This window comes from Capra hircus, chromosome 29 (assembly GCF_001704415.2).
Source record: "Capra hircus breed San Clemente chromosome 29, ASM170441v1, whole genome shotgun sequence".
NCBI lineage: Eukaryota > Metazoa > Chordata > Mammalia > Artiodactyla > Bovidae > Capra > Capra hircus.
The window spans coordinates 51045418-51111732 of record NC_030836.1 but is presented as its reverse complement, the minus strand read 5'-3'; the positions used below and the strand labels follow the sequence as shown (position 1 = coordinate 51111732).

At 65.8% G+C, this 66315-nt stretch overlaps 3 protein-coding genes across 12 annotated transcripts; 1 reads left to right on the top strand and 2 right to left on the bottom strand.

The window, feature by feature from the left end:
* Nucleotides 8911-16032, bottom strand: LOC108634213 (basic proline-rich protein-like). The gene is made up of 4 exons (XM_018042776.1): nt 15793-16032; nt 14538-15733; nt 14151-14442; nt 8911-9072 (listed from the first exon to the last, which is right to left on the bottom strand). Exons 1-4 carry the CDS (start codon nt 16030-16032, stop codon nt 8911-8913), a joined length of 1890 nt encoding a protein of 629 aa, XP_017898265.1.
* On the top strand, nt 14696-64579 carry BRSK2 (BR serine/threonine kinase 2). Of its 10 annotated transcripts, none has more exons than XR_001917495.1 (22): nt 44070-44147; nt 44405-44490; nt 46719-46859; nt 47789-47905; nt 48328-48361; nt 48549-48617; nt 48808-48954; nt 49598-49629; nt 49918-50082; nt 50168-50265; nt 50334-50484; nt 51902-51967; nt 52983-53006; nt 53761-53821; nt 54478-54685; nt 55066-55114; nt 58254-58377; nt 58932-59112; nt 59202-59291; nt 59473-59567; nt 61560-61607; nt 63122-64579. XR_001917495.1 is itself a non-coding variant. In XM_018043284.1 (21 exons), the coding sequence occupies exons 2-20, from the start codon at nt 44142-44144 to the stop codon at nt 59556-59558; spliced, it is 1911 nt and encodes a 636-aa protein (XP_017898773.1). In that variant the 5' UTR covers nt 15019-15166; nt 44053-44141; the 3' UTR covers nt 59559-59567; nt 61560-61642. The 10 variants fall into 10 exon arrangements, 7 of the variants coding, with proteins under 7 accessions (XP_017898777.1, XP_017898776.1, XP_017898770.1 ...); XR_001917496.1 differs by lacking the exon at nt 63122-64579 and adding an exon at nt 62704-62740; XR_001917497.1 differs by lacking the exon at nt 63122-64579 and adding an exon at nt 62656-62676.
* Nucleotides 28932-37042, bottom strand: LOC108634212 (collagen alpha-1(I) chain-like). Its single transcript, XM_018042775.1, has 6 exons — nt 36937-37042; nt 35779-36432; nt 33891-33962; nt 32340-33428; nt 30718-30815; nt 28932-29933 (listed from the first exon to the last, which is right to left on the bottom strand). Exons 1-6 carry the CDS (start codon nt 37040-37042, stop codon nt 28932-28934), a joined length of 3021 nt encoding a protein of 1006 aa, XP_017898264.1.

Sequence of the window (66315 nt, the reverse complement as noted above, 5' to 3'; positions counted from 1 at the left end):
TGCGTGCAAAGAATTGATGCGCAGGCTTGCCTAGCAATGAGATGCGCACACTCCGAGAAATATGGACTCAATCCACTGAGTTATATTAACTTTAATTATTAACATTCAACATAATTATTAGATATTTTTCTTCTGCTCCCATCTGAGGGAGACACTTTGCTTGCACTTCGGAGACATCTATCTGACTGGCTTCTGGGGGTGTGAGGATGTTTGATGTACTTCTCCTAAATCTGAAAAAACAAATAATAATAAAAACCAAATTGAAAACATAAATAAGTGGTCTCACTGCAAGCCAGGAGCAGACAGAACGGGAAGGTGGGCTGAGGCACCTCCGCGTCCCCTGCAGCATTCCAGGGCCAGGACCTCTCCAGGGTCTCCGGGGCCCCAAGTCGTTAAGCAAGTAAATACAAGGACAGTCTCACTGAAAACGCGTTGAATATTAAGCTGCAGCTCACCCAGTATGAGCGCCATTAAGTCTGGATTCGCCCATACCAGTCAGGTGGGGACTCCACCTGGGCACGTTTCTTTTACATCAGCTCTTGGTGGTCAGCTCCAAGGGGAATGAGGGAGGAGAAATGCGCAGGCCCTGCCCCTACACACACACACACACACACACACACACACTGTCATAGACACACGCAAGTGCACACACACATGCACACACACTCACAGACACACGTGCACACACACTCACAGACACGCACACGCACACACACACTCAGACACACATGTGCACACACAGACACATGTGCATGCTCACACGTGTACGCACACACTCTCACAGACACGCACATGCACACACAGACACACGTGTGTGCGTGCACACACACGCATGTGCGCACACATACAGACACGTACGCGCTTGCACACACTCACACGTGCACAAGCACACACAGGTGCGTGTGCACATACACTCAGACACGCATGTGCACACACACTCACACACGTGCACACACACGCTCGCGCACACACACACACAGACACACACAGGTACACGTGCACACACACTCACAGACACAGGGGTGCACACATTGATATGTGCGTGCACACACAGACACACACATGTGCACACACTCACAGACACACACATGCACACACACAAACACGCATACACACACTCTCACAGACACACGCATGTACACACTCACACACACACGCACACACGTCCCCACCCAGCACCCGTGTTCACTGTTTGTCTAACAAGCGTCATTTCCAGCCTGGCCTGCTGCCCCTTCGTTGGCGGTGGCACCGACCCGCACGCACCGGCTCCTGCGGCAGCTCCGCCAGCGAGGGAGGAGGGGCCGATGGCTGGGCAGTCTCTCGAGGAATGGGATTAATGCTCCAAAAATAGGCGGCCAGCGCCGGGAGAGCCAGCTTGGAAACAAGGCCCTCCGCCCCGCTCCCTCCCACGGACAGCGCGCAGATCAGGGCCAAGGGGCTGGGCTCCCTGAGCCATCCAGCCACGTTCCCCCACCAAGTCCCAGGGAAGGGAGGGGAAAGGAACAAAACCCCACCGTGAAGACTGTGACTCCCATCTTTTGTCCAGCCTGCTTTGCACATTTTTAATTGTGGTTGAAAATAGAAAACTTAACCCTCTTAGACATTTTTAAGTGTGCAGTTCAGTGGTATTAAGTACCTTCACATGGTTCCGCAACCAGCTCCAACAGCCTGTTTTTTTAATTCCCCACTTCTTATTCAAATGCTGATGGGAATACACAGCTACCCTAGAGAGGAAGCAAGGCCAAGGGACCCTGGATCTTGACTCTGCAGCAAAAGACATCCCTACACTCTGGAGGCTCCTCCACCCTGTCCCACCAGCCGGTGTCCCCACCACCAAGCTGAGGGCGTGGCTCAGAGCCTCCTGGGACCCAGGGCAGTCCATTCACCTCTGAACTACTGGAAAGTTTCTGTCCTCAGGCCAGATCCTGATCCCTGGAACCTGTGCCTCTTGGCCTTGGGGTCCCTCAGGAACAGGGTTCCCCATCTTTCCTGGTCAGCCCTTGATGGTGTGAAGTACCCACAAACCCTGGGCCCTCCTGGGGCCCCCCACTCCCTCTCCAGGTGTCCAAAGAAGGGGAAGGAGCTTGTGTTCAGCAGGAGGCTGGGGGGACGGGAGGGCGGGGGGTGGGAGGCTGGAGCAGCTTGGGCTGCTGGGGCTTGGTCCCTCCCCTTGCAGACAGAAGTGTGAGGGCGGGGCTGCATGGAAGAATTGCCTCTGAGACCCCGCCAGGGCCAACCCACTCCAAGGGCCAAACACTGGGAAGCTGGGTGTGTGCCAGCATGGCGCAGGCAGGGAGGCGTCTGAGACTGGCCCTGGGGGTCACCTGCTCCAAGCCCCCTGCCCTTGTCATCTCTCCCTCGCCACCCTGAGCTGGAGGGGTGGGGTGAAGGGGTAGAGTGGTGACCTCAGGAACTAGTGACCAGCCCAGCCAGAAGAGAGTAAAACTTCCCCTTGGGGGTCCCCCAGGACAAGCTGGGGGGCATAAGTTAGGGAGGCTTGCCTGCTCACAAAAGTCTTTATTTCCTGGAGGACAGCAGATGGTAAGGCTGCCAGACACACCCGAGTGCTGGCGTCTCATCCCTGCGGGGCTTGACCAAGGCTCTGTGGGGGCAAATGACCCCCTCAGCTAACAAGCCAGAGATGCCCAGGGACCCAAACTGGCCTCCCAGGCCTGGGGAACCTTCCAGGCCCAGGGTGCTCTCTCCACGCCAACAGCTTGTGTTCCACCCCCCTCCCCGGCCTGCTCACCTCTGCCACCCTCTCTCCCGCCCCCCTCTTGGTAATCTGACTGTTCCTGCATCTCAGGGCCCCTAGGGGCCACCCCATGCTCACAGCTCCCAGGCTTCTTTGTCCTCGGGAGGAATGGGCAGCAGTGCCCGCTGGGCACCTCTGGATCCCAGTCCCAAATGATGAGGAGGGAGCCCCTAGTTGGCCCCACGTGGGCAGACAGGCCTCCGGCCCCAAGGCTGCTATTGCAGGGCTCAGCGGATTCGGCTCAGAGGTTAAGGCCCCTGCAGCAGGGGGGCCCCATCAGGGGTCTCTCGACCTTGCTGGACTGTAGAGGGGAGACTGCAAGACCTGGCGGCACAGACACCGGCTACGCATTCAGCCCACGAAACACTGTGACCACGACCGCGGGTCAGAGAACGGGCCTGGCAAAAACATCTGCAGCAAGTGCGCCAGGGACGCTGATGTCTTCAGCACTGAAAGGCCTCTTGCAAATCAGTGAGACGAAGCCGAACACCTTGAAAGAAAAGCAGGCAAACACATGAAGAGCTCATTCACAAAAGAAAAATGCAAGTGGTTTCCAGAGGCAGAAGCCTCTTAGCCTCGCCAGCGCCTGGAACCGCCCTTCGAGTGAAGGGGGCGGCTATCAGAGTATCAGAGCCTCCCGGTGTCAACACATGACCCCGTTCCGTGGGGGCGGACGGACAAAGGTGGTTCATGAGCGTTCACATAAAGGGGGGTGAGCAGGAGAGCCCGGGAAGTCACCACACCTGTTCGAGAGCGAGGGCGTGTGCGGGGCGGGGGGGTGGTGGAGAGAAGGTGTATAAAATGCAGCATCCCGTGCCCTGACCGCCCTCTGCTGGGAAATTCACTGCAGGAAAGTGATCAGAGAGGCAGGTCAAACACACGACTGCAGGTGGGCCAGACCAGCATCCTTGTTTGTAAGTGAAGACACAGTGTGAGCGTGGATTTTACACGGCAACTCGTTTGGACCACTGCAGGCCCAGACATTTGGTCAAACAAGAGTCTGGGTGTTTGAGTCAGTGCTAACGAGGTGGATGAATCTAGAGCCTACTATTCAGAAAGAGAAAAGCCAATATCGTATTTTAATACATATCTGTGGAATCTGGAAAGAAGGTACTGATGGACCTATCCTCCGGGCAGACATAAAGGACAAACTTGCGGTCACAGTGAGGGAAGCGGAAGGGGAGGGCGGGGCGAGCCGAGCGGGCAGCGTTGGAACATGCACAGAGCATCACCGTGTGGGAACGGGGTGGCCTGTGGGCATGTGCTGTGTGACGCACGGAGCTCAAGCCCACTGGCAACCTAGAGGGGTGGCTGGGCGGGAGGCCCAAGAGGGAGGGGCTCCCTGCCTATGGCTCATTCTTGTCGATGTATGGCAGAAACCAGCACAACACTGTAGAGTGATTACCACCCAATTAACAAATTTAAATATATATCTGTCTAAAGAGTCTTGGTGTGTCTGGATAAGAGGAACATCTGAATTGGTGGACTCTGTAAAGCAGATGATTCTTCCAGTGGTGGGTGGGCGTCATCCGATCAGCTGAAGGCCTGAATAGCCCAGAAGGCTGAGCCTCCCCAGGTAAGAGAGAATCCCTCCTGCCCGACGACGTGAGCTGGGACTTCAGTCTGCTCTTGCCTTCAGACTGGAACCGCACCACCTGCTTCGGGGGCCTCCCGCTCTCTCCCTCATTATAGGGAGAGAGACGGGAAGATCAGAGAGCCGGAGGCTGCACAGATCTGCGGCTTCTGTCCCCGGGAGACCCCAGCTAACGCTCACCGTCACGAAGCCTGCACCTGCTGCGGCCCCTGGAGCTCACACTACAAAGGGACCTGCAGGGAGGGGAGCGGCTCGCTGGCTGAGCGCCAGCCTTGTGCCAGGCAGGGCTCTGGCTCCCAAGATTCCTCCAGAAACAAGACGAGGATCCTGCCTCCGAAGGCTGAGTTCCACAGCGGGAGATGGGCCAAAGGTAATGCAGAATGGACCTCAAAAGATGATACCTGCCATGGAAAAGGAAACGATGAGTAGGGGAGGGGCGAGCAGGGGGAACGGAAGGTTACGGGCTGAATGCTGTGCCCCAGATTCCCGTGTTTAAGCCCTGGAACCTCAGAGCGCAGCTGTCTGGAGCTGGGCCTTTAAAGAGGTGATCAAGGCTAAATGGGCTCCAGGCCATGGGATCACTAGAGTTGGACATGACTCAGCGTCTGTTTAGCAAGGTAAAGTGAGGTCACTAGAGTGGGCCCTAATCCCCCAGGACTGGGGTCCTTACAGGAAGAGGAGGTCGGGACACGAGCATACTCACAGGGACGGCCCGGTGAGGACGCGGGAGGAGACGCCCGCTGTCCGCACGCCCGGGAGGGAGGCCTCAGGAGGCCCAGCCCCGCACACACCTGGGTCTGGGATTCCAGCTCCAGGGCTGGAGACAGTGAGTGTTTGCTGTTTAAGCCAGCCTGTTGGTGGGACTTGTTACAGTCACCCTGGCAGACAAATCCTCCGACACTTGATGAAGAACGTGCAGGCCCTTCCAGGCTGTGAGGACAAGTGTGCCTGGCACCCAGGTGCCCGGCGAGGAGCCGGGTGAGGCAGGCCAGCTGGGGGGAGAGGAGGCCTGGGAGGGGAGCCGTGGAAGGGACGAGCCGAGGGGGCCAGGACCTGACTTTCCAGTCCCAGCCGCCCAGAGGCCGAGGCGAGACCCAGACAGCCAAGGACTCCAGTGAATAAACATGTGCTCCAGCAGGCGCGTTCCTGGAAAGATACCAACAACCAAAACGAACTCCGAAAGAGATGGAAAATCCAAACAGACTTATCACAAGGAAAGAGGTCAAATTAATAATTTAGATTCGCAGAAGGACAAACCCTTGCCCAGATGGCTTCTCTGGTGAGTCTGACCAAACACTAATGAAGAATTAATTCTAATCATTCACAAACCCTTCCAAGAAGAGGGAAGAACACTTCCCGACTCATTCTACGAGGCCAGAACCACCCTGATAGCAAAGCCAGATACAGACACCACAAGAAGAGAGCTTCCGACCAGCATACCCTACAAATGAAGACACAAAAGTCCCCGGCGGAATGTCAGCAGGCTGAGTGCATCAGCACCACGTGCCATGGCCGAGCGGTGTTGATCACGGGAACGCAAAGCTGGTTTGGTGTTTGAAAATCAGTTACTGTCATACTCCACATCAACTGGATTTTAGAAAGCCACACCACCTCAACAGACTTAGGAAAAGCGTTTGACCAAATGTAACAGCCTTGCGTGATAAAAACATTTAACAAATTAGGAATTGAAGTGAACTTCCTCCACTTGACAAAGGGTACTTAGGAAAATCCCACAGCTCACACCATATTGACAACGGAAGACTAGCTTTCCTCCCGACATCAGGAACAAGACACGGATGTCTGCTCACCTCCACTTGTATTCAGCGCTCTCCAGGAGGTTTGGGACAGGGTAATAAGGCAAGAAAAAGAAATAAAGGCATCCAGGTCGGAAGAGGAGTAAAGCTGTCTCTGTATGCAGACAGCCTGAGCCTGAGTATAAGGAGCGTAAGGAATCTGCTGAAAGCCGCCAGGACCAGTGAGGGAGGCAGGTTCACAAGAGGCAGCGCAAGAACCACGCGCATCTCTATACACTAGCAAGAGCAATCCGAAAATGAAAATACTGACGCTTACAATGACATCAAGAATAAAATACTGAAGAATACATTTGACAAAAGAAGCACGACACTTGTGTCGAAATGCTCCCCATGAGCACACGCTCCTTGGTAATCAAGACCCCCGCGAGCGCCACCTTCCCCACGGAGCCTGGGGACACGTGGTCCCACCCGCCCTGCGCCCCCTCCGCCCCTCCTCCCGTCCTGGGCCCCCTGCTCCGCCTCCTCTGCCTTTGCAGGCCTGCCCAGGGTCCCATCTCTCCGCGGGCCTCTGGCCTGTCTTCAGAGCTGCACACCCTCCCTGGGGGCTTCGCTCCCACCCAGCATCGCACTCCTCTGTGGGGTGACTTGGTGACTCAGGGCTGTGAGCGTCTCCCCAGCTCACTTGTGCCACCAGGCCTCGTAATCATCTACGCGCATGATTCTCTGTCCAGAGGCTGCCACCCCGTCTTTAATCCCTGCGGCCACGAGCCTCAGGTCACGTGGAGGGAGTGAGTGATGAGTCCACCTGCACTTGGCCTCAAAAAGCAAGAGCTGAAAAAAAAAAAGCAAGAGCTGGTGCGTGGAGTCGGAGCCTCTGTCCCCGGGGATGCAAGTGGGCAGGACCGTGGGCAGGCGAGAGAGACCCTCTGCTGCAGTCACGGCCAGCCAGACGTCCCGTGTGGCCCCCGGACCCCCTCCCGGGGGAGCTGCTGGGCCTGAGCCCCACAGGCTGCCCTCCTGCCGCGGCTGGTCCACTGCCCTCTGCCCCTCATGGAGCTGAGTGACTAAGCCTGCTTGTTCCAGATTGTCCTCCTGAGGGCCTGTGCGTGGGCTGTGGGCACTGTGGACCCACAGGATCCACGCTGACCCTGTGCAGTAGATGTGGGAAGGCGCAGCGACAGCCGGGTATCCCTGTCTTCTCCTCTGCGCTCAGGTCCTCAGGCAGCTCAAGCCCACCTCCTCCACGAGGCCTTCTGCCACTCACTGCCCACAGCCGGGGAATGCTGAAAATGGGCAGAGGACGTAGGCTTTCTCTCCCCACCTGGCCCTCAGCTCCTTGGGTAGATCCCATTTGTGCCAGTCAGCTTTTGCCAAGCAAAATTCACAGGCAGCAAAACTGCCTGGGTTACGTGCGTAACTCGACGAGCTGGACAAAAGCCACAGCTGCATCACCACCACAGGGCCCAGAGCATGCCCAACCCCTGCAGCGTCCCCCTCTGCCAGCGACCTCTGTCCCCGCCCCGCACCTGGCCGCCCCGTCTGCTCCCCTCAGCGTCCGTCTTGCCTCTTCTACAGGGTCACACGTGACATCGCTGCGCGCCTCTTGAGCCCAGATTCTCGGTGTGACATGCTTGCCATTCATCTGAGTCACGGCGGGCATTCGCTCCAGTCCTGTTTACTGTGGGGCAGGTGTCCACCGTGGGGATGGACCCCGGCCTACCCATCCTGCCGCTCACTGGAGGGCATTTGGGTTGCTTCTAATTTGGGGCCATTATGAATAAAGCTGCTGTGACCTACTGTATGAACAGCTCAGGGAAACTGCTCAGTGCTCTGGGAGCACCTAATGGGAAGGAAATCCCCAAAAAGAAGGAATATATAGAGAGAGACAGATATATATACACACACACACGTACGCATATACGTGGGCTTCCCGAGTGGCTCAGACACACACACGTACGCATACACGTGGGCTTCCCGAGTGGCTCAGACACACACACGTACGCATACACGTGGGCTTCCCAAGTGGCTCAGTGGTAAAGAACCTCCCAGCCAATGCAGGAGACTTGGTTTCTGTCCCTGGACCACAGGAGAAGGTGACAGCCCGCTCCAGCATTCTTGCCTGAGATACCCGTGAGTAGAGGAGCCTGGGGGGCTGCCGTGCAGGGGGTCACAAAGAGCCAGACATGACTGAGTGACTTAACAACAGCAGCAACCCCCGATACGTATACGCACAGCTGGTTCACTCTGCTGACGGCAGAAACTAACACAGCGCTGTAATCAATATATGCCAATGAAAATTAATTCAAAACGAGAAAGCAGTTTCAGACAGTCTGTAACTTGGAGACGCCCTGTTTTCAGTACAACCGTCACGTGTCAATAATCTAAACCACGATGTGTTCAAGTAGCAACGCTTCTGGTTCCACACAGACTAAAATAAAACAAATTGAAACAAAAAACAAAGCTGCTGTGAACAGTGGCATGCTGGCTCCAGTGGGCCGAGCGTCGCTTACTTGGGAAAATACCTATGAGTGGGATTGTTGGATTGCGTGGCAAGTGCATGTTGAACTTTGTAAGAAATTACCAAACCGCTTTCCAAAGCGGCCAGGCGTCTGCATCCCCGTCAGCAACACACACAAGAGCTCCAGCAGGAGGTGCTCACTGCTCGCACGGGGAGTTTCAGTCGTTCCGACAGGCCTGTAGCTGCGGTTGCGCCTCTCCTGGATGGCGTGACCAATCTCTGCGGCCATTTCCCCCACGTGCTTATTTGCCATCCTTTTCCCTTATTGGCTGAAGCGCCTGGCCCAGTCTTAAACTGGTGTTCTATCTGTGTAGGCTGGGCCTTCGCTGCCGCGGGGGCCTTTCCCTGGTTGGGGCGAGCGGGGCTCCTCCGCGTTGCGGTGAGTGGGCTTCTGCTTGCAGCGGTTTCTCTGGCTGCGGATCGCAGGCTCCAGGCACACGGGCGCCGGTGGCTACAGCGGTCGCGGCTTGCGGGCTGTAGCGTGCTCGGGCTTCAGTAGTTGCAACACAGGGGCTGGTCGACTGCGGCTCGCGGGCCCCACAGCATCGGCTTCAGCGGCTGCAGCAGGCGGGCCCAGCAGCTGTGGCGCGTGCGCTTACTGCTCCGCGGCACGTGAAACTTCTCCAGGCCCTCCATTGACCGGTTGGCTTCTTATCCGCTGTGCCACCAGGGAAGTCCTGTTTTGCTCCGTTTTTAAATCAAGCTGTCTTCTTATTGAGTGGCAAGTGTTCTTTGTCTACTCAAAATGCGAATCTGTTATTGGGGATGTGTTTTGCAAACATTTTCTCCCAATTTGTGGCTTTTCATTTTCTTTACAATGTTTTCATGGAGCACAAATATTTTTAATTTTGATGAGGTCCAGTTTATTATTTTAAAAATTGTATGGTTTTGCTTTCCGTACTTTATCTAGAAAAGTCTTCACATAAACTCAAGGACAGAACATTGTTTTCCTGCTTTCTTCTAGCAGTTTTACGTCTATAAGTCTCACATTTTTATCTGTACAATTGCTAGTTATTATGAATAAGCATTCGTCTAGTTGATATTTGTATCAAAGATGGTGAGTGAGCTTTGCGGTTCTTTTTTAAAGTTTCATTTATTTATTTATCTCTGGCAGCCCCGGCAGCTAGTGGGCTCTAGAGCCTGGGCTCAGTAGTCATAGCACCCGGGCTTAGTTGCCTCAAGACGTGGGATCTTCCCAGACCAGGGATTGAGCTGGTGTCCCGTGCAGTGCAGGGCAGATTCTTAACTGCTGGACAACCAGGGAGGCCCCAGGTTCCTTTATTAACAGCTGCTGCCTACTTATCTCCGTGCCTTCTGCTGGAACGTGTGTCTTTTCTCTGTGGATGGCCTCTGCACCTTTGTTGAGACCCTCTTGTCATAAATGCAGGGACAAAGCTCTAAGCTCTAGTCTCGCCCTTTGCTTTATCTATCTTTAAGCCAGCACTGTTCTGTCTTATCTGCTATAGCTTTATAAGACTTGGAATCAGTAGTATAAGTCTCTCAACTTCCTTCTTCTTTATTATTGTTGGAATTTCCTTTGTCCTTTGTATCTCTTTATACAGTTTGGAATCATCTTTTCAAAGTCTTTTTAAAAATTGGGTGGTTTTGCTGGAAATCGCATTGAACCTAGAGATCACTATAGGGAAGCATCAGCACCTTAACAACACAGTCTTGGAACCCATGACCACGAGACTGAGCGGGACCCTGTGGGGGCTTCAGGCACAGAGTCCCCCCGGGTCCCACACCTCTTGTACATAGGAAGGCTTCAGCCTCCTAGGCCTTCCCTGAGTTCTGAAGAGCAAATTTAATCAGAGAAGTGAGAAAATGCAGACACAAAGGCAAGGAGTCGAGCAAGAAAAAGTAACGAGAGTCAAAGGCAAGGCTCCCCCTCAAGGGCCGTGGGAAATACTCTGAGCCATGGCCTTGAGCTGATTCGCAGGTGGAAGAAGTTAACTGCAAGCTGACCACCAGCATGGAGACCCCAGACTGGCTGGAACTGGATGGTTGATGATTGAGATTCCCGACACTTCACCAGCAACCCATCAGAGAATTGTGCACACCCTGTGACCCCCCCCTCCCCACACTGTCTATAAAATCCCTTCCCTGAAAGTTGTAGGGGAGTTTGTGCCTTTTGAGCACAAGCTGAGCTGCCCATTCTCCTTGGTTGACTTTGCAATGAAATGCACTTTTCTTCATCACAACCTGGGGTCAGAAGATTTTGGCTTTGCTGCACGTTGGGTGAGTGGGTCCAGGATTGGCTTGACGACAAACATGGCATGACTCTGCATGCATTTAGGTCTTTTTAGATCTCTCGGCGATATTTTATAGTTTTTTGGGTACATGTCTCACACACATTCTGTTAAATTTTCCTCTAAATAATTCATGGTTTTTAAAATTCTATTTATAAGTTGCATTGTTCTTACACTTTCTCTAAATAATTCATGGTGTTTTATTCTGTTTAAAAGTTATATTGTTCTTACAACTTCAACTTCTATTTGTCCACTGTTAGGACACAGAGACAGTATTTTTATATTTTGGCTTTTTATCTTGTGACTTTGCCAAACTCACTTATTAGTTCTAGGAGTATCATGTAGTTTAATCTACAGACAAAAATGTCATCTGTGGATCAAGATTGTTTCAATTTTCCCTTTCCAGTTATATGAAATATTATTTTCCTTGCCTTATTACTTTGGCTAGGTGCTCTAGTAAAGTGGTGATGGGTGTGTGCTGTCTCTTCCGTCGTGTCTGACTCTTTGCAACCCTATGGATTGTGGCCCACCAGGCTTCTCTGTCCGTGGGGTTCTCCAGGCAAGGATAGTGGAGCGGGCTGCCATGCCCTCGTCCCAGCGGTGTTCCGGACTCAGGGACGGAACCCCCATCTCTCCAGTCCGCGGCATTGGCAGGAGGGCTCTTGACCACTAGCGCCCCCTGGTGGCAGCGGGTGTTTCGACCTCATTCCCACTCCGTCTTTCACCATCGAGTGTAACGTCATTGGGTTTTTCTAGATCCGCTTTCACAGTTGAAGCGAAAGTCACTCCGTCGTGTCCGACTCTTTGTGACCCCATGGACTTTACAGTCCATGGAATTCTCCAGGCCAGAATACTGGAGTGGGGAGCTTTTCCTTTCTCCAGGGGATCTTCCCAACCCAGGTCTCCCGCACTGTGGGCGGATTCTTTACCTGCTGAGCCGCAAGGGAAGCCCAGGAATACTGACTGCTGCTAAGGCGCTTCAGTCGTGTCCGACTCTGTGCGACCCCATGGACTGCAGCCCACCAGGCTCCCCCGTCCCTGGGATTCTCCAGGCAAGAACACTGGAGCGGGCTGCCATTTCCGTCTCTACTGGAGTGGTAGCCTACCCCTTCTCCAGGGGATCTTCCGGACCCAGGGATCTAACTGGGGTCTCCCGCCCGCGGATTCTTTACGAGCTGGGCCATCAGGGAAGCCCTTGTCCGCTGAAGGAGCTCCTGTTCGTCCCAGTTTACTGACGTGTGTGTCTGTGCTTAAACCATAAATGGGTGTTGCATTTTGCCAAATGCCTTAATTGTTTTGCATTTATTGAAATGCTTTTGTGGTTTTCTGCTTCAGACCACTCACATTGTGAACTGTCAATTCTGAAATGTGATAGGAAGTTACATTCTTGGAATTAGCCTTGCTTGGTCATATGTGTTGTCTTTTTGTTAAAAAAAAAAAATCATTTATTTTTGGCTGTGCTGGGTCTTCGTTGCTGCCTGCGGGCTTTCTGCAGCCGTGGTCTGCGGGCTTCTCGCTGCGACGGCCCCCGTGCACAGGCCCTGGAGCACTGGGCTTTAGCAGCTGCATCACAGGGGTTCAGTAGTCACAGCTCCCGGTCTCGAGAGCACAGGCTCCGAAGCTGTTGCTCCAAGGCTTGTCCAGAATCAGGGATCAAACCTGTGTCTCCTGCATTGGCAGGTGGAGTCTTTACCACTGAGCCACCAGAGAAGCCCTTGTCTTCTAATACTCTGTTAAGTGCCTCTGTCTGGCCTCATGAAGGGTACTGGACTTAAACTTCCTGTTCATGTCGTGTCCTCTCTGGACTTGGTACCAGGGTTAAGATGGTCTCACAAAAGAGTTCCCTTCTCCTCTCTGTTCTGAAAGCACTCTGCAGTGACCGTGGTATTTCTCCTTTAAAGGTTTGCTGAGATCCTCCAGTCAGGCCTCCCACCTGGACTTTCTCTGCATCAAGGCCAGTGCTGGGCCAGGCGGACGGAACCCCGGCCAGGAGGGGCTGTGCACAAAGATGGTTCTGTGCTGTGTTAAGTGTGAGTTTGTGCAACCGATACCAGGAGAGGTGCAGGAGGGAGGCTGCCCTGCGGCCCTGGAGTGAGGGCGGAGCGGGCAAGGGTGATTCAGGAATACGCTAGAAGTAGACAGGAGAGGCAAGCAGAGGGTCCCCCACGGAGCCCTGAGAAAGGATGATGGGTGTGGGCTGCACGGACACAGAAGGCTGGGAAGTGTCCAGAGAGGGAAGACCCCAGGGGCACAGGGTGCAGTGTGGGCAGGGGGTGGGAATCTTGAAAGCCAGGTGCTTTAGTCCAAGAGTATCCAGATAAGAACTGTTAGCTGGCCAGTGCTACTGAGGGCACAAGAAGGATGTGTCTGGTAAGTCCTGCAGGCTGGGGAAACCAGGGGGCCGCAGCAGGCACGGCTCCAGCAGAGCAAGACAGGCAGGCCACAGGCTATGTCCCTTCCCTGGCAGCTGCCCCCTTCGGATGCCTGGGCATGCTGCCCTCCTCTGTGTGCTGATGGCCCTGGCCCAAGTCCTGCCCATCCGGACCTGACAACTCCTGTTGCTCCTTCAGCCCCTGGAGTCTCCCGTCCAGAGTCCCAAACTCTCCGCATATCCAGTTAAACCTGTGCCCACCCCCCAAGCCTGGAGCTGTCTTCAGCAGTCTGTTCTGTGGGGTGAGGCTCTGCACACCTTTGGAGAACCCAGCACCTGCCACCTGAAGACTCTCAGTCTGCAGCGTTTTAAGAAACAAGCAGGAAGCAAGGTGGGGGGGGGGGGGCCTGCACGGGCGGAGGGCTGGGGTTGGGAGGGCTGTTTCCCTTTCCTGAGCGGAGAGAGGGGAGAAAAACGCAAGCCGGCCCTCCCAGCGCGGGTGCTGGGACGATCTGTGGGTTCCCTGAGCTGACATAGCCCTCCCCTCAGGCTGGGCCGGAGCAGGGCATTACCCTGACTGGAGTGCGGGCTGGGGCTGGGGCCTCGGAGCCCGCAGAAAACCTGCTGGAGAAAGGTGGCCACCCAGGACATGGCGGCAGATCAGAGCCACAGCAGGGCACCCAGCGGCTCAGAGGGTGCGGGCCGCGCCTGGAGGGTTGGCGCTCCCTGCTCCCGGCCCTCCCCTCCCCTCCTCCACCCCCCGCCTCTGCGGCCCTGGCTCAGGAAGCACGTGTGTTTTCCGCAAGAAACAGGGGGCCCCCCAGGTCAGGCTTCCGTCTGCGGGGTGGGCCAGCACAAAGGCCTGCTGCGTAGCCTTGGATGAGTTCTTGACTCCGCTGTGCTGGTCACCGTCGTGTACCCGGGAAAACGGAGTGGAGGAGCGCAGTGTCCCGGGCACTGCCTCCGGGCGCGCAAGGTCACGGCTGGGCCACGCGCCACGCAGCGCCGCAGCCCCCGCGAGGGGGGTGCGGAGGGGCCAGTAACGCCTTTCCAGCCTGGTGGTCGAGCCCAGCAGGGACGGCGCCGGGAGCCGGGGTCGCAGACCGTCCACCCCAGAGCCTGCCGCCTGCCTGATCCTGGGATGCGCTTTAAAGGCGGGCCGCCGGGCATCCGCAGCTCGCCCCCTGGGCGGGGCCGGGGGCTTGGGGGCGGTGGGCGGCGGTCAGGGGGCGCGAGACGAGCAGGCCCCGCCCCCGCCACGGCCTCGCCCCGGCCCCGCCCGGACACCGCCCCGGCCTCGCCTCCCGGGGACCAGCTCCCGGGAGCGCCGGCCTCGGCCTGGCGGACGGGGCGGAGGCGGGGCCGGCAGGGGAGGCCGCTGATTGGTCGGCGCCTCTGATTGGCCGGCTCGGGAGCCACTCGCGGCCGCCGCTGCGTCGGGCTGCGCTCGTGCGGGCTCGGCTCGGCTCGGCTCGGCTCGGCTGCGCGGCCGCGGACGGACGGACGGGCGTGCGCAGGGGGCGCGGGGCGCGGGGCGCGGGCCTCGGCGGTGGCGACGGCGGCGGCGGCGGAAGCCTTGTGCCCCCGCCCGCCCGGTCCTCTCGCAGAGGCGGAGGCAGCGCGCGCCGGCCGTAGCTGAGCGGGCGCAGGCGCGGGGGGCAGCGGCGCGGGGGAGGCGCGGGGTCTCGGAGCGAGCGCGGCCCGCCGGGCGCCGCCGACCCGGCCCAGCCGACGGACGGACGGACTCGCGCGGACGCGGCCCCTCCCTGCCGCCGCCCGCCCGCGCGCCCGCCCGGGGCGCCCACCTCGCCGGCGCCGGGCCCGGGAGCGATGACATCGACGGGGAAGGACGGCGGCGGGGCGCAGCACGCCGCAGTATGTGGGGCCCTACCGGCTGGAGAAGACGCTGGGCAAGGGGCAGACAGGTGCGTGCGCGCCGGCCGGGGCCGGGACGCCGGCCCGCGGCGGGGCCGGAGGGCCAGGGGCGCCGATGGGCGCCGGGGGAGCCAGGGGACCGCGAGGGCCGGGGGCGCGCAGACCCGCTGCCCGGGAGCGCCGCGCGGGGGCCGGGGAAGGAGGCCGCCCCGAGCTGGGCGCCGCAGGCCGGGCCCGCGGATCCGGCCGGGAGCCGCGAACAATAGGAGGCCGGGCGCCCAGGCCCGCCGCGGAGCCCCGCAGGCCGCGCTGTAGCGGTCGGCCGGGCGCGGCCCAAGGACACGCGGCGCGAGCGGCGGGGCCCGGGCCCGGCCAGCGCCCCTCGGCCCGGCTGCAGGTGCGCGGGCCCGGCCGCATTGTGAGCCCCAGCGGCCCGGCCCATTGTGCCGCGGAAGCAGGGGGCCGGGCGGGCGCCCATCTGCCGTCTGCCGCGGCCGCGCTAATCGGCGTGCTGCCCGCGCAGCTGCGTCCCGGGCCGCGCGCCCCCGGCCGCGACCCCAATTCCGGCGGCCGGCGCGCGGGGAGGTCGCCGGCGCGCGTCCTGCGGGGACCGGCCGCTGCGGCCAGGCCCGGCCGTCCCTCACGGTGGGAGTGGGAGAGCGCCCGGGCCACTCACGGGGCTGGACAGCGCCTCTCTCTCCTCCCCGCCTCGGCTCGGAACGTCTGCGACACTGCGCTCCCCCGGGGGAGGGAGAGGGAGGCTGCCGACGGGCCCGAGCGCAGAGCCCGGCCCGGGATCCCACACAGGCAGCGGGCCAGGCCCGCGGCCCCGGGGGAGGAGGGGGCTCACCGGCTGCTCCTGGCCGGCGGTCTTTCTGGCAGTTGGGTTAGACCCAGCCGGCGGCCAGTTCCCCATCTGCTTTGTGAGAGGCTGCGCTCAGCCATTTTCTTCTTGCCGCTGGTTGGGCCTCTCTCGCGGCCCAGAGGTCCGATTGGCACTGATCCCTGCCCCTGTCTCCCTGGGAAGTTCCTGGGACCTCAGAGGAGGGTGCGGCAGGCGCGGGGTCCAGGAGGGAGCCGCTCCAGCCAGGGTCGCTGCCTGGCCTCCCCAGGCCCCCCAGGGTGGCCCAGAGGCGGAGCCTGGAGGTGGCAGGAAAGTGGGCCAAGCTCGGGGCGGGGTGGGGGTGGGGTGGGGGCTGTGATGTAACTGAGGCCGACAGAGGGTGCCTGGGCGGGGGAGGTGGGTGCTCTCCCCCTCCTTCTGGGTGGATAGCCCTCCCTGGTGCCAAATGCCCCGGCACCTGGGGCCCTGGGCTCTGGTGCAGCTGGCTTTGGAAGTGGGGGCGGCGGGCCGGGTTCAAGGAGGAGGTGGCAGACAGCCCTTGTTCAACTGAGTTCAAAATACGCATGTTTCCTGGCAAGAACAACCGTCGTTGGTGAAATCCTCGATGGCGGAGGGGCGTGGGGCAGCAGAATGCAGGAGCCAGTGAGATAATCTAATTATTGCACCAATGAAACGTTGTTATAAGGAAACATCGGCCTGTGAGGGGGTGACAGCAGTGGATTATACGGCAGCGTGTCTCCGTGGGTAGGGCTGGTCTCCGTACTCTTCCTGAGTTGTTCTCTCGTGCAGTTAATTACAGGAGGTTCCCACTGTAGTTAACAGTGATGAACACAAAAGGACGTGTGTGGCGTGTGAACAGCAGGCCCCGCGAAGTTTAGAAGCAGCTCCTCGGGCCCCTGTCTCGGAGTGGGGCCCGCTCTCTGGCTGAGGCCCCTCTGGGGATCTGTCTGCCCCCTGCTCCTCCTGGCCTGAGTGCTCAGAGCTGCCCCCCGAGACCCTGACGGCTGGAGCGCCGGCTTCTTGTTGGCCCGGCTCTTTGTCCCTTCTGTGGCAGGGTCGTCTAGAGTTGGGTGGACACGGCGCCTCGTGGCCTGCGTCCACCAGGCCTGCTCACTTGGCCTGCTGGCTGCTCTTTGGCAGCAAATGCCCAGAAAGCTGTGGCTTCCCAGGCCTGTCTCTTCACTCCTGAGGTAACTGCCTGACCTTATCTGGGGGCCAGGCTTCCTGCCAGGAGCCCTCGGGGAACAGTGCTCTGTGGGGGAGCGGCTCCCCCTGAGCCGTGCGGTGCCCCCAGGCCCGGGGTGTGGGGGGGTCCAGCCCAGCTCCCCTCGTCTCATGGACACCTCCGACCTCCCCACGCGTGGCCTGCCCTCTGCCAAGGTTCTGTATAGGGGAGCTGACGGTAGACGTCAGTGGCGGTGGGCCGTGTGCGGTGGCTGGTCCGGCCACTCTGGCCCCGGGGCCTGGGGGGGGCAGGTCCTCCTGGGAGGCGGGCCCACCCCTCTCCTCCAAGACACTGCCTTCGGGGAATCAGATGTAGGGTGGGGGACGCTGCAGGCATGGAGGGCAGGTGTGGACAGAGCCACCCCCTCCGTCTGGCTGGACGTCCCTCTGGTGGCCGCAGGGTCCCGCTCGCACTTCTGTTGTGACTCTGTAGCCACGAGTGGCTCTGTTTTGCCTGGTTGGCGTTGGGCTCAGGGCGGAGGGTCCGTCACTCCTGTGGTGTTGGGTCTCCCCGTCAAGGCTGGCGAGGTGGTCAGGACGTCATCTCCGCACAGCTGCCCTTAACGGTCTGGCGCCGCCTCTGTGGCGGCCTGGCGAGGGTCTTCTGCAGGGTGGAGCCCATTCGCTTGTCCAGGAGAGGCTTCTTCAGCTCGGGGGAGGTGGGGAGGCACCCCCAGAGGGTCCAGCGGGGACCGAGGAGGCCAGGCCAGGCTGTGCCGTCGTCACTCCCCCAGCCCCATCAGGAAGTCAGCAGCGCATCCCCCAGGGCACAGCAGAGCCGGGGTGGGGGTTCGGCACCCGTTGGCTACGAGGACCAGGAGGGAGGTGAGCTTGGGGTCCACCGGAGGAGGTGGAGTCCGCCCTTGGAAACCCCTCGTCCAGCGGGGAGGAGATGGGGGCCGAGACGGGGCTGTCTGGTGAGGAGTCCATCCAGCTAAAGAGAAGAGGGGATCGAGGGGCCGCCCTGCTGCCCCTGGGTGGGCTCGCAAGGTGGTGGGTGTGCCGGTGGGAAGAGCCCCTCCAGGCTCTTGAGGGACTCCTGGGAGAATTAACATGGGTGCTGGTGGCAGGCAGGCTGGCGAGGACTCCTGGGATGGGATGGGACTCCTGGGATGGGGCAGGTGAGCAAGGGTGACTCAGGTGAGCTGGGAAGAGAGACAGGTGTGAGTGAGGGCGACTCAGGTGAGCTGGGAAGAGAGACAGGTGTGAGCTGGAGGGAAACAGGTGAGCTGGGAAGAGGCAGATGTGAGCAGGAGAGACAGGTGAGCTGGAGGGAGGGTTTGCACCCTGGGGTGACCCATGGCTCAGGACCGGGGGCGGGGGCAGGGGCAGGCAGAGGTGGAGACGGGCAGGGTGGTGTGCAGGGCTGTGTCTGTTTCAGGAAGCTGAGCAGAGGGAGGCATCTGTGCAGCCAGCCAGTGGCCACAACCCGTTGGCCCCGGGGGTGGTCAGGGAGGGGCTGGCGCAGAAACCAGCCTCGGGTGCCGTGGGCGGCTGAGGCCCGGAGGGGGCGTCCCCGTGTGGGTGGACAGCGCAGGCTGGGCAGGGTGGGCCTCCACTGGGCGCACGTGGACCACCTGTCCTGCCGGATGGTCAGTGCGGTCGGCCGGCCACATCGCCCTTTGCCGTGGGTTCGGAGCCTCCCGCTCTGTGCCTCAGGCCAGACCCAGTCTGTCTAGCCCACTTTATAAGCAGGGAGCAGGCTCAGAACCTAACGTGGCCCGGGACAGTGGTTCCCAGCGGCCGTGGGAAAGCCCACAACGCTCACGGCACCCTGGTTAGACGTTAGCACCCTGTGCTCGAGGAGCTGTGGGCAGAGCTGGGGGGCAGTGGGGAGCCCACACCTATGCCCCTGCCTCCCTGGGGTCGGTGTGGAAAGGCTTGGCGCCCCATCAGTGATGCTGGGACAGATGCCGCTCAGCCGTCCTCCCAAGGCACACACCCTCCCCCAGGCTTGGAGCCGGCCCGGGGGGGCTGTGCTTGTGCACAGAGGGCACCTCTACACAGGGTCCCCGGGGTGATGGGTTTCCCCTCAGAGGGCGAGCCTTTTCCCGAAGGGATGGGAGGGTCTGGGTGGACCGAGCCCTAGGACCCCAGTCCCAGAGCGTCCCCGGCCCACCATGGTCCCCTGTGGCTCTGAACACCTCTGGGTCTTCGTGCACCCACCTCGCCCCCTTGCCTCATCACTGGCTGTGGTGCCAGGCTCTGCAGAGACGGGGTGGGGGGCAGAGGCCTGACCTGCTCTGGCAGAGCTGGGTGCTGTCCGGTGTCGCTCCGGCTGGGGCTTGTCTGTGTGGGGTTTCGGGGGGGGGGGCAGGCGGACCAGTGGCGGCCCCCAGCATGGTGTGGGGGGCCCGCCTCTGCCCACGTGTGCCAGGCGTCATCTCTGGACCCATCTCTCCAGGAGTGGCTTGTGGACAGGGCCAGGTCTGGCTCTTCTGGAAGCAGCCAGGCCAACACTGGCCATAGCCCTGAGGCAGATCCTTACTTGGGGGTCCAGGCGGGACCTCTGCAGGACAGGCACCTGTCTGACTGTGCGCCGGGCAGGGGAGTGGAGGGTCTCAGACTCAGCCCTGGACTGCTGGACGGTGGCCAGGGCCTCCCCGAGGCTTGCTGTTGACCGGCAGGCTGGGCTGTACGTGTTGGGGGCACGTGTGCACTGAGGCCCCCGGGGCTGGCTCCCCCGCCCTGGCCTTTGCCAGCCAACCTCGACTGCTGTGGGTGGGGTGGCGAGGGCTCAGCCAGGAGACGCCAGGTCCCGGCTGTCCATCCCCACCTTTCTCTGGCTGCTTTTTCCCTGGTTTTCACTCCAGGCGCTTGTCTGTGGGGAGGTCTCTGGGCCTGCAGGTGTCAGGGATGCGGGGCAGTCTGGTGTCTTGAGAGGCCGGGCAGCAGCCCCAGACACGTCTTCTCTGCCTGCCAACACGCCCCGCTCGCTGCCTGCACCTTCCGTGTGCCCGGAGCAGGCAGGCCCTCCGGGTTCAGAGCCTGCGCACGGACAGCTTACGTGGGCCCAGGGAGGGTGTGTGGCTGCCGTGCGCCAGGAGTGTCTGGGGGACCTGGTGCTGCCTCGTGCTCTGGTTTGGAGAGCACCTTTGAGGCCAGTGGCACCCAGAGGGTCGGGCAGTGCCCGCAGAGGTCGAGGCCAGTGGGCACCAGAGAGTCAGGCGGTGCCCGCAGAGGCGGCTGCCCTCCGACCACCCGCTCACAGCGTCCGTTCCTGCCCGGCCCACCCGTACCGCCTGGCTGCTCAGAGCAGGGCCCCTCGGGGCCTGGGGCCGCACGAGTCGCGGGCCTGCCTGTGGCCCTGGGTACCGCTGGGGGCCTGGCCTGCCCTGCCGTGCAGCAGGCCCCCAGGACCTTGTGGGTGCCTTGTTCCCTGCAGGGCGGTTCTGTGTCCACGGCCTGGAGTCACAGCCGGGCACGGCCCCTGGCTCTAACGCTCGGGGGGCTCTGAGCCCCAGGCCCCGCCACGGCCTCTGTGAGGCCCCGATGGCCGGTTGCAGCACCGGACGCATGCGGGCCAGCACCTGCCAGGGCCCATCGAGGGTCTTGGGGGAGGGTAAGGGCCCCCCGCCCCTGTGGGTGGTTCCTGGTGTTGCCCTGGACTGCAAGAAGTCCTCGGACACGGAGTGGGCTGGCGCCTCCGGACGAGCCCAGCAGGAGAGCCCTCCCCAGTGACAGGCCTGGCCAGCCCTGCGTCCCCCACAGGCTGGCCGAGGCAGCCAGGCCAGCCCGTGCTGGGTGGTGGGCCTAGGGTGGCCTCTGTGAGCCCGGCGTCCAGGCCCTGGCTGGGGTTGTTGGAGCTACCCATGGCCTGCCCGAGGTGCCGCCCCAGGCGGGGCTGCCGGCCACTGAGGGGGGGCTGCCAGGCCAGCTGCCTCGGACTTGGGACAAGGCGGAGGCTGGGCTGGGGCTGAGGCCGTGGGGACAAAGCGGGGATTGTCTGGGCCGGGCCCTGAGAGGCGGCCCCGGCCTTGTTCTGCAGCCTCTGAGGGGCCAGTGTTTCGGAGCCGGGCAGCTGGGAACCCCCGCGGGCAAGGACATGGCCCTCCTCTCCTGGGTTTTCTTCCCGGCCGCTCGGCTTTCGTCCCTCAGGCCCCGGGAGGCCGCTGGCCTGTGTCTTCCCTGCGCCCTGGGCTGGATCGGGCCCCTGAAGTCAGCGTGTGTCCAGCGCCAACGTGGCGTCCTGGGACACCCCCAGCCGGGGTGCTGGCCTGCACGGACAGGGGCGCTCCCCAGGGGCTGGCCTGTCCTCATCCACTCGGGGCCCAGGCCCCCCCCTCCGACCAGGCCCCATGGTTCTGGGCTGGGCTCTGGGGGAGGACAGGGCACCTAGGCCACGGCTGCCCCCTGGGCTCAGCCAGGCCCCACATCTGGTCCTCCTCACCCCAGGGCAGAGCTGGGAGGCCCGCCTGGCCTGCATGATGTGGCCGGCACTGGGGACATGTATGGCCGTGGGTGGTTCTTGGGCGACGGGAGGCTGCTCGGCCAGGAATGTGGCCTCTCTGGGGGGAGGCTTGGCCGCGGTGCCCCCGGGTGATTCCAGAGCTGTTGGCAGCTACCGGCTTGGCAGAGGAGCTGGAAGGTGGGGTCTGAGGCGGTGCCTGGTGGGAGGGGTGGCCATGGGAACCCAATGGGTCCGTCCCAATGGTCCCTCCCGATGGTCCCTCCTGAAGAGCAGTTTTGGCCTGGACTGCAGGCCATGAGGCCAGAGTAGCCCCGGGGCGGGGCTGGGCGGGGTAGCAGCCCTGAGGCCGCTGCTTCCTGCTCCGAGTTGCCCCTGAGCCGGGTCCAGCGGTGTGTTGGGCCCTGAGGTCCGGCTTCCTTGGGCATCGATTCGGCGCCAGCTGGAGGCCGGGGCACGGGCGGGCAGGGCCATGGGAGCCCCACGCACGTGGGAGCGCAGGCTCTGCCGCCCCCAGTGGACTCCCCCCGACCCGCCGTCCCGGAGGGCCTGCGACGGAGCTGGGCAGCCTCGTGGGCCTGCTCCCTCCCTGCAGGGAGTGGGGCGGGTGCTGGGTGGGCAGCTGCAGGGACCCGGGGATGCCCAAGGCCTCTGGAGAGGACTGTGTGTGGAGCTCCCAGCCCCTGCCCTTTGGGGTGGGGGCTTGGTGTGTTTGAGGGGCCGAGTCTTACACAGCTGTTCAGGAGTCCCTCGGCCAGCCCTGTGGAGCCAGGAAGGAGCTGGACAGGGCGCCCCATCCTGGGCCCACAGAGCATCTGGGGTCTCTTGTCCAGGATCTCTGTGGTCAGCCTGCGTGCAGAGCCCGTGGGGCAGGGCCCCCAGCCCAGGCTGTGCTGTGGGAAAGTCACACATCTCCAGGCCTCTGTTTTCCCGGCCCCAGGGTGGGCGGTGGTGGTGTGCCCCAAGGGGATGTACCTGCTTGGGACCAGGCAGGGGCCTGGCAACCACAGTCACTCTCGGGCCGAATGCGCGGCCTGGGCTGGGGGCCAGGGGAGGCGGCACTGGGACGGGACAGGTGGGCATCGTGCCTGCTTCTCCCTTCGGCAGCCGTATTTCCGTGCAGCGCTGGTTTTGGGGGCAGCAAGTGAGCAGAGTGGGTGGGGATTGTGGCGGAGTGGCCAGCTGTGCCGGGCTGAGGGCCCCCGGGGGACACGCAGACTGGGCTTGGGGGCTGTCTTGTGTCTTCCCATGGTGCACGGTGCTCTGGGGGTGGCCTGCCCCCCTGTGCCCCCACCCCTGCTGACCTCTCGTGCCCAGCCTCCTGCCACCTGGCCGGCAGACACCTTTGTTCTAGGGGCCTGCCGGGGGTCGAGGGACGCCAACATTCCTGGGCTGCTGTGGAAACCCGCCACATAGGGACATTTCCAGAGACAGCAGTAGAGAAAGGAGCCCCCCGGGGCCCTAAGAGCCCACCCAGCCTCGGCAACACAGTCGCAGGGACAGTTTGCCTCAGCCCACTCCCCAGACGTTGTTGTCGAACTGTGAATGTTTCAGGGCTGGGTCTAAAAGGTATTCTTTATAAAGTACCGTACGCTTAGAATCCTGAGAAGTCAACACCGATTTCCAAAGCTGGCATTAACCCCATCAGACGCTGGTTTGGTGGGTATGGACTGCTTCCTGGAGGCCGAGTCCCTCTGGCCCCCGGGCGCGGCCCCTGGAGGTCTGGCCGCCCTCATCCCCGCCCCAGCCCTGCTGTGATGGCCGTTGGTGCCGGCAGGCGGTGCACCGCGAGATGCCGGCCTGGCCCTGCCCGGGGGCAGTGGGCCCACCCAGGCTGCCCTGCTGACCGTGCACGCGGGTGCTGGCCCAGGGGGGCTGCTCCGTGAGGAGCTCCCAGGGTCGGCTCTGTCCTGCAGCGAGTGAGCCTGAGGCAGTGGAAGATAGTAGCCGGTCACTCCTTGGTCCCTCAGCCCCGAGCCGCTGCAGCCCTTGGTGTGTCAGTGAGGAACAGGCACGGAGCGGGGGCCTCACGCGGGGGGGCAGCGGGGCTGAGGGAGGCCGTCCTGGAGAGCTTGGACAGCTTGGGCGGGCGGGCACCCTGTGTCCTTCCATCGGGCTGGGTCCTGGCTCTGCCTGCAGGCTGCGGTGGCCCTATCGTGGGGGGGCAGAGCGATGTCGTGTGAGGCCGGCTGTGCGTCCGCGGGGCAGCCTCGGCCTTGCCCACCCCCAGCCCTTGCCTCCAGCGCCGCCTCCTGGGTCACCTCTGCTACCACGTCCGGCCTGTGACCTCACTTGGGAGCCCCTGAGCCTGGACCTCTTGCGCTGTCTGGGTCTGGGGTTTCCCACCTGGCTTTGGGGCTGCTTGAGGCCAGGGCACGTGCTCCTGCTAAAGTGGGGCTCATGCCGGGGGCGCCTGTTTCCGTGCAGAGCTGGGGGCCCCAGTGACCTGGGAGAACTGCTCTTCAGGCGCAGGATGGTCAAGGACAGCCCCAGGGCCAGCTGCCTTTGGGACCCCCACCCTCCGCACTCGGCCCTCTGTCTTCAGGAAGGGCAGTGCAGGCCCTGGGCGGTGCCCGTCTCTGCCGCAGCCTCCTCCAGGGCTTGCAGGGATGAGGCTGGGCAGTCACTGGCGCACCTGGCGCCAGGCCCTCGCCCCGGGCGGCCTGCGGGAGCTGTCCAGCGCGGCAGTGCTGAAGTCCGCAGCTTCCTGGCGCCGCAGGAGGGAGGCTGCCATTAGCAGTTCGCCCTCCCACGCTCCCTGCAGCTGTGAGCAGGCCTGTGGACAGGCCCAGGGGTCTTCGGTGAGTTCCCGCACCTGGCTTCCCGGTGTGGGACTGGTCCTGTGCTGAGGAGGGGCAGGTGGGAGCGCCTGGTGTGCTCCTGGGGGAGACCCTGGCCCCCAGTCCCCTGCCTGGGCAGAAGGAGCTGGTGGCCAGCTCTCCTGCGGCTGCTGCTGACCGGCCAGGCGAGGGGAGGGCAGGGTCCCTGCAAGCAAGTGCTGTTCGCCTTCAGGGCCGCAGCACCTTCTCTGGTCTCGCGCCAACTCAAGGTGCCTCCCTGGGAGCCCTCACCCGCCTGTCCCTGGGCTCTGAAGGCTGTGGTGCCCCACACCACCTGGGTTCCCCAGGGAGGGGCAGGCACGCTGTGAGAGGCTCTGGCTCCCTCCTGGGTCCCCTTATCTCGAGGGTCTTGTGACCCAAGGGAGCATGAAATGCAGGCGTTCCTTCAGAACGCTGGGACGTGGGGTGGCCTTGGCAGGGGTTGGTGGGGGAAACAGCCGTGGGCCGGGCTCTGTGCCGACCCTCTGAGTCTGGGGTCTGCCTCCCTGAGCCCCTACCTGGGGGGACAGGGGTGTGGTGGGTGTGAAGGGCAGGTGTTACTCTCCACCGGCTCAGCCTCAGGCAGATCTGCCGAGCTCCCTGCACGTACAGGGAGGGTCCTCGGGCTCAGAGGTTGTGCCTGCAGGCCCCTCCCCAGGCCTGGGGCTTGGACTCGGGAAGCAAGGGTCCCCAGCTCCAACCCCCACTAAACATCGTCCTGTGCTAGGCCGGTGGGGAGGCCGGGGACAGGCGGTGTTTGGGATGGACCAAGGCCTTGGGGCGGAGGGAGTGACCCCGTGTGTGGGGTGGGGGCTGGGCTGGGTGGACGGGAAGGGTCAGACGCTGGCTTATCCCTCCAGGCGAGAGCTCTTCTCAGATTGGAGGTTTGCTGGCTCTAAACCCCGATCCCAGGGGATTTGTGACGAGTTATAAAGTGGCACAGACAGGACCTCCTCCAGCAGATGCCGCGGGGCAGCTGAGGGCACCTGTGGGCGGGTGTGGGCTGTGCCACCTGGGCAGTGGGTGCCGGGCGCTTGCGGGGGCTGCAGGGGCCCCTCTGCCTGACGCCCAGGGGTCCAGGGTCTGTGGGCCACATTGCTAGTTGCACGGTCGGCTTCGCTGCTGGCCCTGCTGGGCGTGTGGTGTCTCCGCGTCCGCGAGAGCTGGCTGCTGCCCTGGTGCCGCCCACGCCCGCCCGTCCCTCTGCCAGAGGGGCACTCAGACCCCTGTCCTGCAACCCGCCTTTGGGGTTGGCTGGCTGTAGGGCCTCGACCCAGGGGCTCTGCTTCCTGCCACCAGCTCTGCAAGGCACTCCCTGCTCTGAGCACCTGTGTGCTCCCCTGGCGTCTGCAGCAGGGGATGTGGGGCCCCCTCCCTGTTGGGGTGATGCTGGTGACGCCCCGTCAGGATCCAGGCTGGTGGGACAGTGCAGTTGGGCCGCCGGCCGCTTCGGGGTGAGGGCCAGGGTATGGGCCTGGGGCCAGTCAGGGCTGTGGGCCTCCAAAGGTGACCAGGGCCCCGACCTCGCAGGCTCACCTCCCGTCTGTCCAGGGGCTGAGGGTCCTGAGTCATGCCCGGCAGGTGGCGGTCCTGTGGTGCCAGGTGGTGAGCAAGGGGACCTGCGGTGACCGAGGCCTGGTTGGCAGCCCTCCTGGTGCTGCTGCAGGAGGCGGTGGTCTCCGGCCGCTGGACACATCGGGGCATCTGGGTGAAGCAGGCTGGGCTCTGCTGGGGGCTGTCCTGACCAGGGCAGGACCGGACGAGCAGCCACGGTTCAGGGAGGGTGGCTCCTGGGCCTGTCCGCTCCGGCTGGGCCTGGGGCCCTGGCTGCCCTCCCACCTCTGCTGAGAGCCCCCAGTGGGCCCTGGGGAGGAGAGGGCCCCGTGTGCACCCGTCGGGCCCTGGGCAGACTCTGGGCAGGTGGGCATCGGCGCACGGCACAGGTGCTGTCTTGGGGACCCTGCGGTTCCTCGCTGGGCCTCAGGTTCCCTACCTGGGTGAGTCCTGCTGAGCCCGGGGCGCCTTGGACCAGCTCCTATCCCCACGGGGCGCCTCTGCTCTGGGCTGCCAAGCGGCCTGTGGTGCGGGGCGGCCCCGGAACAGCGTGGGTTTGTGGGGGGCTGTCAGCCCTGGGCAGGCTCGGGATGGGGGTTGATGGAGAGGTGGGGGTGCCTGCGCCCCTCCTCTTCTCCAGCTCGGGGGCCCGGGAAGGTGGGGGCCGGCAGGGCGAGAGCCCGGGGACCCTGTGCTGGCAGGACGGCGTGTGCCTTCGCCTACTGAGGTGTTGGGTCCAGGCCCCCAGGAGCCAGGCCTGCAGCCCGCACGGAGCTATGCGTGAATCCAGCGCCTCGCCTGCCCGTCCCTGGGGGTGTGCTGGGGGCGGCACGCGGGACAGGCTCTGCCGCCTGGGATGGGAGTCATGGGTCAGGCCAGAGGTCCAGGAGACACTGAGCAGGTCCCGGGGCCAACATGTCCGGTGGGGCCACTGCAGCGTCCCCGCAGGGCTGGGCTCCCGTCCTGAGACCCCATGCCCATTTGTGCCATCAGCGGGCAGGTCCTGTTGCCCAGCCGTTCCATTTGCTCCCCAAGTGCCAGCCCCATGGGCAGGAGGTGGAGGGGTGGGCATCCTGCTGGGCTCCACGGCCTGGGCAGCTGCGGGCAGGGGCCGCCTGGGCCCCGTGAACGCGCTGGGGGCCCATGTGGGCGGGTGCTCCCTGCCTCTCTCATTCCCTTTGTCCTTCAGGGGAGCTGCCTGCTGACCGCTGAGCAGCATCTATGCTTACCCTGCGCTGGCACCTGACACCCGCAGGCGCCCTTCCGGGGACAGGCGCGCGCTCCTGACACCTGACCCCAGCTGGGCAGGGCCGGGGCTGGGGCCACAGGCGTTTCTCACTTCCTGCCGGTACGGCAGGCAGTGTGTGGGTCTGTCTGTCTGAGGGACCCGGGCAGGGAGGTTGCCCAGCGGCTTGCTGTTCATCTCATGCCCAGCACCGGCCGGCAGCCACCTCAGCCCCTGACTCCCCCAGATCACGCACCCCCTACATGCAGTCTCGAGGCTCCACAGAAAGGGCAGATGCAGAGGAAGAAACCAGGCCCTGGGCCTGCCTGCAACTGCCTCCCTGTCCCACCCAGGACCCCCCAAGCAGGGCTCGGACAGCTGGTCTCCTGGGATGAGTCTAGGATGGGGCCCCCAGCCCTCCAACCCACAGGCGGGGTAGGGACAGAGGCTTCTCGGCCCTGGGGAGGGTAGGACACAAGCAAGTCAGCAGAGAGTGTTTTAAAATGTGGGTGAGGGTTTTTTAAAAGCAGAGTCCACATCTGATACGGCAGAATGGTCCTGTGGCCCTGGCTCCGTGCCCTCGGAGGGGCAGGAGTTCCTGGCCACTGACTGGAGGGCTTGTCTGCCCCGCAAGCCATGCCCCAGCCCCACCCGCTGGGCCGCAGGCGCTCGTGGCTTCCCAGGCCGACCCAGTGGCCCTCCTAGGTGTGCTGCGGGGGTACGGCCACAAGTGAGCACAGGCCGCCCGGCAGATGGGAGGAGCTTGCCCTGCACGAAGCTTCCCTGTGTCCTGTGTTGGGAGCTGGGCGCAGGCAGGGCTGGGGGGTCACCCGCAGCTCCAGCCCCACAGGGTCGGGCCTGGGGGGAGGCCCCGGGCTCCTTTCCGCCCCTGGCTCGGTTCCGAGCAGCTCTGGGCCGGCTCCGAGCTGGAGGGCCCCACACGCCCGGCCCGTCGCGTGGGCCGCACCTGCCGCCGGGAGGCTGTGGGTGCGTCCGTCTGTGTGCGCCGTGCAGGCGGTGCTCCTATGGGCCTCCCGGGGCAGACATCCCCAGCTGAGTCGCCGTCACCGAGGCAACCCTGTCAGCTCCCTGGGGCCTGGGGGGTTGGGGGGACAAGTTTGCTGCTGGAGTCCCCCCAGGGCCTGCAGGCAGCCTGCCTCTGCTGGGGACCCCTCCCCTCCCCTCCCGCACCAGGCCCCGGGTCACTGACCCTGTGTCGCTCCTGCCCATCAGCCCCATTCTGTCCGCCCGCCGCCCGGCATCCCTGGGGCCCGGACAGCTGCCAGCCGGGGCACTGCGCCCGGCGTCCCCACGGCAGGTGCGACCCTGGCCCCTGGTGGCTGTCTCCTCGGACGCGGGGCTCCTCACAGCTTGTCCTCAGGGTGGCTGCCGCCCGCTCCCTGGTCACCTCGGGCCAGTCACCCGCCTTCTTACAGATGCTTGTCTGGCGACCCCAGCATCAGCTCCCAGTCCTAAGGCTTCTGAAACTAGGGCACCAGCTTGGGGGAAAAAAAAACTTACCAGATTGAATCACTGAACGGTTGCTGAATTCAATCAGAATGTCTCATTGGGCTGATTTTACAATGTTGAGTTGGTAAAGCAGTTAATAAAAACCTCACGTGGTCATCTGCCACCGTTGGGAGCGGAGCCTGCTCCTTGGCCGCCTCGGAGGGTTTCCCCGCGTGAGTGGGTGTGGGGTCTGGACAGGGAGGGGCCCAGCCGGCTGTGGACCGTCACTGGGTCACGCACACACCAGGGCTAACGGCTCCACAGCGCTTGTGCCCCCCAGACAGGGCCGCAGTCCCTCCGGGGCATCGCGGCCGTGGTCCCCCGAGGAGACCAGCAGGGCGGGAGGGGGTCCCTCCGACCGGGGGTTGCTGAGCATGCAGCAGGTGGATGCCCTGCAGAGACGCTGGCCAGGCCGGTGGGCTTTCGGTGGCGTGGCTGAGGGGTCCCGGGGGCCCGCTGCCTTCGGGAAAGCCTCAGCCTGGATGCGGGGCTGTGATGCCCTCGCTCTGGGTGTCGGCCAGGGGACCTCAGCTGGGGAGGAGCGTTCACCTTCTGCCCCTGCTCCAGGGCTCCTGGGGCATGGGGAGGTGGCTGGCGGGACGGGGACACGGAGGGGGCGCCGCCCTGTTGTCACCGTGGCAACTGCACGCTGCTGAGCTGGGGTCAGCGTCTCTGGGGAGAGGGCGGCCTGCTGGCTGGGCCCTGAACCTCCTGGCCTTCTCCCGTCAGCCTGGGGTGGGGGCACCTCGGCCCCCCTGGCCCTGACCCTGCATGCAGACTCCGCTCTGCCTGCCGGGAGCACATCCTTCTGCAGCCCCGAGTGGGTCCCCCCTGTGCAGGGGTCCTGGACACCCCCACATGGCTGGGTGCCGGGGCAGTGGCCTTTGGAAGGACCTGGGGGGAACATGGTGACCACAGGGGTGGGGGCGTCGTGCTGCAGCCCCAGGCTGTCTCTGCTCCCACCCGTCCCTGCCTCCCAGACCCACAGGGCAGCTGGGCAGCTGGGCAGCTGGGGAGGGCCCCCAGCTCTGCCTGCAGCCCCTCCTGGCTCTGGCTCCCCGCTCCTGGGCTGGGGCCACACCTGGAGTGTCTTGGGCCCCAGGTCTGCGCACCGCTCTGTCTGGCTCCCGTCCAGCCAGGGTTCCTGCCTAGGTGTGTCAGACACTGGTGTTTCTCCTGGGAATTGCCGGTCTCCTCGGCTCCGGGAAGCAGCCGGCGTTGGCGGATTCGGATTCTAAAAGAGCTCGTCACGTAGGAGGGCCGGGTTCACCAGGCCTCCTTCCTGCCTGAGTCACTTCTGACTGTGTGTCTCCCAGCGACTCGGTTCACAGGAAATCCCGGGGCAGGTGGGCCGTGCACCGTGAGCAGGCTACTTGGGCGGGGGGTGACGGGGCCTGGACGCCTTGGGGAGGCGGTCGGCCGGTCCCAGCGCCCAAGTGGAAACTCTCCAGCACTTTAAGGCTGTGAGTCGCTGACTCCTCCCCAGAACTGCTGAGACAGGGCAGCAAGCCGGGCGAGGGAAGGAACTCCGCACCGGCTCAGCCTGGGCGACTCCGGGCCAGCCACGGAGCCTCAGAGCCGGGGCCCTGTGGTGAGAGCGGCCGTCGCGTGTCTGTCTGGCAGAGGTGTGAGAGCCGCCCGTGGCCGTGTGCCTTCTCGTCGCCGTGACAGCCGCGTGTCCTCACCAGCCACGGCCTCCGTGTGTGCTGGCCGCTTCTCGGGGGTCTCCCTGCTCCACTCGAGTTGACCTGGGGCACCTCCTGCCTGGCCCTGCCCGTGCGGCGCCGGGGCTTCCAGAGCTGCCCCAGGGTAGGGCCGGGGGCGGGCTGGTCTCCTGGGGGTGCTCCTTGGGTGGGGCTGGCTGCAGCCCGAGGCTTCACGGGTAGGGGCACAGCAGGGGAGGTCGGTCGGGGACCAGGCAGGTTACCAGCCACACTCAGCACAAGACAGGCCCTGCCGGGCAGGCTGGCATCGTGGCGGGTGGGGGGGAGTGGGCAGAGGAGGAGGCTCTGCCTCACCTTTTGGGCAGGAGGCAGGTGGTACTGGGGCTGGGGGCAGGGGTCCCTGAGGCCCGTGGGGGCTGCAGCCAGCGGCTTGCTGTGAGCCCAGGGCCCAGCTGAAGGGAGTGGGGGAGAGGGGGCTCAGTGCCCCTGCTTGTCTGCTCCCAGCGTCGTCATGGCAACGGATGGTGGTTTGGCAGGAGAGAGGAGGGGGAGGGCTTTGTGTGAGGAGGCTGGGGATTTGGAGACCAGCTGGGATCCTGCAGGGAGGGCCTGGGGACTCTGGCCCCCAGCGCAGCCCAGTTCCCAGGAAGGCTGTAGACATGAGCGCCCCGTGGGTGTCCTGCCTGCCCCACCTCTTCCCTCCTCTTGAGGCCAGTGCCCGCCCTGGACACCCCAGGAGCCTGGGTCGGCAGGCACAGTATGGTGGGGGGCTGCGGCTGGGCAGCGAGCCTGGCTGTGCCCCCGGCCCTGGGGTGGGAGACGGGCTGGCTGAGCACAGCAGCGTCACCCCATGCTGCCACCAACAGCAGGGGTGCCCGCCCCGGGGTGCCAGCCCCGTGTGCCCGAGCCCCAACGGGTCCTGGGGCCACGGCCCTTCTGGTCCACCGTGTCCTGCTGCGTCTGGGGAGGGGCCCGACTTAGCGAGGTGATCAGGCCCCTCAGCCCACCCTGTGCCGCCTGTCCCCGCCACATCCCCCCCAAGGCCAGGCTGGAGGTTGCTGCAGACAGCGTCCCTCCTGTAGCCCCGTCTGCTGGCTTAGCTGCTGGGCTGCCGGGGACGTGGGTTCCCTGGTTTCCTGGCTCCCCGTCTCTGTTCTGCGGTGTTTACCGTCGGCTCTTCACGCGGGTTTCTGGGGAGGCCGCCCAGTCTTTCAGGCTCCTTCCTCCCGGGGAAGCCCTCTGCCCTGCCCTGGACTGCTGTGTGTCTCTAAGGGGCCTCCTCCTTGGGGTGGGGGGTCCCCAGGACCCCTCTGGGTGGGATGGTGGCTTCCTTCTGGTCTGGCACGCCCTCCTGGCAGGCGACTTCCCAGGAGCAGCAGCCCGGGGGCGGCCCCGTGAGCGCTGGGCCCCAGGTGCTGATGGAGCCAGGAGTCCGTCTGGCTCTCCGGCTTCTTGCTTGCGTCAGAGCTCCTTGAAACCAGGCTTTTCCCTCTGCTTCTTGACCCGACTGCCCGACCCTGACGGCGCCGAGTCCGTGGTTGCTCGGCAGCCCTGCCCCGTCCCCGCGTAGGGCACGGGCGGACAGCCTCCTCCACTCGTGAAGCCGCGCATTTGCCCTTTCGCTCCCGCGTCTCATTCCACTTCTCCGGACCCTCTAATCCCGCCAGGCTGAGAGCTGGGCCTTCTGCTCCCTGCGTGCTCGGGGCCTGCCCACGGCACCTTCCCGCTCCCCTCGCTTTCAGCCTGGGCGTGCCTCCTCCCCATGCTGAGCCCCTTCCGGCGTGCGTGTTCAGGCGGTCCCCCGCTGTGGCTGCCCGCGTGCTGAGGCTGGCGGCCGCGTGCGTCCGTCCGTCTCTCTGTCCCCTGCACAGGCTCCCTCCTTTGCCGCCTTGTTTGGTATGTCGACCAGGTGTCTTGAAATTGTTCCACTTCCTTTCCTCTCTTGGCGTTTTGGCTACCCCCCCCCCCCGCCCCACCTGTTATTTCTTTAGAGGTGGCTCTAGAAGTCTTTGCCCGGGGCCGCTGGGGAGACCCTCGCAGGGGGCCGGTGAGGGCCAGGCTGGCGCGCTCTTCCGCGCAGCTCTGCGGCCGGCGCGCTCCACGCCAGCCTGTTTTCTGCACTGACTTCAGCTCGCGCGCTCCGCGCCGGCCTGTCTGAGGCTTCACAGGCCTGTCCTCCGCGCCGGCCTGTCTTCCGCGCTGACTTCCTGTCTGAGGCTCCGCGCAGGCCTGTCCTCCGCGCTGCTCTGAGGCTCCGCGCCGGCCTCTCTTCCGCGCTGCTCTGAGGCTCCGCTCCGGCCTCTCTTCTGCGCTGCTCTGAGGCTCCGCGCCGGCCTGTCTTCCGCGCTGACTTCCTGTCTGAGGCTCCGCGCAGGCCTGTCCTCCGCGCTGCTCTGAGGCTCCGCGCCGGCCTGTCTTCCGCGCTGCTCTGAGGCTCCGCGCCGGCCTCTCTTCCGCGCTGCTCTGAGGCTCCGCGCCGGCCTGTCCTCCGCGCTGCTCTGAGGCTCCGCGCAGGCCTGTCCTCCGCGCTGCTCTGAGGCTCCGCGCAGGCCTGTCCTCCGCGCTGCTCTGAGGCTCCGCGCCGGCCTGTCTTCCGCGCTGACTTCCTGTCTGAGGCTCCGCGCCGGCCTCTCTTCCGCGCTGCTCTGAGGCTCCGCGCCGGCCTGCCTTCCGCGCTGACTTACTGTTTGAGGCTCCGCGCAGGCCTGTCCTCCGCGCTGCTCTGAGGCTCCGCGCCGGCCTGTCCTCCGCGCTGCTCTGAGGCTCCGCGCCGGCCTGTCCTCCGCGCTGCTCTGAGGCTCCGCGCCGGCCTGTCCTCCGCGCTGCTCTGAGACTCCGCGCCGGCCTGTCCTCCGCGCTGACTTCCTGTCTGAGGCTCCGCGCAGGCCTGTCCTCCGCGCTACTCTGAGGCTCCGCGCCGGTCTGTCCTCCGCGCTGCTCTGAGGCTCCGCGCAGGCCTCTCTTCTGCGCTGCTCTGAGGCTCCGCGCCGGCCTGTCCTCCGCGCTGCTCTGAGGCTCCGCGCCGGCCTCTCTGTCCCACGAGTCCTTCCTTCTCTGTGTCCAGTCTGCTCTGTGGTCCGTTCAGTGAATTCTTTTTGCGCATCTTTTCCTCTAATTAAAGAGATATTTTGTAATATTATTGCAAAGTCCTTTTCAGAAAATCCCGCCTCTCGGGTCAGCTGCAGCCTGCTTTGTTGGCTGTTTCTCCTCTGGAGGTCTAGGTCACTTTCCTGCTTCTTTGCCTAGGCCATCGTCTTTATTGTGCACCAGGCGTCATTTATTCAGAAGATCGTGGGGTCCCCCAGGAAGGCTCACCTTTCCCCCCGTCGGGCATGGAGGGTGGTAGGGCTTTCTCTGGGTCAGGAGTGAGTGGCCACTTCAGTGGCTTTCTGTCCAGCTCTAGCTGGTGTCTCCGGGGCGTTAAGCCCCACGGTGTGGACGCCTCTTCTTTTGTCACTGGTTTGAATGGCTGTCCCTGGAGAAGCCCAGTGCATGAGTGGAAGTGAAACAAGCTTCCGTGGCCTCACCTTTGAGAGGCCGAGCCCGGATGTGGGTCCACTTGTACGCAGTGGACGGGCAGACCAAGGGCCTTTTGCTCTCTGGCAGGACCGTCTGCTCCGGGCGTTAGCTCTTTCCGCTCAGCTACTCCCTTTGGGTCTCATCCTCTGGGGTTGATCACGGGCTGATCGTCTCTTTCCATTTCACGTTTTCCTCTGCTCTGCCTTGCTGGGCATTTTCTCATGTTCTTAGTCTCTACTGAAGCACTCTCTTTCTCTAGCTTTTACTGTTATATGTTAGAGCTCCTCCTCGTTTTTTCATCCTTTTCGGGGACTTCTTGTTTTCTAGGTGTAGCAACTCACTAAATCCTGGTAAACCAGTGCAATAAACAGGAAAATAATTCAAAGCCATCTGTTTCTACCAAGCCAGTGCGGTTTCTTTCTCAGACGTCCTCTGACGTGTGCCTGGCCGTTTACCACCTGTGGGAGGATCGGGAATGTTTGGTCGCCTGGCCTTCTCCCGGGGCGTCTCCTGCCTGGAGTTCAGTGTGGGGTGTCTGGTGGGGGCATGCTGAGGGCAAGGCCCGGCCTTTTGGCCAGCCAGGACGAGGACGAGCAGGCGCCCCCTGGGCCCTGGGGTCCTGGGCTGGGTCCCTGGCCGTGCTGCACTCTCAGCCGGGGCGGGGGGATGCTGACCTGTGCTGCCCCCACGGCTGCTCCTGCAGCCCCATCCCAGCTGGCGCTGGCACGTGCAGCCTCTCTCAGGCACCCCACCTGGAGGCTGGCAGACCCGGCCCCTGCCCAGCCCCCGTCACCTGCCTTCCTCCTTCCAGGTTTTGAGATCTCTCCTTTCTACCACCAGGCTCCCTCTCTTATAATCCGTGGGCTGGGGTCAGCAGGAGGCAAACACAAGGGACCCAGACCTGTCTGGCTGGCAGGACCCTGGCAGCCTCTCCTGGTGCTGACCCCCAGCCAACCTCCTCCCAGGTCCCCCCAGCATCCCGGCCCCCCCCCCCCGCCCCAGAGCCCCACCCGGCTCTGCTCCTCTGTCACCTGGACCAGCAGAGTTCTCTGGACCGCCCCCCACCCCCCGCTTCCTCTCCTGATTCATCACCCTTATCAGCGGAGCTGCTTCTCTGTGCGCCTCAGTGGGGCCGGCTTGGGAAACGCCTCCAGGCACCTCCTGGCTACAGAGGGTGCTCCTATTCCTGGCTGCCTCCAGAGCCCACGCCAGCCTGTGGTGGGGGCAGGGTCTCCCAGCTGCTGAGCCAGAGGCCTGGGTGCTTGGCACCCCCTTCACGCCCGGCAGGTGCCCAGCCTCTCCCGCCCCTTCTCAGCTTTGACCTGGGGAGCCTGGGCTGAGTGTCTCTTGGGGAGGAGGGTCTGTGTCCCCAGGGTCACTGCGGCCCCCTCCCTCAACCCTCCGCTGGGCCCTGGCAACTGAGCCTTCATCCCAGGGCTCCAAGTTGGTGGTGTCTCTCAGCACCTTCCTGCTGGGCCTGGAGCTGAACAGGAGCTTAGGGAGGGTTGGGGGAGGGCAGGCAAGGAGGAGAAGATGGGGGCCCTGACCGCAGCTCTGTGCTCACCGCTGGCCCAGCCCGGGGGGGGGCCCTTCAGGTCCCAAAGGGGCCACGCAAGGGGCGCAGGATGGCCACGGAGGCGGGCAGGCCTCCTGAGGGCGGTAGGGGGCAGACCCGCGTCTCCTTCCTCCCTTGGGTGGAGGGCTGCCCCACTGAGCCTGCGGCAGCCCCCTCTGGTGTCTGGGTGTTTGGCGGGGGCGGCGGGCAGGGAGCCCTGCAGAGGCGGCTGCAGTGCTGTGTGAAATATTTCAGGGCTTAATTAATTTAATTCGAGAGGTTCCTTTCGGAGCGTGAACAGTCGTCTCCCAAGAGACGTGCGCCGCCCCTCCCCCTCCCGCCTGCCTGGCGCTGGTGGGCGCAGGAAGCCGCGGCGTCTATATTGAGAGTGAGCCGCGCGGTGCGGCGCGCCCCCGGCTCGAGTCCTCCCGTCGCGGCCTCCTTCCCGGCCCCGGAGGAGCGCGGCGCGGGGTGTGAGGGTGTCGCGGGGAGCTCGGAAGCGTGGGTGCCCCCAGGGTGGGTGTCGCGCGAAGCCTGGGCGCGCGACGCGGGCGTCCCCAGCAGCCCGGGGAGGAGCGGAGGCTGGGGAGCTCGGCCCCGGGAGGAGAGCCCGAGGAAGCCGCGGTGCCGCTCGGCGCCCCGGAGCTCGGCCTGGGGGCGAGAGAGGAGGGGCCGCGGGCGGCACCCGGCGCGGCGCGCGCTTTGATGTGGCGGCAACTTCAGAGCGGCCGCCCCTCCCGCGCGGGCCTGCGTCCCCGGCTCTGCGCGCGCGGCGGCCTGTTTGAAGCGGGCCTCCGGGCAGGCGCCCCCAGGGCTGGGCCCCGGGGCGCCTGGCGCGGTGGGGGGGCCCCCAGGTCCAGCTCTCCGCTCTCCCCGCGCTGCGCCTGGAGGGGCAGACTTTGAAGCCGCCAGGGAGGCGGTCCTGGACTCTGCCAGGGAGCGCAGAGGAGGCGGCGGCTGCTCGGGGCGCCCCCAGACGTCCTCCTGGGCCCGGCCTCAAGTCCAGGCCGAGGGACTCACTGGGGCCGCGGCCAGGGGCGCGGAGGGAACTCGGCGCGCTGCTGGCCTCCGGAGGACAGAGCTGTGTGGTCTTTCTCCATTTTATTCATCAGGGCTCTGCCTACTGAAGGCGAGGCCCGCAGCCCCAGAGCTCCCCCAGCCGAGCATGGGCCCCGAGTGGGTGGGTGGGTGCGAAGGGAAGTCACTTGGGGAGGGTGCTGGGCAGCAGGCTGCAGGGCTGCCGGCAGGTGGGGGCAGGTGGGTGGAACATCGGCAAGTGGGGGTGAGGCTTGGCTTCCCTGCGACCCCCCAGCTCCCCCTCCGCCAGCCCAGAGCACCGTGGGCCCTGTCCCAGCACAGGCTCCCTCAGGCTTGGAGGGAGCGAAGAGGACCCCCCAGTGAGGGAGAGTCCCTCCCCTAGGACCCCCCTGGGCCCTGGAGTCCCATCCCCCACCGGCCCGTCCTTCCCCTGCCCCCGCCCCGAGGCTGGGGGCTCCTACATGGTGTGCTCGTGGACTCCGAAGGCCCTTCGGGCTGTGGGAGGCCCTGTGGGGGTGTGGATGCGGCCCGGCATCCAGGCACCAGGACCCCGCTGGTGGGGGTCATCTCCTGAGGTTGGGGCCGTGTCAGGGGTGTCTGAGCTTAGAGGTCACAGCCGGGAGTGTGGTGTGGGAGGCTGCCTGCTCGGCCCAGATAAGAGGGGGGCGCCTTGGAGCCGACAGCTGGCTCCTAGGGTACCCTGGCCCTGGCTTCTGCCAGCTCCCTGGGCGGGCGGGCCCTTCCCACTGCCGGGCGCCGGCTCCTGTCCGTGGTGCTGAAAGGGACTTAGGCGCCCAGCTCGCTGCCTGCCCCTCTGCAGCCCCGGGGAAGGGGCAGGTACTCGCTCCGGCATCTCTGTCCTGCCTCCGTCTCTTTGCCCAGCACACCTGCTACTCCCCAAGCCTGTTCTGAGGGGGCGATGGGGAGGCCTGCCTTCAGGGCCGGCCGGCCATGGGGCAGCTTCTCCTGACCCCTTGGGCAGTGGCACTTAGTGGGCCTTGGAGCTGTGCAGGCCTGGCCTGGTCCCGTTTCCCCTTCTCAGGAAGGGAGGGGCTGTTGCAAGGGTCAGGGTTCAAGTGGAACACAGGGAGGAGCTTTAGTTCTGAGTAGGTGGTGGTGTGGCTGGAGCCGGTGGCCGCATCCAGGCCTGACCGCTGCCCAGGGCACCGCCCCCGGGGTCTCAGCCATGCACAGGGTGGCCAGGTCTGCAGCCCATGAGGCGTCTTCCCCAGCGCTGTGCCCGGTGCAGGCAGGGTGAGGAAGGGAGCTGCGCTTGCTGGTGTCGGCTCTCACCCCACTCCCCAATCCTGTCCTTACATCTCAACCCCCCTCGAGTGCTGAGGACTCTTGGGAACTACCTGTTTCGAATGCAGAAGGCCTCTGCTGCGTTTGGGTGGGTGTGGGGAGGGGCCCACCTAACAGTGAGTGACGTGAAGACACGTGCTTACGAAGAAGTGTGAAACTGTCAGCCTCTCTGGCATGTCCACCTCTGTGACCCCAGGAACTGTAGCCTGCCGGGCTCCTCTGTCCATGGAGTCCTCCAGGCAAGGGTACTGGAGTGGGTAGCCATTCCCTTCTCCGGGGAACTTCCCGACCCAGGGATAGAACTCAGGTCTGCTGCACTGCAGGTGGGTTCTTTACTGTCTGAGCCACCAGGGAAGGCTGTGCTTACATAGCATTCTCTGGAAGCAAGGGAAACCCTTCTGAAGCACACCAGGAGGTTATGATGAGAGGAGACAGGGAGAATGCCGTGTGAGCTGAAGGCCCGTGCACAGCCCTCTGGGCCGCACACACACTGCCGCAAGCCTGGTCGCTAGAACAAGTCTCATTTCCAGCCTGCGGGTGGCTCTCTGGCCTGAGGGAGGGTCGTCCCAGGCCCCTCCCCCCAGCTCTCAGCAGCCTGCGGCACCGCCACGGCCTCTGCCCCCTCGTCCGCGAGGCCTTCTCCCGTGTCTGGGTCCACCCTCCGTCTGCTTTTATGAGAACCTTGTCGTTGGACTTGAGGCCCACTTGTCCTACACACAGGGCAATTCTTCCTGAAATCAGTGACTTAAGTGCCTCTGCAAAGGCCGGTTTCCCAAACAGGCTCATGCATGGGGTCCAGGCATCGGGACATGGGCCGCTGTTCGACCCCTGCGCACCTGGGTTTGGGGCCCCAGGTGGATCCCTGCCCCCGGGCAGGAGCTGCTCAGCCGCCGCCCGGAACACTCGAGGAGCCGCTGCCTTTCCTGGAAGGGCTCCTCGCCCACAGCAGGCACCCGCGGGTGGGGGGGTAGGAGAAGAGCCAGGTGAGCACAAGGGGTTAACCCTCACAGTGGTAGGGTGGCCTCTTGCCCACCCTTGGGACCCCCACCCACCCAGGCAGACCCTGGAGGGGCTGTGTCAGCGGAAGAGATGGGTCAGTGTGTCTCGGCGGAGCATCGCCTTGAGACAGGGCAGCAGGCTCCTTCGAGCAGTGACCCCCAGGATCCCAAAGGAAGCTGAGCTCTCGTTAGCATCTGACCTTGGAGAAAGGAGGCCGTCCATTCTGCCATATCCCACTGGCCACACAGACCAGCCCTGGGGGTCCCTGGGGAGGACCACATTGCCTTGGGGGCCACCAGGGGGTCCCTGGGGAGGACCACACTGCCCTGGGGTCCTTGGGGGGCTGCATTCTGCCGAGGTGAGCGGTCAGCAGCGTACTGAGTTGGCAGGTGCAGACGTGTGCTCCTCAAGCTGGGCCTGTACCTCCTGACTCATCACTCCTACCTGGGGGGGCCTGGGGAGCTGGGGGAAGGGCTGCTCCTTGGGCACAGTTTCTTGCGGAGCCCCTCAGGTCCGCCTTGGTCCTGTGCCCCCCCTTTGACTGCCCCCTGGGACATTTGGTGGCTCAGGCTCCTCTCCAGGCCTTGGGCTCATGGAGAACCCGGACCCCTTCCTGAGTTCTGCCTCCGCAACCACCCATCCTCTCCATCAAGAGGGCACATGTGAGCCCCGGTGAGGGCAGGCTGGGGTCTCTGGGCCGGTACTTGGAGGGGGTCCTGGGGGTGTGGCCAGGGAAGAGCTGGGAAGCTGCAGGAGCAGCTGAGACCCCCACTGCAGCAGGACCTCCTCAGAGACGCCACTGGGCTGGCCCTGGGTGCAGGGCCCGGGGCGCTCTGGTTCCAGGGCCGGCACCAGCAACCTACAAGCTCTCAGCAGTATGCCAGAGGTGTCCCCTCCCAAAGCGGGGACTCAGCCCTGTCCTGCCCTTCTCAGTTATGGTAACAAGCCGTGCCTGCTCCCACTGCCCTCCAAGCTCCCCGGTGCCGGCGTGGGAAGCCGGCTCAAGGTGGCCAGCTGTGCTAACTCAGTTCCCCGTGAGCCAGTGTGGAGCGGCATCCCCCACCCTCGTCCAGGGAGAGCCCCGCGGGAGGGACGGCAGGCTGTCCACCCCGTCTACCCCGGGAAAGCAGCATCCCCCACACCCCCACAGCGAGGTGTGCAGAGGCGGCGGAAACTGGGTCGCCATCAGCTGTGCCTGTGGCCCCGGGGAGCTGGCCACATGGTCCAGCGGTGCAGTGACGGTCGTGGGGAGGGCCAGCCACCTGCCCCAGGGTCAGTGACCTTTAGGTGGTCCCATGAGCATCAGTGGCAGGATGCTGGTGTCCCCTGAGGCACCAAGAGAGGCTCGGGGGGGTCCAGGCTGCCCTTCCCTCCTCCTGGCTCCGCAGAAGGCTGAGGGGAGGGGCCCTCCGGTGCCTGGCGCTGTGCCCGCTCCCGCTCAGCCTGGTCACGTGGGCCCGAACCCTCAGCGCCGGGAGACTGGTGTGGGCACACTGACGGGCTTCGCAGGAGCGGGTGTGTCCCATCCCTCAAAGAGTTGGGGTTGTCAGACCAAGCTGGGCTTCGGGACACAACGGACAGCGGCCGGAGCGGCCCCGCAGCGACGTGGGTTCCAGTCCACCTCCACCCCCACCCCCGCGCGCTCCCTGCATACAGAGTGACTTAGATCAGCAGTGCCCATTCAGGCTGGGGCCCTCCCCCCTCCCCCCTCCCCCCTCCCCCTCCCCCCTCCCCCTCCCCCCTCCCCCTCCCCCTCCCCCAGAGCCTCCGGGAGACAAGCTGACTCCCACCCTTTCATGAGCCTTCACCCTTTTTTGGGAGGTGTGTGGCAGAAGCCACAGGAGGGGTCTCGGGTGGAGTAGAGGTGGATGGCCAGGGGGCCTCAGGTGGCCCTGAGCTCAGGACACAGGATGGAGGGGTGGATTTCCTGGGGAGCTGAGCTGTGTTGCCTGCCCCGGGGGCTGGAGGCCGAGGGCAGCCCGCCTCAGTTGGCCACCTGGAGAACTTGGCGAGGGAGCCTGGTGCCTGCCCGGCCAGGCCTGCAGAGGCTCATTGCTCAGGGAAGGGGGGAGAACAGTGCTGGAGGCTGGGGAGTGTCGCCCGCCATGTCTGTAGGGAGGGGGTCCCCCGCAGTCCTGCTGCCTCCTCCCCCCTCGGCTTCAACTGCCCTGCGGGGCCACAGGGCTGGCCCCGGGGCACAGGGGTCCCCTCCCTCTCAGGTGCGGCAGCACCGCCTGTCCAGACCTCCGTCCAGCCCCAGGCAGTCTCTGGGTGGTGGGGTCTGGGCCCGCCCCAGGGCTCCCTGCGGGACAGCGGCCCTGTGCTCCGTCCTGTCCTCCGAGCTGGTGGTCCCCGCATTGCTGAGCCCTCCAACAGGGTCTTTTCCGAAGGACCATGACCAAGAAGAAAAGGGGGGTCAAGGATGACCAGAGGGCCTGGGTGAGGCGTTTGCTCGGGACCACCCAACCCGGCCTCCAACCCCTCAGGCCCTCCAGTCCCCTCCCTGCAGGTCTGAGGCCCCAGGGTCCCCAAGGCTCCGCCATCCTGCCTCCAGCAGTTGGGGGTGGGAGCCGGGCCTGTGACTGCCTCTGGGCCCGCGGGCCCAGTGGCTGAGGGGAGGGCAGAGCTGCTCGGCAGGCTGGGCTGTCTGAGAGAGTCCTGCGGTCGGCACCTGGGCCTGGGTGCGGGGGTCTGCACTCAGCCAGCGGCCACTGGGTCCCTGGACTCCCCAGGCTGCGCTCAGGAAGCCTGCCCCCCGTGTCCAGGCACGAGTACTGGGGTGCAGCGGAGACCCCATGGCTGGGCCCGGGTTCTCAGGCCAGCTCCGAGGAGCCCTCCCTGCAGCTCTGGGCACCCGCCGCCTGAGCGGGACTGCCGGTCTCTCCGGCAATTTTCTGCGACACTGTGTACTTCTCTTCTCTTGCTGTGCCCGAACTGGCTGTAAAGACAATAATTAGAGATAAAGGCACAATTGGAAAATGAGCCTGAGCAGTTGGAGGGCTGGTAATTAGGGCGGTCCTGGGCTTCCCTCACAGGCCCTCCCAAGGGCGCAGTCTGCTCTCTGCCTCCAGAGAAGTGGTGGGGCTGCTTGAAACCCAAACCTCCCACCCAGAGGGCCCTGGGGCTGCAGGAGACCAGCACAGCCAGGGGGCCCAGAAGCCGCACCTGACAGGGGCACCTCTAAGCTGGGCTTTGCAGGGTGTGTAGGAATCTGTGCACAGTGGACTCTGCAGACAGAGGCAACAAGTGGGAGAAGATGAAGGCAGCGAGGAAGCCGCCAGAGCTCTAGGACACGCCCGAGGGCAGCCCGCTGTGCCCAGGCCCAGCGCAGCTCCCCGCCTGCCTGCGGCGTGTCCCGGGCACCTTGTCCGCTGGGCTCTTGGTCCTCCTGGCCTCTCTGTATTTCGGTGTCTCACAGCCCCGGTGCGCCGTCAGCAGACCGCCTGCCGTGATTATCGGGGTGGGGGGGGCACCTCTGTCACCCCCCAGGTCGCTATTGAGGCGAAGCTCACGTTCCTTCCTTCCCCACGTGTCTCTGAGTCCTGCCTCCTGAGGACACACGTGTAGGGGTATGTGTGTGCACTGGTGTGCCAAGCCCCCGTGCAGGGTGTGAGGCTCGGCGGTAGGGCTGCCGGTGACTCCCCAGGAACCCTCGCCTGTTCTGTTTGCAGTTTGTCCGGCGTCTGCCCTGGGCCTCAGAGGGGCTCATGTCCTCGGGAGCAGCCGGGCCACCGTGGCGGTGGCTCCTTGAGGCCTGTCCACCTTGTCTGGGCAAGGGGTCTGTGCCAGGCCTGGGTGCTGTCCTGGAGGCGTGGAGGCCCTGGGCCTCAGCTCTGAATTGCAGACACCGCTGCTGCCCCTGGTCCCTGGGGCCCGCTCGCTCTGCTGTCTTCCAGCCTGAATCACAGGCTCAGATCAAAGGCAGCCGGTGAGAGCCCCAAGGGCCGCAGCCCTTCCCCAGCAGGAGCTGGGCCTCAGCGGGCCCCCCCCCCCCCCCGCCGCCCGCGGGGCCTCCGTCCTCCCCTGAGCTGAGGAAGGTCAGGCTCAGGGCTCAGGGCTTCCACCAGGCTAAGTCCCCTGCTCTCGTCCGGCCCACCTGCCTCTGGGGAGCACGGATCATCTCTCAGACACTCGCAAGCTTGCTGCCCAGGGGTGAGGCTGCAGGGGGAGCGGCGGGGAGGGGTCAGTGGGCAAGGAGGAGGACACGAGCTGCTGGGAAGGTGTGAGCATTCATGAAATGACCCCAACGGTCAGATAGAGAGATGCATGCCCCTTAGAGGAAGCTGCATGTAGCGAAAGATTTGTTTCTCAAGCAAAGGGCTTTGCAGTTTTCTGAGAGCTGCCCCACAGCGCCATCCAAAGGGGCAAGTGCACACCCAGCTGGCCAGAGCCAAGAGCTGCGTCAAGGTCACAGAGCAGCAGCAGAGTGTGAATGAGACGGGCGTCCGCCCAGGCCAAGCACAGGCTGCAGTGCTGGGGAGCCCGGCGTCTCCCCCGGGGCTGCCTCTGGGCTCCCACGTGCTGGAGGTGTGGTGCTCCAGCTGTGGTGGTCACCTCCATGCCCATCGGGGAATGTCCAGGCGGGGCCCAGGCTGGGGAGGGGAGAGCCCAGGGTGTCTGGGTCTGAGGCCACAGAGGGCACAGGAGGCCAGGAAGCAGGCTGGGGAGGGAGAGAGGCTGCCAGGGGCTCTGTCAGCAAATCTCTGCGGGGTTGGGAGGGGGCAGGTGGCCAGCTGTGCCCACGTGGCTGGGAGGCAGCGAGCAGGACTGAGGGTCCCTGCAGCGCACTGGTGACGGTGGAGGTGTGTTGACAGTGTCCTGCCCGGGAGGGGCCCTACACCTTCACTGGTGTCCCTGGCTGAGCCGGTGCCCAAGGCCCCTCTGTCCAGAGGTCCGCAGGCCAGAAGGAGGGTGATAGGTAGTGGTGCAGGGTCGGTGAGGCCCAGGGTGTGGGGGGTCGCGTGGGGGGTCGTGTGGGATGGGGTGTCACCCTGGCTCCCCACTGAGGGGCTGGGCTTCCACTGAGGTCTGGGGAGTGACTCCAGGTGTCACTGGCGAGGGAGTGAGGCCGAGACTGCCGCGTGGCGTGGGGCAGGGACTGTGCTGGGGGCAGCCTCTGGCCGGTGCCTGAGGAGTGCGGGCAGAGCACTCCCGGGGTCTGGCTCAGGACTCGCCAGGCAGGGCAGGGGCCCAGGGGCTGAGCGAGGGGCCCCAAGGGCAGGGTGCGAGCCGCGGCCCGGCCGGATGGGGTCTGAGGCCTGCTGTCCCTCCAGGCCTGGTGAAGCTGGGGATCCACTGTGTCACGTGCCAGAAGGTGGCCGTCAAGATCGTCAACCGGGAGAAGCTCAGCGAGTCTGTACTGATGAAGGTGAGGGGGGCGGGCGGGGGCCCTTCCGCTGGTGGCTGCGTGTGTCGGGGGCACGAAGTAAGATGCTCCAAGATAGCCGGGTGGGGAGCTGGGAGCTCACGGAAGGGGACCCGGGGGTGGACTGGCAGAGACGGGGCGCAACCGGGGGCTGGGGGGCGGTGGCCAGGGACCGAGCACAGCTCGGGGGCAGGAACAGGGCAGAGCTTGGGGCAGGGAGAACCCCCGGGGGAGTCCCCAGTGACGGCGGCCCCCCGCAGGTGGAGCGGGAGATCGCGATCCTGAAGCTGATCGAGCACCCCCACGTCCTCAAACTGCACGACGTCTATGAAAACAAAAAATATTTGTAGGTATTGCTGGGTGCGGAGAGCGGGGCGGGGCCTCCTGGGGGCAGTGCTCCGGGGGCGGGGCCTCCTGGGGGCGGGGCTCAGGGGCGGGGCCTCAGGGGGCGGGTCTCTGGGCGCGTGGCCTCCTGGGGCAGTGCTCCGGGGGCGGGGCCTCCGGGGGGCGGGCCTCTGGGCGCGTGGCCCGGGGGGGCGGGGGCAGTGCTCCGGGGCGGAGCCTCCTGGAGGCAGTGCTCCGGGGGCGGGGCCTCATGGGGGCGGGGCTCCGAGGGCAGGAGCCACTCAGGCCCTTTCTCCTGCCCTGTGACCCTCGCGCAGCCCCCACGTGCTCCTCACGGGCGTGGGGACCCCAGGCTGGTTGGCTGCGCTGTCGCCACAGCCTGCTGTCCGGCTGCCTGAGTGTGGCTGACCTTCCGTCACCACTGAGGCCAGCGACCTCCCCCTGCGTGGCAGCCCACGCACGTGCCCCCTCCCGCGCGTGGCCTGAGCGAGCGCACCCAGGGTGGAGCTCACGGGGTCTCCAAGGGAGCGTCGGCTCTGCTGCTGCCGTGGGCGTGGCTCGAGGCAGGGCCCACGTCCTCCTTGGGACAGCGGTGGCGGCGCGAGGGGGTGCGGGCAGGAGGTCCGTCTGGCACCGCTCCCGCAGGCCCGCTGTTCCAGGGGCTCCTCGGGGCCTCCAGCCCGGCCCTGACTGCGCTCTGATGCACGCAGGACGGCCAGCCCAGGTGGCTCTGTTCTGGGCAGCCCTTGGGGGAGCAGGGGGCCCGGCGCCCCACCAGCAGCCCCCTCCGAGTGTTTAGTGGCAGACAGTGTGACAAGCCGCCCCCATGGGGCCCTGGGAAGAACAGGGTCCCCGCGGTAGAGGCCTGGGGGCTGAGGGAGGCGGGGCGGGGTGGAGGGTGGTCCTAGGCCCCCGACGCTGGTGAGCTGGAGCTGCCATCAGGACCATGATGAGGGGCACAACCCATGGGTCTCCTCTCCTGTCCACATCACCCCCGTTGGCCTGACTGGGGACCCACCTGCTCGTGTCTCGATGACGGCCCGTGAGCCTGGGGTGCGGGTGGGTGCTGAACAGGTCTTGCCAAGTCTGCACACAGGAGACAGTCACTTGTCCTCCTGTTCTGATACTTATGGGGCTGCTGGGCAGAGAGTGAGGCTCCTAGGAGGCCCCCCAAGATGGGCTAGAAGCAGGGAGGGGCTGGGGATCGCAGGCCAGGTGGGGGACACAGTCAAGACAGGCTGGGTGATGGGACAGGATGCTGGGAGGACACAGGCTGGCCCGGCTGCTGCTGGGCCCAGTGCCCTCCCAGGGTGCCAGGGTGGGCCAGGAGCCTGGAGGTGGGAGCTCAGGCAGGGCCTCTGCCCCTCAGCTGGGGGCGCCGCCTGGACCCCCCTCTCAGGAACAGGGCGGGCCCCGGGAACCGCCCCTCTCCCCGCTGACATCCCAGCGTGTCCCCGTCCCTTCCTCCCCCAACTCCTCGCCACAGACAGCCTGCCTCCCCACCGGCCCCTCCATTTTTGTAAGACCAGCTCCAGGCCCACACCCCTGTCCCTGCCTGCCCTGATCCCACCGCATGACCCCTGTCACCCCCTCCCATCCCCAAGCCCCCTCAGACCAGCAGAACCACCCCTGCCCGGCTCCCACCGGGGATTCCTTAGGGTCTGTGCTCAGCTTGAGTCCCAGCTCCCCTGAGGACCGCCGCCCACACCACCCCAGAAACCAGCCCCTCAGGCTCCACCCCAGGGAGGCTCAGCTCGGACACAGCCCCCTTCTCGGTTCAGAGGGCCATAGGGTTCCCCCCTACACCATCCAGCTGTGTTGAGCCAAGTTGGGGGCAGTCAGTATCTGCCATCTGGACCCCCCTCAGGCCCCTCCCCCCCCAGGTCCCTCCCCTGCCCCGGCCCTCCCCCAACCCTGCCTCACATCTTCCCAGACCAGCTGTGCCCTGCCCCAACCCATCCCTTTTGAGGTCCACCCTGCTGGCCCCCGGCTCCCTCAGAGCCTGAGCATCTGACGTGTCCTCGCTCATCCAGGAGCCCAGGAAGGGCCTGGAAAGACGAAACCTCAGGCTCACGAGAGGGTCAGCTACCTCAGTGCCCCCTGGTCTTGAGGCTCAGTGTGGGCCTGTTGCCTGGGCCTGCCAGGAGGGGAGTGGCGGGCGCCCACCTGCTGAGGGGCAGCGGTGCCCTGGCTGGGGGCACCCACCCGACGCCTGCCTGCCCCCTGCAGATATCTGGTGCTAGAACACGTGTCTGGTGGAGAGCTCTTTGACTACCTGGTCAAGAAGGGGAGGCTGACCCCCAAGGAGGCCCGGAAGTTCTTCCGCCAGATCATCTCTGCGCTGGACTTCTGCCACAGCCACTCCATATGGTGTGTCCCTGCCCACCAGGCGCCCGGCCCCTCCAGGTGCCCCGCCCCCTCCAGGCGCCCCCTGCCCCTCCAGGCGCCCCGCCCCGCCAGGCACCCCAGTGCAATTCAGTCGCTCAGTCATGTCCGACTCTGTGACCCCATGGACTACAGCACGCCAGGCCTCCCTGTCCATCACCAACTCCCAGAGCTTACTCACACTCATATCCATTGAGTCGGTGATGCCATCCAACCATCTCATCCTCTGTCGCCCCCTTCTCCTCCTGCCTTCACTCTTTCCCAGCAACAGGGTCTTTTCCAATGAGTCAGCTCTGCATCAGGTAGCCAAAGTATTGGAGCTTCAGCTTCATCATTGATCTTTCCAATGAATTTTCAGGACTGATTTCCTTTAGGATAGGCTGGTTGGATCTCTGTGCAGGCACCCAGGCACCCCACCCCCCCACCAAACAGCCCCCGTCCCTGCACGTGTGCCTCCCCCAGCTCTTGCATCCCCCTGCCCCCCCCCACTCCCTCCGCACTGGATCAGGCAACATATCCCTACTGACCCCCTCAGGGCATCAGAAAGCTTTCTGCCAGGTGCCCACCCAAATCTCCTTGGTGCTTTCCGAGGCCCGATGGCCAGGGTATCCTTGGTCTGGGGGCCCCAGGATAGTGCTGACCCAGAGCAGGTGTGGTGGGGGAAGGGCCCAGAGCAGGTGTGAGGTGTGGTGGGGGAAGCAGGAAAGGGGAGAGACTCCAAGGAGTAAAGCAGAGCGTGCCCCATTGCTGGCAGTCCTGTCCGCCCATCCTGCCACCCTGCAGCCATCGGCCCGAGGGAGACTTCCGATTGGCCGCTGGTGACATCAGCGGGCTGCGCTGCCATTGGCCTCCTGCTGTGAGGCGGGGTTTTAGCGGTGCCGCCGCGGTCAGCCTCAATCCTGCCTGCCTTCTAGCCACAGGGATCTGAAACCAGAAAACCTTCTACTGGACGAGAAGAATAACATCCGGATCGCAGACTTCGGCATGGCGTCGCTGCAGGTTGGCGACAGCCTGCTGGAGACCAGCTGCGGGTGAGCTGAGCCCCCAGCCGCCTCCGGTTCTACATCGGCCAGGACGGTGGCCGCAGCCTGGCTCCATGGCTGCCCCGGCAGATGGCCCCGCGGCCTGCGCTGGAGGCAGGGGCCGGAGCCCCCGTGGGGCTGCCAGGGTGGGGATACGCGTACCCAGTGGTCCTGCCTCTGCCCGCCGGCTCCTTGGGTCCCTGGCTCCCGGGAGCATGCAGAGGCTATGAGGTTGTGGGAGAATTGGCACCAAAGCCCTGGAACCCCCCCCGTAGGGCGTCCATGCCAGGCAGAGTCTAGAGGCATGGAGCTGGGCTCCCCCTGCCCTCGGTCTCCACCTGCTGCCGTTCTGGGGGCAGCCCGGAAGTCCAGGGGGTGGGATGGCCGGGGCACGGTGCGTCTTGGGCCCTGACTTCGGCTTTTGCCTTCAGGTCGCCCCACTATGCCTGTCCGGAGGTGATCCGGGTAAGTAGCCACCCCACGCCAGCCCTTGTCCAGCCAAGGGGCCTCCGTGCCCCGGTGATCGCAGACCCCCAAGTCGGGGCCTGGCTGCTTGTCCGAGGCGCCGCCCCCGGGGCCATCGCTTCCCGGACCCTCTGTCCCCGCAAGAATTCCGGCCCTGTGCCCCCACCAACCCCAGGACTGTCCGCAGGGAGAGAAATACGACGGCCGCAAGGCAGACGTGTGGAGCTGCGGCGTGATTCTGTTCGCGCTGCTGGTGGTGAGGCTCCCCGTGGCCCTCCCGGCGCCCCGTCGGTCCACCCCACGCACCCCCCCTCGCCCCGGCCCCGGCCCCTCCCCCTCCATCCCCCAGTCCCCGCCCCCCCTCCCCCTGCACGATCCACCCCCGCCCCTCTGCCCCCACACCCCGCCCCGTGGGTCCGCCAGCCCTGACCCCGCCCCGCCGGCAGGGGGCGCTGCCCTTCGACGACGACAACCTGCGGCAGCTGCTGGAGAAGGTGAAACGCGGGGTCTTCCACATGCCGCACTTCATCCCGCCCGACTGCCAGAGCCTGCTGCGCGGCATGATCGAGGTGGACGCGGCGCGGCGTCTCACGGTGCGTGCGCCCCGGGCAGGGCCCCGAGCGCGCTTCTTCCGGATCCGCTCCGGGGCGGGGCGGGGGTGGGGGAGAGTCAGGGCCTGAGGGGGGCCCCGGCGGGCGTGTGGGGGGAGCCAGGGTCTGGCGGGGACCAGGGTTTGGGGGCCCCCCGCTCTGAAAGAGGCCCAGCGCGCCCCCGTCGGGGCGGAGCGCCTCCTGCTCTCCCTGCCCTCAGCCCCCGCCCCCCCAGCTCGGCCCGCGCCCCGCTGCCCGCTGCTCCCCTCCCTCCTCCCCGCCCTGAGCCCCGGGGGGCTCCTGCTGCCCGCCTCGAAGTGCTCTGCTCCTGCTTGCAGCCCCGCTGCCGCTAGCTCCCCGCCGTCTCCGGGGAGGCCTGTCCTCTCCCCCGTGGGTAGGTAGGCTCAGGGCCCTAGCCAGGCGTCTGGGATGGCCCCCCTCCGTGAGCCCGCACCGTGCCCGCGCTCTCTGCCACCCCCGGCTCCACACCTGTCTCCTCTCCCTCCAACCCCCGCCGGCTCCCTCCAGCCGTCTGTCTGGCTCCTCGCTCAGCCTCCAGCCCCGCCCCTCCGCTCCTGCACCTTCGGCTCCCTAACGCGGCTCCGCTCCTTCCTCGTACTAACTCCCTGTTTCTCTTTCCTTGTAGCTAGAGCACATTCAGAAACACATATGGTATATGTAAGTAGCTTTTCCTGCCCTCATCGCCCGCTTTGCCTGCCTCTGTGGCCCGGGGGGCCCGCTAGGGACGGCGGGGGGAGGGCCCGGCCCAACGCAGGCCTGCCTCCAGCCTCGGGCCCCTGGCCAGTTCTCGGGGACCCTGGCCGGCCCACGCTGGGCACAGGCAGGACGCAGGAGATGTGCAGGGGCCGGGCGCAGGGAGAGCAGCAGGACTCAGGCCCAGGGCCGGGGAGCGGGCGAGGAGCCTCGGGTGCTGCCGGAGGGAGTGACCGGGCCCTGTCCCCGCAGAGGAGGCAAGAACGAGCCGGAGCCGGAGCAGCCTGTCCCTCGCAAGGTGCAGATCCGCTCCCTGCCCAGCCTGGAGGACATCGACCCCGACGTGCTGGACAGCATGCACTCGCTCGGCTGCTTCCGGGACCGCAACAAGCTGCTGCAGGATCTGCTTTCCGAGGAGTGCGTGCGGGGGCCTGCCTGGGGGCGGGGGCGCCGCCCTGCGAGGACCCCCATCCAGCCTTCCGGCGCCTCTCACCCTCTGCAGGGAGAACCAGGAGAAGATGATCTATTTCCTCCTCCTGGACCGGAAAGAGAGGTACCCGAGCCACGAGGACGAGGACTTGCCGCCCAGGAACGAGATAGGTACGGGGTCCCAGGGCCGCCCGCGCCGCCCCTGCGGGCTGCCGGCCCTGACCCCGCTCTGCACGCAGACCCGCCCCGGAAGCGCGTGGACTCCCCGATGCTCAACCGGCACGGCAAGCGGCGGCCCGAGCGGAAGTCCATGGAGGTGCTGAGCGTGACGGACGGCGGCTCCCCTGTGCCCGCACGGCGGGCCCTGGAGATGGCCCAGCACGGCCAGAGGTGCGTGCCTCCTGCCGCCCCGGCCGGGCGGCGCTGGACGGGGCCTGGCTCCTCTCTGCACCCCGGCCCTGGGGCTGGGCTAAGGCTGCTGCGTGGCACTGGGCTGAGGTGCGCCTGGGGAGGTGTCGGGGTAGGGGCCTGCATGGGCTGCGGTGGGCTGGGCTGGCTGGCTGAGCTGAGCTGGACTGGGCTGGACTAAGCTGGAATAAGGTGATCTGGGCTGAACTCTGGGCTGGAGCAGACTGGGCTGGGTTGGGCTGACAGGGGCAGGGCTTTGCTTGATTGGCTTGGGTCAGGCTGGGTTCGGTGCGGCCATCCTGGACGGAGCTGGGCTGGAGTGGATTAGACTGGGCGGGGCTGGGCGGAGGTCAGCTGTGTTCAGAGCTGCAGCCCAGGAGGCTTAACCCTGATTGATGCTGAGCCCGTGTTTGGATCAGCTGTGGCCAGGCAGGAGTCAGGGATGTGGAATCTTGGTGTGGGGGGTCTGGGCCCCCCTGAGAATCGGGGGGCATTGGGGCCCTGCAGAGCCTCTGCTGTTCCCGGGATGCTGGGCGAGACCAAGCCTCCCTGCCCAGGCAGGGCCTTCAGCCCTCAGGGAGACCCTGGGGCGGAGGCTCCGCGGGAGGTGTCACCGCTGGAGCCCCGGCCACACCAGTCAGCTGGGTGCTCGGCGCTGGGGCCAGCCGGGCCTCTGAGGAACTGCAGGCTGTGGGCCACCGTCAGGAATAAATGGGTCACCGACCCACCGGCCACGGCCCCCACCCCCGGCAGTCCCAGCCCCCACCCTCTGGGGTCCCAGCCTCTGGGGCCCTCTCCAGGTCTGCCAAGCACCGCGGTCCACCGCCCGCGGGTCCTGCCCCGGGGTAGGGGGCGGGGAGGAGCAGGAGGAAGGTCCTGCTTGTCGGGGCGCCTCTCCTGGAGGCGCTGTCCTTTCCGAGCCTTGCACTGGCTTCCGGCTCCACAGCTGCAGGCAGGCTGGGGGCTCACCAGCCTCCCCCCGCCCTGCACACCCCACCTTTGGCCGTCCTGGCTTCCGCTCTGCCTTTCAGGCCCGCGTGCCTCAGGGGCGGCGGGGGGCTGGGGCGGGGTCAGGGGTCACCCATCCCAGGGGTCACTCACTGGAAAGCCGACCCTCCTCGCCCTCCGTACTTACTGCTCCATCTCAGAGGCTGCTCCTCCCTGGCTTGGCCCCTTGTCGAGGCGACAGGCCAACCCCCTGGGGCAGCGCCAGGTGTCCCCCGGGGCCGCTCTGCCCATCAGGCCGCCGGCTGTGCCACCCCTGCCCGACCGGCCCTCCTGTGCGCCTGGCCTCGGCCGGCGGGCTGTGCCCCACTCGGAGGTGTGGGGGGCCGGCCTCCTGGGCCGCCTGGCAGGGCCGCGGCAGTGATTGTGTTTTCTCACTTTGTTCCCGCTGTAGTAAAGCAATGTTCAGTAAAAGCCTGGATATCGCTGAAGCCCACCCCCAATTCAGCAAAGAAGACAGGTATACACCCTGCCCCCCCATCCCCCGCCCCAGCCCCACAGACAGCGGCGGGCCTGGGGGCAGGGCTGGGCCTCGGGTGGCCTCCCCCATCTGGCGAGGGAGACTTCCCGTGAGCCGGGGGGGAGGGCCGGTCAGCTGAGGCTGACGCCCAGGAGGAGGAGCGCGGCCCCCCAGGAGTGCCAGGAGACCCGGGCCCTGCCCGCCCCGGGCCCTGGGCTGCCCTCGGCTGTGGTCAGTGGGCCTCTGGGCCTGTTCAGCTCCCCTTCCCCGCTCCACACTGGCCAGTGTCCGGGGGCCGCCCGGCTGTCCACACGGACCAGAGTGGAGGTGGTGGCCCTGGGCGCTGCAGGCTCCCCAGGAAGGGGCAGGGGCTGTGCGGGTCCCAGGAGGCCCTGCACGCCGCCCAGCCCTCCAGGCCCCCTGCACCCCGCCTGCAGGGCCCGCTGCCCGGCAGCGCCCGTGGCGGGGCCTCGCTTGGCCCGGGGCCCCTGGCTCCCCCTCCGTGCCCCCTCCCACCCCGGCTGCTCTGCGCTGGCGTGTCCTTCCCGCAGCTCAGCTTCCAGGGTTAGACGGCAGGGCGTGGAAGCCGCCCCAGCAGTCTGCTGCTGCTTCTCTGCTTCCTTCGGGCCGAGCGGCAAGCTCGCAGCTGCTGCCCCTGCTGGCCGCGGTGCGGGGCAGGCCCCCGCTGGGCCCGCCAGCCCGTGCCCCGTTCTCATGGCTGAGGGCTTCGGGCCCTGCCCGGCAGATACAAGTGGACCGGGCTGGGGCTGCTAAGGGCAAGGCGCCGGCTCCATGGCTGCGTCAGGTGGGGTGGGGGTCAGAGGGTCGTCGCCGGGGGGCTCCAGCCCACGGGTGCCGGGGGCCTGGCCAGCGGGGGCCCGGCTCCTCCCCGAGGCCCAGGAGCTGGCTGCGGCGTGGGCAGTGTGGCCGGGCGGGCGGTGTGGCTGCCCTTCACGCTGTTCTGTCCTCTTCTCTCCTGTGGCTGCCTCGACCCCTCCGGTTTCCTTCCTCTAAGGATGGCCGGTGCCGGCGCCCAGGGGTGAGCGGCGTCTCTTTTCCCTAGAGGCCACGTGGGTGGTGGAGCAAGGCCCTGCAGGCCCAGCCCCGCCCCAGAGGCATCCGGTTCCTGCCCCAAGGGGGCAGCGGCCGCAGTGGTTTCCACCAGGCAAGCTGGCCAGTGACTTCTCTGCGGCCATGCCCAGGCCAAGTCTGCAGGCCACATGGAGGCAGGGTGGACAGAGTCCACATCCCTGCTGATGGCCGTCACAGGCGCCGTGCAGGCGGCGGGGGTGGGGGGCGGCTCTGAGCCATACGGGTGGACCGTGGGCATGGAGGGGCCAGGCTGGTGCCCAGGCGCCAGGGGCGAGGTGCTCGGTGGAGTGCAGGACTCTGGGTCTGCGACAGTTCAGCCTGGAAGTTCAGCTGGGCTCGGGTCAGTGGGTGTGTGGAGAGGGGCCCCCGGGAGCCTTGCCTCCCCTGTCCCTCTGCTCACCAGGCTCGAGAGCATTGCTGAGGGCCCCTCTCTGCCCTCTGGGCCTGGGGCTTTGGGCCTTGGACATGAGGCAGCTTCTGCGTGGGGGGAAGAGGAGCCCCCAGGCCGCCAGCTGCACCACGGGGCTCCAGTGGCCCCCAGGGGCCCGGGCCCTCCTGGGCCTGGTGCAAAGTAGGGGGGATGGCAGGCCTGCCCTGGGCACTGCCAGGCCTGCGCTGGGCCGGGGCCACTGCGGGCCCACCCGAGGGGGGAGGCGCCGGGAGCCCCCGGTCTGAGCCGCCCTGCGCGCCCGTGTTCCCAGGTCCAGGTCCATCAGCGGTGCCTCCTCGGGCCTGTCCACCAGCCCACTCAGCAGCCCCCGGGTGAGTGACGGCGCCCCCCCAGGGCGGGGGGTGGCTGGGCGGACCCCACCCTACCTGCTGCTCGGGGGCTCCGGCTGCTCTCGCTAACGGCACGTTTTCTGTTTTGTTCCCTCGTGTGTCGTTTCCTTTTGTGGCGAACGCTCCCCCCAACCCGCCTGTCCCCACTCCTGCCTTGGGGTCCTCCTGGCGTTGTGGGTGCTTGCGGGGGCGGGGCATGCGGGGGGCGGGGCATGCGCTGGGCTCTGGGGCCCCCCTGTTCTCCCCTGCGGCTCCTGCCTGCCCTGTAGCCTATTAGAAAGTTCATCCTGCCTCCCCCGCCCCCCGAGCTCCCCTTTGTGGCCTGCCCCCCGGCCACCTCCACGGAGCCTGAAGCTTGTCGGAGCGCCTCCCGGCCCGGACACCTCCTCCCTCCACAGGCCGCCCCGCGGCCCAACCCCAAGACCCAGACCTTGCCGAGCAAGGCCAAGCTGACCGACAAGCCGCTGCAGGGCACCAAGTCCAACCCACTCCCGGCAGGCACCCAGGCCCAGCCCCTTGTCCCAGGGGGCCTCAGCCCCCAGCCGGCCCTGCCCCCGGGCCCACCCGCCTTGCCTTCGCCTGCCCGGCTCCCACCCCCTGGGACTGAACCGAACACCAAATCTGTCCCCATCATACAGGTGACCCCTCACCCCTCTCCGAGGGGCAGTCCCCTCCCTACCCCCAAGGGGACGCCTGTGCACACGCCCAAGGAGAGCCCGGCTGGCACGCCCAACCCCACGCCGCCATCCAGCCCCAGCGTGGGAGGGGTGCCCTGGAGGACGCGGCTCAACTCCATCAAGAACAGCTTCCTGGGGTCGCCCCGCTTCCACCGCCGGAAACTGCAAGGTGAGAGTGGCCAGACACAGCAAAGGGGCTGGGGGGCCGCCAGCTCGGGAGAGGGGTGCAGTGGGGCGGAGCTTGGGAGAGCAGGTGGGCGGGGCTGGGGCGGAGCTCGGGATGGGGTGGGCGGGGCGGAACCCGGGAGGGGGCGGGGCGGAGCTTGGGAGAGCAGGGGGTGGGGCCCTGGCCAGCCGGGTACACCAGCCGCAGCGTGTCAACGGGCAGGGCGTGGGGGGCGTGGCCACCTCCCCAGCAGGGCCCTTTGGAGGCCAAAGAAGGCAGACTGGTTTCAGCACCAGGAGGCCGGACAGCTCGCTGTGCCCGCGGCCCTGCTGGGTGTGGGGCGGGGCAGTCATCCTGCTCTCTCCCTGTCCTTCCGCATGCAGTTCCGACGCCCGAGGAGATGTCCAACCTGACTCCGGAGTCGTCCCCAGAGTAAGTGGCCCTGCTCAAGCTCGAGTATGTGCTGCTGGCTCCTTCCCGCTGCCTGGACGTGGAGTGTGTGGGCAGCCGGGATGGACCCTGGGTGTCAGGCCGGGGTCACTAGGGTGCTGAGGCCGCCTGCGACTTCACCTTGAGTGCCAGGGTCGGTTCGAGGCCGGGGCAGCGACGCAGCCTTGCCCAGGTCTGCTCCGAAGCCGCAGCTCGGGGCGGGTCACGTGGGTGGCAGGGACAGCACAGCTGCGCCTCAGAGTGACCATCGGCTCCTGCTGTGAGCCATGGGCTCTACGCGGGGAAGCTGGCTGGCCCGGAGCCCCTGGCCAGCTGTGAGGTGCCTGTAGGAGGGGCCTCCGCCCACCATCCCACAAGAGGCGGAAGCGCGGCCTTCAGGCAACAGGCAGGCAGTGCTGTGCTGGATGTCTGGACGCAAGTCCCCGTGTCTGGGGCCCAGACCCCGGAGAGGTCCCAGCTGCTTCTCCCTTCAGCATGTGAATGAGACCTGGGGGGTGGCCGTGGGCAGGCTCGCCGTGACCTCACTGCAGGAGAAGCTCCGTTACCACAGCGTCGAGACCCCGCGTGGGCCTGTGGACATAGTGCCGGGGTGGAGCTGGAGGGCCGCCAGCCCTAGGTGCAGGGCCTCAGGATCTCTGGGACCCCCCGTTGGTGTTCCTTCAGTCAGGATTTCCTGCCGTCTTCAGAAGCTCTGGCAGCCACGTTTGTAACTTAATTGTTAGGTTTTCTAGAAAAGCTTAAAGAAAAAGCCTACCCAGAGCAGCGGACAGCACTGCTCAGGCGGCCCGCAGCCTCACGCCCACTCTCGAGTCCTGGAGGCCTGGTCCCCCCACAAGAGCCCTGGCTGGCACCTGCCCCCCACTCAGTGGGTGTGGCTAATGAGGGAGCCAACGGGTTGCCCTAGGGCAGGGGCGTCCCCGGCACCCGCTCCTCGTGAGGCTGTGGTCGTTGGCCCGGAGACGTCCCCTCCACGTGGTCGCAGCCTCGGTCTGTTGTGTGCGCGTGGCATTCACACCCGGCCTGCACGATGGCCCAGACTCTCAGCTCCTCGGGCAGACACCAGGCCGGCGCCTCGTCTCGGGCTGCAAGCTCTGTCTCCTGCAGGAGTCCCAGCCTTTGCTCTCAGCAGCTTCCCCCAGCGGGTGAGGCTCAGAGTCCGCGTCAGCACGTGTAAGAGCTGCTATCAGACAACAGGCCTTCACCGACAGGCCCAGCCAGGCCCAGACTGAACCGCACAGGCCTTCCCGGCCCCTCAGGCTGCTGTCAGACCCGACGCCAAGCACACAGCTGAGTGCTCTTGTGACTCAGTGCCTTCATCGAGGGAGGCGGGGCGATGGCCCCCACCGCGGGCTCCAGAGCCGCCTCCTGGCCCTTTTCTGAACTTCAGGCCCGCGGAGCTCTGCAGAGCCAGCAGGGTGTGCGGAAGGAGGAGAAGGTAGCCAGTGATCGCTGGGGCCCGGGAAGGGCAGGTCCCGCCTCTCTGCCTCGGAGTCCATGCCCAGAGGCCAGCTCCAGCCCTACAAGCGGACACGGTCTCTGTGGGCAGGCTGCCTGCCGCCCACAGTGTCGAGGGCCGCAGCGTTGCCACTGGCCCCAGAGCCAGCTCCAGAAACGGGCAAGAGAAAGGGGAGCCACACGGGAGAGTGCCTTGCAAGTTGAAGACCCAGCCTGGCGCCTGCGGGGCATCAGGCCCCACCACTCACGCTGCCAGTGCCGCCCGAGCAATACTGGCCTGGGCGGGCCCCCTGCTTGCGGAGCCCTGGCCCTGTCCACAGCTGAGCTCCTGGCATCGGGCAGGCGCTCCCGCCAATGCTTGTCCATCACCCAGCCTCTGGGTCAGGCCCCACTCTACAGTGTTGGTCAGTGACGGTCATCTCAGGGCCCATCCAGGGCTCCGTCCACCTCAAGGTTCAGCTGGTCACCAGCAGGATTCAGGCTCCTGGCCACACAAGCCTCCCCATTCCGTCCGTCTGTCCCCGCTGCGTCTAACTGTGTCAGTTTGTCCACACGAGGTGGAGGTCCCTAGCCAGGGGGAGGCCAGCCTTTCAGAGCCTGATCTTGGGGGAGAGGCCCGCTGCCCTCCTGCTCAGAAGCGAGTCCCAGCCTCATCCACCGTGGGAAGGGCCTGCATGGGCTGAATACAGGAGGCAGGATGTGTGCACTGAGGGGGCGGCCCAGCCCAGATGGGGGCCTCAGATGAGGCAGAGGGACAGAGGACGATGGGCAGGGCAGGCCGGGTGCCTGTGAGGTGCGGGCTCTTGTGCAAGAGGATGCTGCTGCCCTGGGTCCCTGGGGTGGCCCCTGCCCTGCTCCATGCAGCAGCTGGGCCCCCAGGGGTCTGAGCGAGATCCGTTTTCCAGGGGTAATCTGGGCGGGCAGGCGGGCACCAGTCCCCCGGGCTCAGAGGGAGGGCAGGTGGCCTCCAGGCCCCAGCTTCCATCCCTGCCCCCCTCCCCGGGCAGACCTGCACAGGGTCCCCCCGCCTCCCCACCCACACAGTCCCAATGGGCACCTCTCCCGGGGAATTGCAGGGAGGCCACTCTGCAAGGCACCCCCAAACAGCAGGATAACGCAAGGCTGGGGTCGGGGTGTGCTCAAGGGCATGGCACTCCCCACTCTCCCCACCTCCCCTCCTCCCTTCCTGACGGGGTCTCAGCAGGTGCTGCCCACACCCAGGTGGGAGGGGGTAGCTGCAGGACCACTGTGAGGGCTTCGGGGCCCGGGGCGGGGCTGGTCAGGGGTTAGGATGGAGGGGCGATTAGGGCGGGAAGTTGGTCAGGATAGTGGAGTCAAGATGGGGTCACAGTCACGGCTGGGATGGGGGTCAGGATGGGGGGGTCAGAGCTGTGGGGTCATGGTCACTGTGATGGGGTCAAGGCAGGAGCTGTGGGGTGAGGGTCAGGATAATGGGGTCAGAGGTCAGGGTCAGGATGGTGGGGGTTAGGGCTGTGGGGTGAGGGTCAGGATGATGGGGTCAGGGCTGTGGCTGAGGGTCAGGGTGCTGGGCCTGGGAAGGGGCCCAGTTAAGACAGCGAGCTGTCCGCAGCCCAGGGGAGCAGACAGGCCCGCACTCGGCTCGGCTGGGGTGCCCTGAGCTGATCAGCTGTCTGCCCACACCCAGGCTCGCCAAGAAGTCCTGGTTCGGAAACTTCATCAGCCTAGAGAAGGAGGAGCAGATCTTCGTGGTCATCAAGGATAAGCCGCTGAGCTCCATCAAAGCTGACATCGTCCACGCCTTCCTGTCGGTGAGCCTCTCGCCACGAGGTCTCTGACCCTGGGACCCTGGCCTGGGCAGGACCGGGGGGCAGGAGATGGGTGTCCCCTGGGCCGAGCCCAGGCGGGGTGTGGGGGTGCCTCCAGGGACCCCTCACTAAGGTGGGGTGATGCACAGCCGCTCTGAGGAGGGGCCTGAGGCCTCACTGTGGGGTGGGGGGCTCTGCAGGTCTGGGGGATTCACCTGGGGCCTCGAGACTGTCCCTGGGAGCTTGGCGCCCTGTCCTGTGTGCCCGCTGCCTGCCTCCCGCAGCCCCGCGCCCCTCCGTGCAGAGGCTTCTCGGCCCGACCAGAGCCGCAGGCCTGAGTCCAGCAGAGTCAGGCTTTGACTCCGGGGGGGGGTGCGTCCCCTACATGCGGCCCAGGCTCTGGCCCCGCCTCTCCCCTCCCACTGCCAGACCCTGCTTTCTGCCCCGTGTCGGGGTCCACCTGCCTGAGGTGGAGATCCCCTGCCGCTGGGGTCTGGGGGCCAGGGGGCGGGCGGCTCCACAAGGGGAGGCCGCACTCATACTGCCTGCGCCCACAGATCCCCAGCCTCAGTCACAGCGTCATCTCCCAGACGAGCTTCCGGGCGGAGTACAAGGCGACCGGGGGCCCGGCTGTGTTCCAGAAGCCGGTCAAGTTCCAGGTGGACATCACGTACACGGAGGGCGGGGCCGCGCAGAAGGAGAACGGCATCTACTCGGTCACGTTCACGCTCCTGTCAGGTGAGCCGCTGGGGAGGCCTGGGGCCAGGCGGGGCTGGAGCGCCGGGGTCCCCGTCGGCTCTGCCCCTCACCCGCCCTGTCTCCCCCAGGCCCAAGCCGCCGCTTCAAGAGGGTCGTGGAGACCATTCAGGCCCAGCTGCTGAGCACACACGAGCAGCCCTCAGCCCAGCACTTGTCAGGTGAGGGAGGGGCCTGGCCCGGCGGCCCGAGGGCTGGGGACGGGGTGTGGCCCCTCTGCGAGCAGCCTGGCCCGCAGCCATGCGCCCCCAGGGAGCAGGGCGCTCCCGCACAGCGGTGTCTCTGCACACCAGGGAGGTAGGGCCGCACGCCACACTGAAAGGCGCCTCTTGTCCACTGTAGAACCCCCCCCGCCAGCTCCAGGACTAAGCTGGGGTGCTGGGCTTAAGGGCCAGAAGGTGGCTACCAGCTACGAGAGTAGCCTCTGACGCTGGCAGGTAAGGTGTCCGGCCCCACCGCCGGGGCAGGGAGGGGGCTGTGGGCAGGTCCTCTGTGAGAGCCAGGCTGGCCCGAGGAGGGCGCCCTGTGCCCACCCACACATCCAGCGGCTGCCTCCCGGCCCTGGACAGGCCATGCGGGCCCAGCACCCAGCTGAGCAGCTGGACACGGGGCAGCCCGGCCCCTGGCCGGTGAGAGCAGGCTCCTCCGGAGTGACTGGGGTCCTGCCGGGGCCCTGAGCCCTTGGGGTCCCCCACACAGCATTCTCCAGGGTGGGGGGTGGTACCCACTCTTGTATCCACTCTGGCTGATGTGAGGGGCTATCCGCCACCCACCTTCCCCTAGACGGGCAGGACAGGGGGGCCTGAGGTCCAGGTGAAGCAGGGGTCTCCCAGTGGGCCTAGAGGGGTGCACACGGGCTGGCGTTGCCCAGGCCTGCAGCGCTGGAGGCCCAGGAGCCTGAGGGTCAGCACAGCTGGGCCCTGGCGGGGAGGGGGCTGTGGCCGCACAGGTGTGGGTGAGCCCTGGGGCTCGTGCATGAATGGTGAGCGGCGTGTCAGGGAGGGTGAGGGGCGCGGGTGAGCGGCGGCAGATGCCAGCTGACCGCGAGGCCCATGTGGGGCCTGGGGAGCACAGGGTCCAGCCCAGAGCCCCCCTTTCAGGGCCCCTGTGGCCGACCGTCTGTGCTTCTGTGTGGGGTCCTAGAGGCCGAGTGGCCCTCGTCCATCCCGCCCCACCATGCTCATTCCATCGTCTGTGTTCCACCTTCTCCCCCTTGTCACGTGTGCCCCTCTGGTGGGGGGGGGGGCTGGGGCTGGAGGGCTCTGACCCACGGAGGGGGCCCACTCCCCCAGCCCTGGGAGCTGGCTGGCCTGGGGGCTGTGCCTTTAATGCCCCCATCTCAGAGGAGGCAGCGCTCCCAGGGGGAGGCTGAAGCTGAGTCAGGACAGCTTGTCCAGGGAAGCCAGCAGGGGGCCTGGCGAGCTGCCTGGAGGACAGGGACACGGGCCTTCTTTGTCCCTGGCCAGGCAGAGCCCCGCCCTAGGGGTCCCCTCCCAACTGCCAGTGCGCCCTGTGCCAGGCCCCGGCCCAGGAGCAAACCTGGGGCCCCACCCCTGCGCCAGCTTGGGTCTGAACCGCCTCCCTGGAGACTGCTGGGTGCCAGCTCTGGGCCAAGCCCGTCTGCCCTGCCTTCCTTCAGGGAGCCCTGGACCTGGGGAGCCCAGGCTGGGACCCCAGCCCCTCCTCCAGGGGTCGGCCCTTACCAGGTCCCTCCCTCTTGTCCTGCTTGTCCCGAGAGCTCAGAGCCGCTGGATGTGGGGAGGGGGCAGAAGCTGGGGTCCCTCTGGGGCACGAGGCTGAGACCTGGTAGCCACTCCAGCAGGGCACCATGCAGCCCAAGGAGGGGCTCTTAGAGGGCCTGGCTGCCTTCCCCACCCCCAGCCCACCCGGCCCGGCCCAGCGGCGGGTGGAGAGGGTTGGGAAGAGGGTGCCTCCCTGAGTGTGGAAAAGGGGAGCCTTGCAGCCACCGGGTCAAAGAGTGAGTGGTAGGCTGAGGACCCAAAGGTGGCCCACACAGATCCCAGCCAGAGGTCTGGACCTCTTAGCTTCGAAGCGCGTGCCCTGGACCCAGAGTCAGAGGGGAGGGAGGGCCAGGCATGACCCCCAGTGCCCAGGAGAGGGGTCCCGCTCTCCGCTGCCCTCTGCGGAGCCCTGCCTGCCCCAGCGGGCGCCTCCTCGCTGAGCCCCGCACTCCGTGTTCCTGGCGCCTTTCTGAGCACAGGCCCTCTTAGCCTGCCTGCGTTGGCTCCGCCCCTTGGCCCCAGCCCCGCCCACCATCGGTCACAACCACGCCCACTTCCTAGGCCCCGCCCTTCCCAGGGCCCCGCCCCTCCCCGGGCCCGGCCTGAGCCTGCCCACCCCCCAGCTCGACGTCTGAGCTGGAAGCTGTGTTCACACGTCTCCCCTCCTCTCTCCGTTCTGTGCTCCAGACACCACTAACTGTATGGAAATGATGACGGGGAGGCTTTCCAAATGTGGTAAGAACCCCTCACGCGCACCGGGGCCCCCCAGCCTGTCACCCCATTGCTCACCCCTGCACCCCCTGCAGCCTGCTCTGGTGGGTGCTGCCCCCACCCCCGGCTGTCCTGGGGTCCCTGTGTGCCTGAGGAGCCCGGACACGCACACGGGGCCGCGCTTGCCCCCAAGGCGCCCGGCTGTGCCCAGCCCCCAGTCTCTGCCACCAGCCACCTCCCTCATTCAGTCCCCAGAGTGGCCACAAGCCCGGCCCAAGATCAAGGCAGGCCAGGGAGGGACTCCAAGGCTCAGAGCAGGAAGGGGCGCCTCGGCCCCGAGGCCAGCAAGGCTCCCAGCTGCGGGCTCTGGCCCGAGGTCAGGGGGCCCCCGGGCCCTGGGCTGCAGGCTCGGGTCAGGCCCTCTGCCGTCGGCGGGGGCAGAGCAGGGCACCTGGCTGTTGCGTCATCAGAGCAGAGATGGGGGTCCTGCCTGTTCTTGCCCGGGCGGAGGCCTGGCTTAGGAGGAGGGGCTGAGGTGCCCTGGGGCCAGGAGCACAGGCTGGGCCCCCACGGCTGCCCCTTCCTTTTCCCTCGGGACGGTCTCTCTGGGACCCCTACTTTGGCTGCCTGCCCCAGCCCTCACCACACCCAAGCTCCATGCCTGTCCACCGATCCATCCGTCTGTCTGTCCGCTGCTGACCTCTGTGTCCACGCTGTGCCACCCGGGCTGGCCGGGGGCGGGGCTCCAGGCCTCCCAGGAGGAGTGTGACTGGCTTGGGCCTCCATTCCCTGGGTCCTGCCTGGCCCTGGCCTTCCCACCGCTGAGGACTCAGGGTGATGGGAGGCCTGGCGGAGGAGGAGGGTCCCCGCCGGCCTGGGCCCCAGCCTGCCGCCCAGAGGCCTGGAGCCCCCCGGCTGCCAGCCCCGCTTGCTGCCGCGGCCCCGCGCGCCCGCGCGCCCGCCCTCGTGGGCCCCTGGTTCATTCGTCTGTTGTTCTCTCTCTTCCCGCCCTCCTCCCTCCCTCCTTTTCTCTCTTTTCTTTTTTTCTTTTGTCTCTGTTCTGTGCACCCAGGCAGCCCATTGAGTAACTTCTTTGACGTAATTAAACAACTTTTTTCAGACGAGAAGAACGGGCAGGCGGCCCAGGCCCCCAGCACGCCCGCCAAGCGGAGTGCCCACAGCCCACTCGGGGACTCCGCGGCCGCTGGCCCCGGCCCTGGAGGGGACGCCGAGTACCCAGCGGGCAAGGACGCGGCCAGGACGGGGCTGCCCGCCGCCCGCCGGGAGCAGCCTTAGACAGACACATGGCCCCCGCCCCTTGTGCGGCCCGCCGCCCGCCCGCCCGCCCGGGGTGGACCCAGGGCCACAGTCCGTCTAGACTGTCGTCAAGCCGGGGAGGAAAGGAAAGGGGGCCCCGGGGTTTGCAGCCCAGGCCAGGCCAACCGGGCCCGCTCTCTCTCTCTCTCTCTCTCTTTCTCTCTCTCGCTGTCTCTCTCTGCCTGTCTCTGACAACGCCACTGTCTCCACTCTGATACCAGGAATTATCCCGAAAAGTTAACATGTCACCTCCACGAGGCCGCCCTCCGTGCTCTCCGCCGGACTCCGGCTGACCGAAGGCAGCTGCCGCAGACCCGCCCTCTCTCCTCCTGCCGCCCGCCCGCCCGCCTGCCCGCGCGGCAGCTCTGCCCAGTTTCAGCTCCGCATGGCCATGGGGAGGAGGACCCAGGCCCCCCAACTGGACGCGCGCTGACTAGCGCCCTCGGCGGGTCCAGCCGGCCTCCGGGGCGGGCCCGAGGGGGCGAAGCAGTCGTCTGGCCCAGCCGCCTCGGCCTCTCCCCGGCGCGCCCCTCCCCCACCCCGCCGCTCCTCGTCCACGTCCACGCACCTCAGCGCCGCCCACCTGAGCCGCCGCGTCCCCCCCCCAGCTCCCTGGGGGCCGCAGGTGGAAAGAGACCCAGGGCCCAGCGTGCCCGTCGCCCCGAGGCTGGCCGAGATCAGTATTATTTATTTGCTGTTTTAACTTATTGAGTTTCTTCTCTGTTCAGGGAAGGGGCAGCAGCAGCGCCGTCCTGCCGTCTGTCCGTCCGTCTGTGTGTGTGTGTGTGTGTGTGTGTGTGTGTGTGTGTGTGTGTGTGTGTGTGTGTGTCTTGGGCAGGGTGGGGTCTGGGCCAAGGTGCCCCATGGACAGAGCCGTCGGGGTGCTGGGGGCAGCCGGCCGGTGCAGCGCCGGCAAGCTACTGTAAACTTTAAAGAATTCCTGCAAGATATTTTTATAAACTTTTTTTCTTGGTTGTTTTTGGAGAAGGGTGTTGGGGGGGCGGGCCGAGGGGCAGGGCTAGACTTGGAGTTCGGTTCTTTCTATACACACACATATAAATATATTTAGAGAATGGCGTGGTTCGCTCTGTCCCAGGTTCGGTCTGAGGAGACGTGACTCCATCCTGGGGGGCCCGGGCCGGGGCCCATCTTGGTTTTGTGTCCGAGTGTGGGGCCTGGGGAAGGCCTGAGTTGGCCCCCTACACATAACACGCTAGACAGAAGAGGCATTGCAGGCTTTTTTTTTTTTTTACTAAAATGACAAAAAATTGAAAAAAAAAAAACCAAGGACAGAGAGAAAGGCAGCGAGTCCCTGCCTCCGGAGGGCCGCGGCGGCAGGCGCGGTTGCATGCCCTGACCGCCACAAGTCCACCTCACGTCCGCCTGCCTGCTCGCCCGTCTGGATACATTTTAATGCTTCTGTTCCATTGACCCCGCCCCAGGCTGGGATCTCAGTACACAACAAAAAACGAAACACCTATAACAGCAAAAGCCACGCGGTCCCCGTGGGAGGGGCTTCTCCAGAGCCGAGGACCGGAAAGCAATACCTCTCGTTAGCCTTCCTCTTTTGTACTCGGACACACAGACGTCACGGAAGCGGACGCGCCCCACCCCGTGTACCCCCATCAAATAACTGTGAGCAACTTAGTTCCGAACAATAAATTCCTTCCGTAAAGTCACCCACGCCAGTCTCCGTGCGGGCGGGCGGGCGGGCGGGCGGGACGTGGGGCGGCCTGGGACCCAGGCAGCAGGCGTGACGGCGCGACGTCTGCCCGGCCGCGGGGGCGGGGCCGGGTGGCACGCTGCCGGGCACGGGCACCGGGCGAGCGCGCCCCCGCCCGGCCACTGCGGCTCTGCTGCCTCCCCGAGACCAGCACCCCGAGGCCGCACCCGGGCCCTTCCAGGACGATGACCTTCCTTTCCAGCCCTCCTCCGGGAAGAGGCAGAGGGGCGTGTGGCCCAGCCCTGGGGTGACGGGCCGAGGCGGGTGGGCAACTCTGGGACACCGGGCTGGCAGGGCAGCGTGGTCCCCGCCAGGGGTGGACCCCACCCCCCCCCGCCCCCGCCCCGTCGCTGCAACGCCAAGGACAGGGCAGACCCTAGGGCCGCGGGCCACCCAGCCCCATGTCTCGAGGGCAGCACCCGGGAGTCACCATGCGGCCTGAGGAGGGACGCAGGGCAGCCCCTGACCGGGGTCCCGGGGGGAGCCCGAGGCCCGCGGAGCCGCCTCCCCGCGTGGGGAGGGGACTCTGCACCCGGCCGTCCGCACCAACAGAGTGCGACCGGCCTGGGGGCTGGGCGGCCCTCTCGCCCGTGGTGGGGGCGGCGCCATCCCTGGCCCGCAGCCGCCCGACCGGCTGTTCCGAGGTGCTGCCGTCTGGCCCTGGGGCGGGCAGATCCGGCCTAGGGTTCACGCGCTCCCCTCTCGGCCCTCGTGCTGCAGGCGCCGGGCTTCCGGGGCGTAGCCCTGAGCTTGGGGGCTTGGGGGCTCCGCTGCAGCGGCGCGGACCCCGGACTCACGAGAGTCTGCGGCCGGGGGGCGACGCTGGAAACCGCCCAACCGCCGAGGAGGTCGGCGCCCAGAGGCCGCTCTGGGCCCAGGTTCTGCTGTGGGCCGTGCACTGCGTGGTGTCCCGTTCACTTCAGCTTAAGAACCAGGTGGAGGGAGGGGGTTGGCTTGCTGCATCCCGGCAAGGCGCGTGGCCGTCTGGCTCTTCACCGGCCGCCAGAGAGGTTCTCTTGACCCGACGGTTGTGCGAGTCTTCACTGAAAGCGGCTGACGCCACAGGCCGCCTCAGCTCTCCCCTTGGCCCTCTCAGAGTCTGCGCTCTGACGAGTCGGCCTCAGTGGGCACGACTGGCATCCCCCGAAGAGGACACCGCAGTCAACACCAGCGACCCTCAGCCTCCCGTGGGAGCCCACCAGCGCACTCCCTCAGGGGGAGCGCCCTTTCCCGCAGTCCCGTTTCTACACCAAGCTCTCTCTCGGTTGTAAATAAAAGAAACCAAAGCAAGCTAAGCCTAAAGCTGCTGCTGCTACTATTCACTCCTATAACTACATCCGTGTGTGCCAGACAGATGCCTTCGGAGCACTTTAAACTGAGCACTATGTCTGTGAAGTAGAGACTTTAATGCGCCCTTGCAGAAAACAAAAAGGATCAGAGGATGACGTCGCAGGCCTGGTGACCCACCAACCGGTGTGGGTGCTGCCCCCCAGGGAAACCCTGGGCGGGGGCGCTGCGCGCTGCTGGGGGCAGAGCCGGTGGGCGGGGCACCCAGCCGTGGCTGCAGCCACCGCCCAGCCCTCCCTGCGCCCTGCCCGGAGCCCACCCCGACAGTGGCGCCCCCGCTCTCACCGGCCGGCCTCCGGGGGCGCTGCGGAGCAGAGAGCTGGCCGCGGGGGGCCTGGCCCGCCC

Bases quoted from the DNA above. Each gene is read 5' to 3' on its own strand.
- LOC108634213 (XM_018042776.1), bottom strand. From the start codon at position 16,032: ATGGGGAACTGGCCGCCGGCTGGGTCTAACCCAACTGCCAGAAAGACC. The intron at 14,443-14,537 runs GCCGGGGCGGTG...ACCGCCCCCAAG, and splicing joins GCTGGTCCCCGGGAGGCGAG to CCCCCGGCCCCGCCCAGGGG. The intron at 9,073-14,150 runs GTGACCAGCACA...CGACCGCTGTAG, and splicing joins GTTTTCCCGGGTACACGACG to CCACCGGCGCCCGTGTGCCT.
- LOC108634212 (XM_018042775.1), bottom strand. From the start codon at position 37,042: ATGACCCCCACCAGCGGGGTCCTGGTGCCTGGATGCCGGGCCGCATCC. The intron at 33,429-33,890 runs GTGAGGCCACGG...ACCACAGAGCAG, and splicing joins CCGGGCTCGGCCTCTCAAAG to ACTGGACACAGAGAAGGAAG. The intron at 30,816-32,339 runs GTGGGGCGGGGG...CACTCCCTTCAG, and splicing joins CACCTCTAAAGAAATAACAG to CTGGGCCCTGGGCTCACAGC.
- BRSK2 (XM_018043280.1), top strand. From the start codon at position 44,472: ATGAAAACAAAAAATATTTGTAG. The intron at 53,007-53,760 runs GTGAGCGGCGTC...CCGTGTTCCCAG, and splicing joins GCCGGTGCCGGCGCCCAGGG to GTCCAGGTCCATCAGCGGTG. The intron at 54,686-55,065 runs GTGAGAGTGGCC...TTCCGCATGCAG, and splicing joins CCACCGCCGGAAACTGCAAG to TTCCGACGCCCGAGGAGATG.